Below are 72,089 nucleotides of genomic sequence, written 5' to 3'. Positions count from 1 at the left end.
TTAAACCTGGAACCCAGTTTAGAAGCAGCTCTCAGGACTATTAGGTCAGACACAACCACGATCTGTTCATACTGAAGATCATTGTTTTGAGACTGTACTCAGGCTCAGGGGCACATGAAGGCAGACATTATTAATTAAACACAAACTACAACAAGTGACCACTTACAATGGTGGCAACGATGAAGATGGGAAGACTCCAGATGGAATGGGCATCCGCCACATAGAACATGATCTCTGTCCAACCTTCCAGTGTGAACACCTGGGGACAGAGAGAGAGAGAGAGAAAGAGAGAGAGACAAGAGAGAGAGAGAGAGACGAGAGATATATGAAATGATAGTATATTCAATTTATTATTATTATGATTCATTTTAAGTTTAAGGGAACGTGGGGGGGTAGAGAGTGTGGGAAGACATGCAGGAAATGGTCGTGGCCGGGAGTCGAACCGGCGACCTCTGCGACAAGGACTATGGCCTCTGTATGTGGGTCACTTAGACCGCTCAGCCACCAGCACCCCAAAACTAATTAATTTAATAAAATGACAAAAGCTCTCGGTTCAAATCCTCATCAAATAATCTATGGCTAGTAGAAAGCTTGACACCTATTACTCTCTGATGATATTTCAAACATAGACAGGATGATCACCAGATCACCAGCAACAAAACCTCTCCAGAAACCCACTAAGAACCAGACAGTAGATCTCTGACACATGCATGCTTTTAATGTCATGGCACACACAGTGTCCGGGTAGTTGAGTTCTCAAAACATTGTCATACCATAATAATAATAATAATTAATAAGTGATAGGACTTATATAGTGCTTTTTAAAGATAAATAAAATACAAAAAACAGTCCTAGATGCAAACAATCTCCTGGGACATTTAGCCACATGTTCTGGTCATGCCACACATTGAGCAACTTTTGGACCTCTAGATTTAAAGTATATTGATATATCTTTTGAGAGAACAATATACCCTGAACTTTTTATAGTATTGTTTGGTGTTCCAGCAAACAGGCAGGGTATAACTACAAAAACCTTCTCCTCACCTTTAAAGCTCTCCAAAACCTGGCCCCCACTTACCTCCTCGACCTCCTTCATGAATACACTCCCTCCCTCTGCCTCCGCTCAACCTCTGCTGGACTACTAACCATTCCACCGTCACGCCTCAGTACCATGGGTGCCCGAGCCTTCAGCTGCTCAGCACCCAGACTCTGGAACTCCCTCCCCCCACACGTAAGACAGTCAGACTCCATCACATCATTTAAATCCCAGCTCAAAACTCACCTTTTCAAATGAGCTTATTATCTTATCTAACTGGACTCTCTGCACTTCACTCGTTTTTATTTGATGTTATTATTTAGTCTGTTTGTTTTAATGATGTTTTAATGATGAATGTTTTTTATTTTTATTCCCTGTAAGGTGACCTTGGGTGACTTGAAAGGCGCCTCCAAATAAAATGTATTATTATTATTATTATTATTATTATTATTATTATAACTTCCTACCATTCTAATGTAATTGCTTTTACATCACTGATAGCACAGAGGTTAATCCTTGTTAGATAGAAAGCTTCTGGTCCTTCCTCCTTCATACAGTGGATTAAAGAAGTCATGATGTGCCTTCAAATAGAAAAGTGAAGATTTATGTTCACTTGAAAGATATAACCGGACGTGGATGCCATTTATTGAATGTGTTGAGAAACTGTCATTCCCAGCAACTTAAAGCCACATATGTCTGTGAGGTGGTATTTAGACCTGATCGTGTGGGGAAATGTACAGTTCCCTGTTTCCCAACTGACCTGTGTTTTCTTGATCTCCTTTAAATCTAATGCAAGTCATTTATGTACCCTGTTGTACCTTACAGCTGAAGTGTGTTCGTTTTTTTATTTTTTAGGATTGATTGATTTTTTTTGTTTGTGTATATATATATACTGTATATATATATATATATATATATATATATATACACACAGTAGATATCTGTGCACAATAACTTTATATATCCTATATATTTTAGCTTTTTTTTGTCTTGTGTAATTTGTTTAAAGTCGTGACCACTTGTTTAATGCCAGTTGTTGGCAATACTACTGTTTTTGTTATAAAAAAAAATGTGAAAATGTAAAAATAAAGTCAGCAAAGGCTCTGTCCCCCAAGGTGCGGTGCTCGGTCTTGATGATGGGGGGGTAGGGGATTAGGATCTGAGGATCTGAGGCGGCGAGATGGGGAGTGGCGTTTGAAGAGGTCGTCAGGTATTAAGGGGCTTTGTAAAAGAACTGACTGTGTAAGGACACATCCACTGCAAAAATGGAGCCTCTCCTTCATATTTTTTAGCTCCTTGCCACCCATCTGCCTTCCTCCATGTCCACTTTAATATTTGATAAACATAAAAAGCCATTCTCACCTGGACTGTGGTTATCAAAGCACAGCCAATGTTGTCAAAACAGATGACTCCCTTGCGAGGGTTGTTGCCCTCTGCCCGACAGACATTGTAGTACTGGTTCCAGTTGATACAGCCACTGGAGTCATTTGCAGTGGAAGTGTGGTGGTGACGGGGAGCATCCAATGTGCAGATTTGTCCGTCCACACTGTAAGGTGGGACATGACTGCAGCGCTGCATCCCATCCTCGTTGTCAGGCGAACAGATGAAGGAGTACTTTGACCAACTTGAAATATAGTATGGTCTCAGGGAAACGTTGTACGTTCTATAAAAATGTTAAAAAGTTGAAGGACAGTTTAAGGGATATGCTATAGACATCATGAATTAGCTTTAAGATAACATTACAATGTGAGTATATTCTGTGTTTCTGTTTCTGGAGGCCATTTTTAACTAATTCTGACTCAGGGAGAACTGATAAAATGTAAACCTGATCAAGATTTTTCCTTACGTAGGAATGTCTTCTCCCAGAAAGCAGCGGTTGTGTAGATGACCCGCCCACATCTGTATTCCCACAACGGAGAAGATGAGAATGACCAGGATTTTGATGAGGAGAACATGACCAAGCATAGGCAGGGTGTCTATGAGCACTATTACCAGGACTCGCAGAACTGCAGAAAACAAACAAAAGATGTGATTCAAAATTGATTGGAGAAAAAAAAACATGATTGGGTGTCCAGAATGAAAACCATCAGAGTTCGGAGACCCCCGGGGGTGCTTGTCTTTCAAATAATCAGATATTGACTTACTTTGTATTCTGCCGTACATTCGCATCGGGCGGAAAGCTTGGAAAACTTTCCAGCGGAGGCTGAAGCGTGCCAGGATGAAGTCCAACACTCTGAAGGAAGAGCATGAGGTAAGGGAAAAGATCTTTATTTTCATCATGGACTAAATTAAAAATGTAAAATGTTGTAAGACTAAATACAAAGACATTAGAGACTGATGGTGAAAAAGTCTTACTGTGAAACGCCTTTTTTAAAATATTGTCAAAAAGTCAGACAAAAGTTGTCTTCATGTTTTTTCTTATCAAGTTTAAAACAAAGAGCCCAGCTGTGTTTGTTCTTAAATGACTGGATAAGTTGTTTTTAACTCTGGAGCGTCTGAGAAGCTTAATATGATTTCTATTGCAAATTGTTGTCTCGTCTACCTGCAGATGAAAGACTAAATAGAGCCATCTATAAGAACAAGAGAGAGGCGCTGTGAGATACTCACTCTCCAAAGTTGATGAGGAAATCCAACGTGTTCCAGTGGTTGCCAAAATAGCCAACAACCCCCAGGGCCAGCATCTTGATGACCATTTCCACGAGGAAGAATGCAAAGACAACAGAATCCAAAATCTGAGCGTACATATTAGGGAGAAAGAGTTCAAAGTTTAAAATGCATTAAAAAAAAAAGAAGCTTTTGCAGACATTAGTAATTAATGTACAGTTATTTGGCTTCACTGTAACTTCAGTGACTAACCAACTTTTCCAAATGACTTCCTCAGAAATTGTTCATGTTATTGCTGCATTGCACTGATGACAGGGTAGAGGTAACACTAACCTTCAGGTAGGTGTGTTGCTCTTCATAGGGTTTGTTCATGCACAGAATCACACAGCTCAACAGGACCATCAGTATGGACAGGTACTCCAACCAAGTGGAGGAATATGTTAAGTTCAATTCAGACAGAGACTGAATAAAATCCTTCTTATAACTCTTAGACAACAGAAGATGAAATGTTTAATGCAAGAGGCACCTCATGGGACTTCAAATAGCTGAAGTGCTACATTTTTTCTTTGGGGAAAGTCTACAGGCTTCTTATTTTCCTTAGGACTGTCATATGAACACAGATGAATACACATTGTTTGATATAAAGTGAAGCTTTCAAGCTGCCTATACTGTTGTTGTTCCTCATGCTTGGTGTCACCACGTGTTGGACACAGAAAGACACAGAAAGAACAGAAGGTCTGTTCAAGGCAGCGAAAAACAACAGGAGCCAGGGCTGGGTAGGGCTGCTGCTGCTGCTCATCAGTGGAAGCTTCTTGTTCTGGTATAATGAGGACCACCTCCGGGGGCCTCCCCTCTTTTCCTGCCTCAGATTTCTTCATCCTGAAACTTTAAACACAGAAGCCTTAATTAAAGGAGGAGTTAAGAAAGTTCAGAAGCAGATAAAGAGGGTGTTGACAGGTGCTACAAACACTTGAGCTTGCTATACTTTAATGTTAGTCACTGTTTAACATGAGCTGTGTTCTGGCTGATGTGAAAAAGTAACAGTGAAGAGAAAGAGGTGTGTTAGCTCACGGTTAATGATGACGTTCCAAATGTAAATCATAACTGGACTACACCGCTTTGAATAACATTAGTAAAACATGTTGGATTAATTAGGATTTTCACTGTTCAACTCTTAAACTATTCAGCTCCTTCACATCATTCAGGCTTTGACTTTTCACATCTCTACGCCCTATCATTGCTTTAAATGTTCACTTGTTTGTAAACATAAATAAGACTTTGAACTTTGAAAGATATGTTCACACTATTTCAGCATTTTCAACCACATCTTTTTGAGCTTTTATTTCATTCACAAATCTGCAAATCCACACAAACTCAATTTCAACAGCTTAAAGCTTAAAGCTTCAGCATGCTTTCACTTCTAGACTCCATTCACACTTTAAACTGTTCACTATTTACTAGGGATGACCACAATTCATCGATTATCGATTAATTGATTGTTAAGAAATTACTCGAAACACACATTTTTGTTATCGATTTTCCGTCACGTGGAACAAACATCATGTGGTCTCATATTACACTCATCTATCAGGGAGGTGTTTTAAGTTTAAAGCATGTTTGGATGTGAATCAGCTGTTAAAGGTGTTGCGCACAGCGGAGACGCTCAGCTGGGAGCTGCGGCTGTGCGTCAGGTCTCCACGTGCGCTTTTTTAAAGAGGATCAATACAAAACTGCTGCCAACAACGACACGGACACGAAGTTTGACAACTTTACACAGGACATTTCCCACCTTTGGATACGAAGGCAACAGACTGGGGGGAAATTCAGGTCCGCGATGTTTGCAGAGCAGAAACATCAGAGCCGTCTGGGCTTCTCTCCAGCGGGACTGATTCTGACCCGGTTGCGCTCCCGGCTGACACCTGACCGAATACACATGTTTATTTATCTCAATAAGAACGAGTAGACAGAAAACTGGACACTGTGAGTCTGAAGTACTTTTCTGTTAGTAGTCTCAGCCTTCACTTTATAAGACTATGTCCGCGTAGGATATTTTAATGAGCCTGATCGTTGATATTCTGCGTGTCAAACATGTGCCCGTATTCAATCCCGTCAGTTAGATGGATTTTGTTGCTGTAGAAAATATAATTTAGGGGGGGAAATGTATTTGGCATTGTTTTTGACGTAAGACTAATAATGTTTTTTTAATCAATTAATCGATAATTGATCGTTAACATTTCCAAAAATCGATCATGGAAAATATTTTAAATGTACATCCCTACTATTTACCCATGATTCACTTTTTGTTGCTATCATTCAGTCCTTCACATTTCACAGGTACAAATGTCTGTCTGTTGTTCTATTTCACAGCTTTTTTTTTTTTTGCTCTGATTTTCAGCTTTCCCTTCACATTTCCACATGTTCTGCAGTGTTTCACAGCTCTCAGCCTTCAGCTTCAGCATTTCAACACATTTGCTGCAAGGAAATTCAACATTTCTAGTTTACCAAATTCAAATGTCCTTTATCGAGATGGCTTTTAATAACATTGCTAAGGCATCAAGAATCAATCCAACCCAGAAATGTATGGATTTTTAAAAATGGATTGAATAGGGGGATCATTTCAAACATGTAGTTTGGTATTTTAAAAATAGGTGAACCACTCAAAGACTCAATGTTGAAGAGTTAAACGTTGTCTCCTGTCACTTGTAGAATGAGCTAACCAAACCAGAAACTAACAACTGATATTTCCACTGTTTAACTTGGGCTGCTTTCTTTGGACAATTTGTTAACGTGTTGTCCTCATAAACCATGATGCTCCTCATTGATCTCAATACATTACCACTCCAACAACCTTTGATGATATTTTTAGATTCATTAACGTTTGATAGCTAGCTAACTTCACCCCCAAAATAACAGCAGAATGTCCATGTGGCTAGGCATCCAAAGAGTCACTCGAGTTAGCCAGACAGTCTTTGCTAATAAAAACGACTTTTCAAACATCAAATAAATACGAACCTACACAGTGTTAAACAAGATTCATGAAAAAAGGCATAATAAGCATAATAAGTACTCACCGGTATAAAAACTCAATCCACAGCCTGCTACTTCGTAGTTTGCCGGTAAGCCGCTCTTAATAAAGGGGACGTGTCAGCAGGGGCGGATCCAGATTATTTTAAGGTGGGGGGCACAGGGGGGTACGACAGTTAAATCAGGGGGGCCATCTAAAAACAACAGAAATGAAGGCAGCGCCGACTTCAACATTTTCGACCATTAAGTACTTACACTCAGTTGTCATAGATAGTACAGAAGACAGTGTTTTGATGTCTTCATCTTTCTTTAATTACACAAATGAATGAAGGCTAGACTTTTTCTCTGCTTCATGCACACTGGAAGTAAATCCAGTTTTGCCAAACAGTCATACCACAAGCTTCTCTACCAAACATTAGTGGTCACAAAATAATCAGAACAAATTGCATTCTCACAGAGAGAGCAATAATATGTATTATGACTGCTTAGTAAAAATTTATGAAAAACAACTTACAGCTGTAGTTCCACAACTGGACTGGACTGCTGCTAAGCAACTCAAACATTCCTCTGAACTCTGTTACTCAGAGTAGATATTCTGTGGTGCACAATAGACTCAATCTTATAAATTCATTTGCACGTTTTACTTTTTGCAACCAGTTAAATAAGATTCTGCTGTGTGATCACCTGTTTGACATTTTGTGCAGCAGAAGTTAAAAGTATTGGTTTGTTCATGCTCTTGTATTTTTGTGATGAAGAGGAAGTGAGTGTAATTATAAGGACTTTTTAAAAATAAGATATATCAGACAGAATTATTTTCAAAGCATAAGTATCTTATGTAGATTACAAAGCATTTCTTGAACAGAACTCTAAGTAATGTAAATGATGTAATAACATCCTGAGGTGGCCAAGTCTGATCCTTTATCACAAAAACTGAACTGATATAAAACCAGTGGCGGCTGGTGGAGTTTTCTCCAGAGGGGGCTATAACTCCAAAATAGTACATGTTTGCTTGCTTTTTGGTAAATGACTGAGGTATCACACCAGTGTATTTACATACACGAAAACAGCAAAAGCAACATTGTAATGTCATGTACTGTTCTAACTTTTCCTGTGACATTGTGTTCCTGAGGAAGGTCTTGATTCTCTTCAGTGTTGAGAAGCACCTCTCAGATTCAGCAAGATTCATTTGATTGTCTTGCTGCATCACCTGTAATAGATAAGTGACCATGGTGATGGTGTCTCATGGCTGTAGTATTCAGGCTGCCACTGGTGCAGTAGGCTAAATAGCTACATTAGATCATTGATTAATAAGATTTGTGTTTACCATGTGTATAAGCTGTGTAAGCTAATCATTGTCTCAGTACTTATTGAAAGAGGTGTAGATATTATTCATGTATCACCAATTAATGTGTGTGTAGTAATGATATTACATGCTCGCCAGCAGAGGGCACTGTTACACTGTGTATAATGCTTGTTAACAAATAATCTGTCAAATAATAGCATTACTATTCCTGCCAGTTTAACTTTTCTGAAAAGTGCTTTAAATCAGTAATACCTGTCTTAATCCATGCTGGGTCAGATCCTGATGTTTGGAAAAGGAGGCAGGGAAAGCAGACTAACGCATTAGCATCACTGCATGTAGTTAGCCTTATTGCTAAACCAGGTCCTGGAAAAAGACCGGGTGTGTTGTCTCCCTCTGTCTTTGGACTGATGATTAATGTTGATGTTCGGCTGATCAGGTCCACGCTCTTTCACGTGGAGCTTCTCCTGGTACGTTCTCCTCTCAAAAGGTGATGTTTTGAGTGACTTCACTGAGTTATTTACTTTCTCTCCCTCCATTTTGCGTCTCTGTCCGATCGTCTCCTGCTCCCACGCTCGAGCTGTCAATCAACCGCGCTTTGACAGCTGTGACGTCAGCCCCATGACAGGAGGGTGGTGGTATGTAAATCAAGCTGCATTCAGCTCTGGGCGCAGGGAAGGTGCGCCCCCGACATGGCCCTATCTCTTGTATTGAAGAGGAGCTACTGCGCATGTACAACTTTTAACCAGAGTCTATGGCCAAAGATTTCTGCGCCCCGGAGGAAAACCGGGGAAAACCAGTCTATGGGGAAAACCCATGGGGAACATACGTCACCAATCAGACAACACAGATGAACGAAACAGCTTTGCTAATAATTATTTAACTATACAATATTAATCTTGCTCATTTTAAAATATATATACATACAGTTCAGAATATTATTTTATTATTAAAAAAATGTATTTATTTATTTTTTTAATGTCTTGTGGTGGGTGGTGGGGCGGCGCCCTAGCGCCCCTATTGGCCAGCCGCCACTGTATAAAACTACATTCTATCAGGTGAGAAATACAAAAGGACAAATATCATATTGCTACATGGTGGGTTAATAATCAATAGTCTGCATTTGGGACCTTTAGGTGCAGCACATGGCTAACTGGGTGCTTGTGTTTCTACTGATGCTGTCATCTGAATCTGTATCAGAGTCAGTGGTCTCTTTCCTGGCTGCATCTTTGACACAAAATTAAATTGCATCATCAAAACTTTGTTAACTGTATTTCTAAATTAAACTTCTTTCATACTTTTTTACAGCAAAGCATAAAGAGCAGATGTATAACATTTTCTCCACATCACCTGGAGGTCTGTGTCTGCTGCTCTGCCTGTCAAAATTAAACCAGAAGCTCACTGTTTCTAAAGCAAACTTACAGAAATCAATAATAAAAGTAGTAAGTTAAACGTTGTAGTGAGTGAAACATGCAAAAGTTCTCATGAACCTGTTATGTTTTGTTTAAAACATAAAGACGTGGGCTTTATAAACACAGACTTTTAATGTCACTCGTAGCATAGCTTAACATACAACATCGCAGCATTGCAGGTAACTTCTTCCATCACTCTATCTCAGTGTAACCATAGCAATATGTACTTAACAGGTCATGGTACTTAGCACTGACACCTAGTGGCTAGAAGTAGTAACAACTCCTATCACTACAGAACCCAGGGAATAAAGGTTTATGGATCTAGTGATCTCATCTGGAACAGACTGAACTCCGCGACGGAAGTCCGCGAGTGTGTTGGTGTTATAAAGTTAGCGTTGGTCTCAAGCGGCAACCTCCGGTCTAAAAATATGAGTCAGTGCGGAAGTGTTAAAAGCTGCAGTTCATGGAGGATCCACTTGAGGCTGGCTCCGGAAGTACCGGAAGTCACATACACATGAATGGGGAAAAGACGATCTTTGCAGCATTAATAAACATGTTTACAGCCTGGTACAAAAGATGAGTGTAGTCTGAATAGCTCATGTCTCGATGTCCTCTCACTGTGAGGGGGGTGAATTTTTTTCAAATTCAGCAATTTCGAAGATATTGAGATTACTAGTCTTCCAATGAGAGACACAGCTGCCTGCAGGAACACTGCAGCTGTTGGCTAGGAGGCTCAAAGCCCGCCTCTTTACGTCACACTGGCTTGACAGAAACAATATGGCTGCAGCTGCCGATTGGCTTCAAAACAGCGTTCAGAAACAGATGGGTGACGTCACGGATACTACGTCCATATTTTTTACAGTCTATGGTTGGTCTGCTGCTGCTATTTCCGGTTTGAATTTCAAATTAAGAGCCCCTTAATGGAACGAACATGGTCCAATCAGATATAGGGTTAGGTTTCGTTTTTCAGCTTGATCACAGAACGGCGGGTAGCGACATTGATTAACAGCATGTAGACCCAATGAAATTTGGGGGGGGGGCAATCAGATCGCAGGAGGGGCGGGTGCCCCCCCGTGCCCCCACGGAAGATCCGCCACTGGTGTCAGGTCCTCAAGGACTGGCAAGGCGCAAACTGATGTTTTGTTTTAAACATGAAGTCATTGAGAAATATTACACATACTTGAAAATAAACAGCAGTTACTCCAGACACATGCTGGAACTGACAAACATGTTGAAAACATGTCTGTTTATGTGTGCGCATTTGAAATGCGAGGCCCTGCTCTTTGACATGGATGCGCACACAGCTTCTAGTTGTGCTGCACGCATTATCCCTCTGCATGAGGTTTTTATCAAGTAGAATGATACAGCATTATCATACACATATATATATCAGACAGATATTACTGTTTGATATTTATTTCAAAGGGGAAAACATCAACTGTGCAAAGAGTCAGCTCAGTCACTTTATTTTTGGCATCTTGACATTTTAAACAAGTATAATATACGTTCATCTTCATTACAACTATACACAACTCATTGTTTTCTGCACTGTAACTCTAGTAAATGAGATGGACTCACCATGTGTAAATTGCGCAGACACTGATCATGTTAGAGTCACTTTCCTTGCCTTCTTGGCCGCAAACTCAGCAAGAAGATCTTCATAATCCAATTTGGATACAATGACCTTTTCAATTGATAGCAGGGCAAGCCCACACAGTCTGTCCTGTGACTTGAAGGTGCGCAAATAGTTTTTGATTAGTTCCAACTTTGAAAAGCTTCGCTCGCCCGATGCCACCGTTACTGGAAAAGTCAATGGGATCCTGAGTGTAATCTCACAGTTGGGGAAAGTTCCTTCAATTCCTTTGAGGTATAGTGTTTGAAGTGCTGTAGTTGTTCCCTTTGGGATTATCTCTCCAAGTATCCTCGACTCCTCGAAGGGGTCCGGTGCACTTTGATCCTGAGATTCGGACTTGCTCAGAGCATCACTCAGTCTTGGGCTCTGTCTTTGCAGGTCAGTCTCCTCCATTTCACGCAGTTTGGCAGATCAAAAAGAAATCCAAACATGTTGCCAAACTCCTGCATTTGTTTAAAACAGGTATGGAGAGAGAGAGCAGTGAGGGCCTGGTCCACTATCACATTAAAGGAGTCCGTTATATACGCCTGCACTGGGTCTGGACTACATTCATTTTCTTTTTCATCACGTTTGCTTTTGTTTCAGGCTCAGTGTCCATATCAGAAGCAATCTCTGTTGTAGTAGCTTTTGCAGACACAAATGCAGTGTCTCTGACAGACAGACAAAATCATATATAACTATCAAAACATTTTTGTTAGATAATTAAAATAAATAAATAAATCATCATAATAATAATACAAATAAAAATAAAAGCCAGATTGCAGGTGTAGCAGACTCAAGATAGTTGCTTGTCAGCAGGAAGGAAGTCACTCAGAAGTCTTGATCTTTGCTTTTATTCTCATGACAGGAGCTGTAGAGAGGGGCACAGGGCAAAGTGTCACACACACACACACACACACACACACACACACACACACACACACACACACACACACACACACACACACACACACAGGCAGTGGCACGGTCTCTCTCCTGCAGAGTCACATAATATGCACATTAGGGAAATCTCCAACGTATTTAACACTGATGGTTTAGCTGCTGTCTGTAACGATGCTTAACAGAAGACGCTTTAGCTCATAGCTCATAGCATATCATTGTTAGACCTTATTCGTATGTATATGTTATTATCTATGTCGTAACCTTATCATCACAGTAATATATTCAGAGTATTTCGTTGGTATGATTGTATAGCTACATAGCAGGGCCAAAGTAAATAACTACTAAAGTAAGTTTGAAATAATAATCATTGTTTCTTTGAGAGTATCTTCATACACCTCCTCTGGACAGATCAATTTTTATTATATGCAGATGTTCAATTTTACAGCCATTAGCATTATTTTTTAATAACATTTACTTTCATTTCAAAAACTGAATTAGCTAACATGTATTTGCATTTATTTCACACACCATCTCAAAGCAGGACCTCAGCACTGAAACAGAGGGGACAACACACTCCTCCTCCAGCTGGACTGAACCTGAGCTTTCAGCAGTGGACAGAGGAAGGGGGAGAGCTTCTGCAGCAGGCCTGTGCTGCATGGAACGACAGCTTTGCTGCTGATGAAGACCCGGAGCCAGGCGTGGAACAAAGACAATACAGATAAACAGCATACAGACAGCATGTGTTGTGGCAGCATGGATTTTAGGTGAGGGCAACAGAGTGGGGATCCATAGCAGCACTGTATGGAGAATTAGAGACACATATCCAGACACTCAGGGCCACTGCTCTGGGTTTATACTCTGCAGACTTAAATCAATGTTTAAAAGCAAGAAAGATAAAACAAGCAGTTTGTATCTACTTCTTACACCTCAATAAAACACACTGACTTGCTTCTTTAATACCAAGTACTTTATAGTTATATTGACAATGTAAATTACTTTTCACATATTTAATATTTTACTTTGAGCCAAGTGAATGCAAATAAAGTTTGTTTTCTTTAAACAGTCTTGTGTTTTATTTTCAATATACAATATTTAGAGTTCTTCACATTATTCACATATCTGTTACACGGTGTATGATGATACAACTTTACACTTTTCATACAGGCAGGTTCTGTAAGAGTGAAAGAGAAGATATAGTGATGGTTAGCAGAGGAACAACAGGAAGCTTACAGGGACTACATGTGTAACATTTTACTCTAGAAGTAAAATATTTTATGATCAGCCATGCTGCTTTATCAATATTGAGACTATGCAGCAGATATGAGATATATAATATTTATTCTTGTTTGTCATGTAAGTGATGCAAGAAAAATATGCCTACATGTGTACAAACGTATCTTCGTTGGATGCGTGCTTGTGCTAGTTCTGTTGTAGGTGGTGGAGGAATCCCAGGAAGATGTCCAAGTCTTCTTTTTGATCATCAGGTCTTAGTGTTCTTGTTTTGGGAAGTCTCTTCCCAGATTTCAACCGTCTTCCAAGGATTTCTCTCTGAAAATGAGGGATGTAAAGTTACATGGGAGACTACAGTTGTGCAGTCTTATGGCTTCTTCACAGTAGATGCTCCATGTTTTGGTCGTCTTATTGTAGTAGCTTTTGTTCCCGTCACAATACAGAATTTATAATTCAACGTCAGTGAATGAATTTTTCCTCCCATGTTTTTAAAATTCCACACAGGTAAATACCAAATATTTTAGTAATGTTGTGTGTTTATGAATGTATTTTGTACTGAAGGCAGAGAAATGTCTAATAAGAAACTTTTAGCATTAATGCCATCACTCACATTGTTACCATCAGAGTCAGGGCTGCAGGCCTGTGGGTGTGGTGCCAGAGGAGTGTGCGCCTCATACACTGGTGAGCTGAATGAAAAGCATTTTGCAGCATACAAGAGGATGTGGTTCTGAAAGGATTCCAGGTCAGGTGTTGTACCGTGGTTACAGGTAGAACAAAGGAGGAAATCATCAGCTCAGTATTTGAGACTTCAGTGTACAGATCTAAAACATAATCATACAGTCTGACAACTCACCTCACACCATCCATGCTTTATCTCTGCTGCTCTCATCAAGTGACCCATGATCACAGCTTCCAAAAGAGCAGCTGAGCTGGTCTCTGACATGGAGGAGGACACGATGCCACATTATCTGAGGAGACATCACAGTGAAACACATAATGTATTGTTCAATAAAATCCTGGGAGAATACAGAATACTGAATCATACTTACTGACATCTAAGTGATAATGTTTAGTTAGCCTGTGGTTATGTATAATAGCATTTCAGGGTCTTGTTCACACTGAGGCAGAGTAATGAGTGAAGATAACTAGCAGACAAAAAGCAAGGACACGGACACGGACACGGACACACACACATGCACACACACACACACACGGACACGGACACGGACACACACACACGGACACACACACACGGACACACACAAACATGGACACACACACACATCTCCCGCCTCCATTCTCCCTCACCCAATCACAAGCGAGCTATCCTGGTCAACACATTCACTGACATTACTTAAAACTGAACATTAACTAATTAACTAACTAACATCATAACTAATTAATAACTAACCCTAGCAAACACCAAACAACCAATCCTTTACAATACAGAGGTGAACAGTTCCCAAATGACTTCTCTGTCAGGTGACATACTTTTCTGCAAATTCTGCCAACATACTGTTGACTGGAAACATAAACAACACGTGTGATGACTACTTGTCGTCCAAAAGCCATGTGAAAAACAGTATTGCATCAATAAATTAAAGGATTTTTGCATTTCATTTTGCAACACACATTTTATTCACTAACACAAGAAGCACACACTATATGGTGGTAAAATAAGTGTAAAGGGTGAAAAACAGAATTCAAAAAAATGAATTTGGAAAAAAATGAATTTGGAAAAAAATGAAACTGAATTCATGGGCCCTACATGGGCGGGTCATCTCAGTTAAAGAGGGCGAGGACATTGACATGAACACCAGTGAGGAGGAGACTGGAGACATGTTCTTCTACAGGAACAGAAAAGGACAGCCCATGTGCATCGATGCACATTCAGCTCTTTGTGAGTGCCACCCTGAACGAGAGACTGTTGGAAGGTTCATCAACCATTCCTTTGCAGCAGCCAACCTAAGGCCCAGGTTGTACACTGTGGACACAGACGGGCAGAAGCATCTATTTGGGATGGCAGGATGGATTAAGGACACAGAGATGTGTCAGTTTCTGCATGTATTCGGTGCGTCATGCATAATAGATCAAGTGTTCAGTCTTTAATATAGATAACAAGGTCAGAGGCAGCTATCGTTTTGTTTGAGGACTATAACAAGGAAAGCATCTGAAACAATTCCTCTGCACAGTAAAAACCAACGTGACCGTTCAAATCCACACAGATGGATATTTTACACACAAAGCACAGCTGCGTCAAATCATTCCTTGTTTCAAACTCAGGACACGCGGAAAGTATTGACCCGAAACCAATGATAACTGACATCCAGCACACCATACATGAAGACGGGTAGGCTGTGAATATGAATCTCATATTTACTGCTGGATCACACTTATATCCAGTGCCTCGTGTGTCATAGTTAGTGTTCAGTCATTATTATAGACAACAAGGTATGGTCATGTTATATTCCCACCACTAGAGGGCGCTCTTCACCAGGATAACAGGGCTGAGGGCAATGAGGACTTGAGTTACCCCTGTGTTTAGTGGTACCCCTTATTGTTTATCGCTGCATGTTCTGGTTTCTGTGCTGGTTTTTCTTTAATGGAACCAAACTTTAGAAGTGAATACATCATTTAAACATTTTACATTGAGTTATAAAGAGTGATTAAAGTAAGCTGTATAATAATGAGTATGAATATTTAACTAGAGAAATCTGAGGATGTAAGTCTACTTATCTATTTATGTTATGTAAGTTATGTACACACTTATATTTGTTTTCATTTACAGAACCACAGACTCACAAATACTGTCTAAGCTTGAAGAAAAGGAGCCTTGTGTATTTCTGTGACTTCAGCTGGAGTCAGTAAAGTGCAGTAAATGTTCCCCTGGGTCCTGTCATCTACATTCAGACTGATGTACCACAGTGAATGTCCATCCTAGGAATCAAACATTACAGTCCTACAGACCTAGCTCTCCTTCATATAAATACAAAGGAACAACACACAGGCTCTTGTTTGTCTTATTGTGCTATTTTCTTACCTTATGTCATCCACCCACCTAAATGTGTCAATGAGGGGGCTCATTTGAAAATATTCAGAGTCCAGTATGTGTTAAACTCAGCTCTGTGTGGACTCAAAGTGAAGTATTGGTCATGGTGTGGACTCTTGTTATGGTTTAGTATTCATGATGTGTGTGTTAGTTCAGTGCTGCAGGGTCTGGAGGAGGCGTGGTGTGCAGGTCTCCACTCTGATTAGGTCCAGGTGTCTCTCGTCAGTGGCAATCAGCAGCTGTTCTGAAGCTCCATGACCCCATCTTGAGGGACCCATCACATTCTGGACTCGCCTTGTGGGTTTAAGTTTAGGGTCCAGGGGGCAGCTATCCAGGAGTTCAGTCAACAAGTTTTAATGACGTTTCCACAGAGATGAAGACAAACATGAAAGTCTCTATTTCCATGATAACCATGTGTAAGTGTTTGAAGTGAGGTTTTCTGAAAGAATAAGAACAGAGTATATATTAATTACCAAGAAACAAAACTATATCAGCAGATTTAAGCTGAATTCTAAATCACACAGTATTACAGAACAGTTCTCCATTTCATCCAGCAGAGGTCTCCCTATGTCTATGGAATGCAGCACGTATAGCACATGAGGCTTATTAATGTGGCGTCATAGATCATTGATGAAATAAACTCTCATCAATCTAAACTATAATACAGTGCATCAACTGCAGTAATATATACTTATATTTATACAACTATTACACTTTATGAAGAACTTAGAGAGCACTTCCATGTCTAGGAGTAATTATGAATTATTAGTATTGGTAACATAATTCACATAACGTGTTGAAGAGGCAAAGGATGCAGTATTTATGAAACTGAGAACTTATAGAAGAACTCTATATGAATGGCATGATTCAGTTTCACACACACACACACCTTCTAGGAATGTCCGACGATACGATAGACAACCTCGTTCTTCTCCAATCGGCCAGCCACGGATATCTGTAGAGGACCAACCAGCCGCAGAGGGGCGCCTCCAGGTAGGTTCCAATCCAGCACGGGGTTAACAAAATGTCCTACAATCAACTCAGACTGTGTCACTACATTGTATTCATATGACCTTAAACAGCTACATTTCAACACTTCAGGCCATATGTACCAACTAGTCTGGGGAAATATTAATCTCACAGGATGAAAATGAAGATTAGACATTAATGTTGCTCGTGACTGATCAAATTTGATTTAATTGAATTTAATGATAACATAACGATAAACAATATCTCAGTGCACACCAAAAAGATGACACCCTTAAATAACTAGAACATGACAAATTGACCAAAAACACTGCTACAGTGTCACTTCTTAGAGTCCATGAAGTCTATGAGAATAATAAGCAGATGTTCAATGAATTATTATGTGTAAGTGTAAAGCTAAGAAAATGAATATAAATGATTTAATTTGTATCACCATCACTTACAGTAGTGGGGATCCTGTACCTTAACCAGAGTACTACTGACACACTGTGAAAATACAGTCCTTCAAATAAACCAAGTAAATAAAAGTCCTGAGATCAACCCTGCTTTAAAGGAAATACTGCCAGTACATAAAATGTGGAGTGTTCATAATGCTGTAAAATGGTCCCTTATAGTATTTAACTATTACATCTGATATTATTTAAAAATATTATGGCAGGATTAAAAGAAATGTGTCATTTCACTAGCATATACAGTGGATAGTGAAAGTCTACACCCCCCTGTTAAAATGCCAGTGTTTGTGATGTAAAAAAATGAGACCAAGATAAATCATGTCAGAACTCTTTCCACTTTAATGTGACCTATAACATGAACAATTCAACTGAAAACAAAATAAAATCTTTCAGGGGGAAGGATAAAAACTAAAAATCTAAAATAATGTGGTTGCATAAGTGAACACACCCTCTGATAACTAGTGATGTGGCTGTGTTCAAAATTAACCAATCACATTCAAACTCATGACAAATAGTAGTCAGTATCCACCTGTCATCATTTAAAGTGACTTTGATTAATCCCAATAAAGATCAGCTGTTCTAGGAGGATTTTCATCACATGTCCTCAGTTCATCTTACAGCAAAAGCCATGGTCCACAGAGAGCTTCCACAGCATCAGAAGGATCTCATTGTTGAAATGTATCAGTCAGGAGAAGGGTACAAACATGTTCCAAGGCATTAGATCTACCATGGACCACAGTGAAGACCGTCATCATCAAGTGGAGAAAATATGGAACAACAGTGACATTACCAAGAACTGGACATCCCTCCAAAACTGCACATCACATAAAGAACACCAGACCCACAGAGAAGCATGGTGGGGGCAGCTTCATGCTTTGGGCCTGTTTTTCTTCAGCTGGAACCAGGGCCTTAGTCAAGGTGGAGGGAAGTATGAACAGTTACAAACACCAGTCAGTTTAACACAAAACCTCCAGACCTCCATTAGAAAGATGAAGATGAAGAGGAATTTCACCTTTCAACACGACAACAAACCAAAGCATACATCCAAATCAACAACAGCATGGCTTCACCAGGAGAAGATTAAAGATTAGGAATGGCCCAGCCAGAGTCCAGACCTGAATCCAGTTGAATATAGGAGATGCCCTCACTATCTGATGGATTTGGAGCTTTTTTGTAAAGAAGAATGGGCAAATATCACCACGTCAAGATGTGCCATGCTAATAGAGTCCTACAAAAAGAGACAGAGTTCTGTAATAAAATCAAAAGGTGCTTCAAACAAGTATTAGTTAAAGGGTGTGTTCACTTATGCAACCACATTATTTTAGATTTTTAGTTTTTATTCTTCCCCCTGAAAGATGTTATTTTGTTTTAAGTTGAATTGTTCATGTTATAGGTCACATTAAAGGTGGAAAAAGTTCTGACATGATTTATCTTTGTCTCATTTTTTTACATCACAAAACCTGGCATTTTAACAGGGGGTGTAGACTTTTGATATCCACTGTGTGTGTGTGTGTGTGTGTGTGTGTGTGTGTGTGTGTGTGTGTGTGTGTGTGTGTGTGTGTGTGTGTATATATGTATGTATATATATATTGCTTGTCGGCCCATTTATTGTTTCTTTCCTTTTATACTTTTCATTGTCAAACATGTAAACACTTCCATAAAGCCAAAAATATCATTAATAAAGCCATTTATTACATTTTATTAGGTGTTTTGAAGTTATGTATGTATATATTGTTATATATGAGGCCATTCATGACAGTGTATTAGGTGTTTTGAAGAAATACTTGTGAAATTCAATCCCAGTCTGTTCTCCATTAGTTTCAATGGGCTTCCATCTATTTCCACATGCGCCCACTTTGTATTGGGGGAAATGTGACCACCCTGTGGCTAAAAAGAGCACTCCAAATAAAGCCATTTATTACTGGAGAAATTTCATTTATCATGACTGTAATTTCAAAAGTAACATTTTACACTAACATTGCCTCTTTCTGTTTTTTCAAATAAATTGATTGTATTTTTTTTATCTGTGATATCTACAATGTTTAGTTTACTTCTCCCTGTTGTAAAGGAGAACCCATTTAGGAACACCAATGTCTTGTTCCTCTTGTTTTACATTTTAATCAACATATATTTGTAGTTTCTCATTTTTGCTATGTATTTTGATTTTTGATTTTTGTGTTCATGCTGTTCTGACTATTTAGGACTTCACCTGACCTGATCCCTTTGGTCTAAATATTCTGATTCTCCTGTTCTCCTATATTACAGTATATTACTCTATTCTTGTGATATTATACTTGCCTTCTTACACAACAACACAAATGAGAGGAAAATGCTTCAGACCTCGTTAAGTAGTCTGTAGAAGCTCCGTTCATTTACCATTCACCATTCCCAACCCTTGGAGAACACTAATGTGGAGACAATCACTGCAATAACAGACATGTAACCTAAATTACCAGGACATAAACTCATGTAAAACAATATAGATACAATTCATTCATTCATTCATTAATGTTTTTTAAAAAGTCAAACCTCAGTATTTTCTTGTTAGTTTTTGTTCTTTATCTTTTGCATTTGATTTACTTTCTTCTTTAAATCAAAGCTGAAAATATATTTTTATCAAAAGGCCTTCCTGTCCTATTGTTTTATCCATAATGCTATATTTATTTTTAATTTACTTTTATAAATGTTTTTCTTTTATTCACTGGTTGTTTTGTTTAACTGATTTTAATTGTTTTATTGTTTTAATTTCTTCTAGTAGTTTCTCTATTACTCTTTCATTCAGCTGTTCCTTTAAGCTGTTCCTCTTTAATCGTCTTGCTAGCTCTATATGTCTCCCCCTCATGCTTTGTTTGTTATTGTGGGGTTTTATGACTTTGTAACGTCTGTTTTGATAAGTGCAATATACATTTAAAAAACAGAATTATTACATCCATCCATCCATTATCTTGACCGCTTATTCCATCAGGGGCCACGGGGGGCTGGAGCCTATCCCAGCTGGCTTCGGGCGGAAGGCAGGGTACACCCTGGACAGGTCGCCAATCTATCACAGGGCTAACACAGAGAGACAGACAACCAGACACACCCACACTCACACCTACGGGCAATTTAGAGTGATCAATGAACCTGGTAAGCATGTTTTTGGACTGTGGGAGGAAGCCGGAGGACACAGAGAGAACCCACGCATGCACGGAGAGAACATGCAAACTCCACACAGAAAGGCACCAGCCGGAGATTTAAACCAGGAACCTTCTAGCTGTGAGGCAACAGCGCTACCCACTGCAGTACCATGCAGCCTGAATTATTACATTTGAATGTTTTATTATTAAACTGTCTAACATGGAGTAAAGCATCGTTCATCACACACTGATTGTATAACCTTGAAAATACAGAAAGGTTTACCCCTCCAAGAATCTCTCACAGCTCCATTAGAGCTGTAGACAGGCCTTAAAAGTTAGACCTAACCAAACCCGACCCGAGCCCCACAGCATGAGCATGTATGGCCTCCCTGTCTGAGTGTGACAACATTCTCAGCTGGTTACATTTTGGCCAGAGGAATGATGCGATCTTATAGAGGTCATGTATTATCACTGCACGCGCGAGCCAGTGCTCGTGCTGTTGACACACGACTGCTTGCTGAGGGGAGTCCAGATTCACCTGACCGCTTATTTACCGCGCAAGCCCGAATCCGGACCGTTGGGTTCGGGGTCGGACAAATATCTTCAGCTCTGAGCTCCATTCTCCAAACGGGTGCCAACTATGAAGCTGTCCCAACGGGCCACCGGGTCACCGAGCCACAACGTTGAGCATCACACAGTTTGCATCACATATCAGCTGCACATTCACGGAATGAAAGTTTTTCCGTCTGTACTCAAATGCATCATCAGATGGAGCCTTGATGCGTATGTGTGTACAGTCTATGGCACCGATGACATTTGGCATGTTGGCCAGCGCGCTAAACCCCCCTTTACCTCGATTTGCCGTTGTGCTCCATAGGGGAATTGAATGTTCCCGGCCTTAATTCAATAATGCCGGCAAGTACTGCCGGTAAAATACGGCTCATTGATGATTCCAGATCTATCTGCCATCTCCTGCTGGAAGGTCCCTGTGGCTAAGAATCCCAGCACAGAGAGCACCTGCTAACATGCGGGGATGGCGTGGCTTCTTTTAGTTGGCCTCGTCAGATTAGGCTCCAGTTAGTCTGTGTGGTTTTTAACAAGTAGTTCACAATCCAAATAAACCTAATCTAGATCTCAAAGCTTTAATTGACAACTTATTTGTTGTAAAAATATGTTATATATATATTTTTAATATTGTGTCATGTTTAGATGATGTGTCTCAAAGTCATCTGTGTATTGTGTACATAACAGAGAGCAGTACGTATTCAAATTGTCATTTCCGACAGTGACAAGCAGTATTTCTGTGTATTCCTACATTTCCACAAGCTCTACACACAGTCAGGAGCAGGTGGAGATTTTGTGAGTAGTTACTCACAGATCAGCTCTACTAAAAGATTGATGAATGCAGAAATCCACGTACATTTCTGCTGCACACGATTTACACACAAATTCATGCTGCTCACGTTTCATGAATGAGACCCAGTGTGTGGTACTTCCTCTTTTTTTAGAGTTTTGAAATGAGTGATTTAGAGGTACCACTGTATGCCTGCATGACTAACTGTATTATTTTATTACTTTCTGTAACTGTTTCCCTTTTCTTCAATTATTTTAAGATATACTGTCCTAACTGTAAATATCTAAAAAAAATCAAACTTTTCTAAGTTGTATTTTCCTCTTTGTGTTTGAAAGCTCTGTAACGTGTTTTTCTCAAATATCTTACAGTAAGCAGTGATACCTCTACACATCCAATATTTAAATCTACATACAGCAGTCTGCGTAACACGGACATTTTTATGATATCAATTCTTGCACTAAAGCTCAATAAAGAAGTTGACCAACTACATAAATCCTCTTTGATCTTTTTGTTCACAGCTTCATAGTTGTTCTTATATAAATCCTCAGGACTATGTGTTAACCAAACTCCTAAATATTGTGACCTGGGGGTCGCCCTGGGTGCTCCGGCGGTACCTGCTTGCTTCCGGTCTGGGTCCTTGGCTTGTCCCCTGGCCTGGGTCTCCCGCGGCGGGTTGGGTCCTTCGGTCTGACTGCTCTCGCGGCCCGGATGCCGGGCCGTACCGCTCGGCTGATCTGACCCAAGTGGTTTCATCTGCACCAGTGGTGGTCTTGTTACACAAATAGAACACAGCACGGCGGCAACCCTCTGCGACCCAAGCTTCAGTAATGATTGTGGACACTAAGGGTTGCTTAATCATTAGTATCACCCCATGGATTTTTTTTTTTTTTGGCATCATGGTGAGATGGTCCCTCTCCATCTAAGTGTGTTAGGTCTCTCTCTCCTTCTCTCTCCCTGTCCCTTTGTATATCCTTATGTAATCTTTCTTTCACTGTCTCTTATTTTTTTTATTTTATTTGGTCCACCTAGGTGTTCACGCCCTCTTTTACAGAACATGATATTAGCTGTCAATAAAAGATAGGCCAGAGTTCTAAGAGGGATGGTGATGGTTGCATGCACACAGTCACAAGCACAGAAGAAAAAGGTTTTTCTTTCTTTTCTTTTGCTGCAAGAATAAATTGCATGAATATTTGACAGTTTGTGACAATCATGACACAAACCAGAAATATATATGCAGACAAGAGTAGAGAGAAAAAGAGAAAAAAGAAAAAAATGAAAAAAAAAAAAAAAAAAAAAAGTAGGCTATGACACGGGCCAGGAGGTTTAGAGAATACGGCAGTACAGACACACTGTGGGTTATTATATCACTGGACAAGAAGGAATGGTAGACTCTAAAGGTCATTCATCCTGAAGCAATAAACATTCTCAACCTCACAGACTGACTGATGAGATCTGATCCCTGATGTCATATGAACCAGTGTTTCCCCTGCCATTATACTGGGGGCGCCCCCAGAAACAGCGGCACCCGCCCCCCTTGGAAGTTCAGTAAATTAAATTTTCTATATAGCACCAGATCCCAGCAGAAGTAATTCAGGGTTACCTCTCTTATAGATCAGGTATTAAACTTGTTCTTTTATTAAACAGACTAAATATCCTTCTGTTATTGATCTTATTTACATGATGGGATGTCATTATGCTGATCTGCTCTCTGTATCGCATGGCAGAGTTCCGCCCCGATGCGCACACAGACACACAAACAGGTGCGCTCACACACACACATCACAGCACAATGATACGACAAATGATCATCAACATTTAGTAAGTTTGGATCAACTCATTGGCATGAAAGAGTGTCGTGAGCTGACTGTCTTTCCAGAACGCAGGTGCATTCAGGGACCGTCGTAAAAGTGCAATGCAGACCTGTATTTTGCGTTCATGGCATTTTTATTTGAATCAAGAGAATCAGATAAAGTGGTCACATGAAGAATGTTTTCTTTTGACTTTTTTGCAGGCTAGATTATTTAACCTAAGATAATGATTTGGCCCAAGCTCTTTCACCATCCTCTATTTACAAAGCAAATACTTATTTGTGTGAGAGAGGCAACATCTGCTTCAATGATTTACTTAAACAAATAAAGACAAAGACAGAACACGCATCAGGACTTACTGTGTCTGGACACTTTTTAACTACAGAGCAAAGAGACATTTGTGTTTCCTTTTCTTTGCATTTAATGCCTCTCATACCTCGACATCACAATATCTTCGGGGCAACTTTTTACATCTGGTTACAACTGTTCTTCAAAACACACACTTGTGGCAAGGGGTGGGCCACGGCACACACCCTGACTACCGGTGCCAATCCGACGTGCACTGCATGCCGTGATGGCTGAAAGAAAGAGGAGCATCGTGTGGAGCTATTTTAAAGCTGTCACTGAAAATGTAGTGAACTGCGACGTGTGTAAGAAGGCTGTTCGCTACTGTGGTAACACCACCAATTTGTTAAAACATATGAAAACCCACGACAAAGAGAATTCTGAGTTACAATAGAAAAGAAGGGAGGAGAGGGGAAATGCTTCAGGTAGACCCCCGTCACAGAGACAGAGTTCCCTGGTCGAGTCCTTTCAGAGAGGCAAGGAATATCCAGGTAAATGCAGTAGTGAAATTAATATTTGAATCAAATAATTGGTCATCATTAGCTGTTACTTTAGCAGACTGATATAAATATAGACTATATTCAGACATTCAAATAAAATATTCAGCCCACTGAAACTTGTTATCTAAATTATTTTAATGGAATTGAAAAAAATATACCTATATACCTAAATATGAAAATGTCTGAATATAATAACCTTTTAGTGTAACTGTGAAAGATAGGCTATATGATTCCTGTATTCTACATGTAGTCTATCATAGGCTATAGACCTCATTATTTTGTCATAGGTGATTCCCCAAGAGCTCTGGATATTACAGGAAGCCTTGCAGAAATGATTGTAGAGGACCTTCAACCTCTCTCTGTGGTTGAAGATGAGTGTTTCAGGAATTTTGTTAAGACACTTGATCCACGCTACAAGATTCCAAGTAGGCAAAGTCTAATGGAAGGGAAAGTAGCAGCAATGTATGAAGAATGCTGCTCAAAAGTGAAAAAAATCTCTTGATGGTGCAAACAGTGTTGTGCTGGACATCAAGAGCCACAGAGGCTTATATAACTGTGTCATGTCATGTTACTGATGATAACTGGCAAATGTGAACGTATGAAAGTATTTGTTGTTTGCCTTTAAAAACTGTCCTGTGTTTTAACATGCATGCAATACATCAAAGTGCATAAGCTACTTTTAACACTAGAAAGTATTGGTATCGGCGTTTCTTGCCCTGCATTACTTGGTATCAGATCGAAATCCAAAATTTGCGGTATCGCCCACCCCTTGCCACAAGTGTGTGTTTTGATGAACAGTTGTAACCAGATGTAAAAAGTTGCCCCGAAGATATTGTGATGTCGAGGTATGAGAGGCATTAAATGCAAAGAAAAGGAAACACAAATGTCTCTTTGCTCTGTAGTTAAAAAGTGTCCAGACACAGTAAGTCCTGATGCGTGTTCTGTCTTTGTCTTTATTTGATTAAGTAAATCATTGAAGCAGATGTTGCCTCTCTCACACAAATAAGTATTTGCTTTGTAAATAGAGGATGGTGAAAGAGCTTGGGCCAAATCATAGTATGTTTTCATCTCAACAGAACAACCACTGATCCATTTAAATCAGCTTTAGTGGAATTCAACCACTTTGACATTGATTGGAAAATGAACCACAGAGACCAAACCAGCTCTTTGTTGAGGCATGTTATCATGTAATCTCTGGTGGCATCTTAACACTGCCTCTTTTCACAGTCAGCCTCAAGTGGCTTCTAGAAGAACTGCAGTTTGAGGTAATTCTGGACTGGCTTCATATTTTAGTTATCAAGGGTAATTCGTCTCACCTGATACTCAGTCAAAGCTGATCCCATAATTAAACCAGATGTTGGTGAGTGTCATTGAAGGGTCACAGGGTGAAGTGGAATTCTACAGGAATATTTATGTTGACATTTCTATCATCATTCAGCCCATCTTTTCAAAGCTTTGCAGGTATTAGTATCTACTCATAACAAAAAACATGTGTGACAGAGAGAGAGTCTGTGTTTGGACTATGGACTAAGCTACCACCTCCAGTCTTAAAATATGAAGCCAATGCAGAGGTGTTAAAACAGCAGTTCATTGTGTCTTGAGGCTGGCTGCAGAAGCAATGGAAACCACATACCTACCCTTTAAAATAACCTTTATTGACAGCAAAAAGAAACACATTTACAGCCTGCTTCAAACAACGTATTTGGTCTGAATAGCTCATTTCCCAATCAGCACACACTGTACGAGGAGTTCATATTTGAATACCTTCTTATTTTAGAATCATTTTGAAGAGTTTTTCCTGAATAAGGGGAGGAGGCTAAAGGCCCGTCTCAACTCCTTTACCTCTTGCTGGGTCGACTGAAAGTGAGTCAGCATTCCAAATATAGAGGCCGCTGACTGTAGGCTTTAAAACTCCACCTCAGAGGTGAATGGATGACATATAGTGATCTCATATTTGAGTAGAGACGCCTTAGCTTGCTTCTCTGATTTACTTAAAAGAATAGAGGGAAAGAAAGTTATAACACTAATGGCATATGTGTCAGAACATTTATCTAACTATAGTAGAATGAATCTTTCTCTACTTGTTGTTGCACTTCACCTCAGAGTCAAAGTCTTTTTAGGTTCATGTTTGACTCAGTTACATGTTGGGCTGCTGTATATCCTTTGCATATATGATGATTTATACACTTGGACATCAGGGGATGGCCTTGTAACATCTCTCAATTGTCAGAATTGTCAAACTATATTACACATTTATAATTAATATTCTAATTTCTGGTTCCATTTATTATTTCCTATATTTCAGTTTCAGTAATAAAAAGTAGGTATTTCATAAAGGACTCATCTCTAACCCCAAGTTAAATTGAATTATAGTCACTGTGTGTGTGTGTGTGTGTATGTATGTGTGTGTGTGTGTGTGTGTGTGTGTATGTGTGTGTGTGTGTGTGTGTGTGTGTGTGTATGTATGTGCGTGTGTGTGCGTGTTTGTGTGTGTGTGTGTGTGCACGTGTGTGTGTGTGTGTATGTATGTATGTATGTGTGTGTGTGTGTGTTAGTGAGGTGTACTGTTGCCTCTCATGTTAATGTGGGTGATGTAATTGGTCAGTTTGATGTTGGAGTGGTTGAGAGAGTGAGAGAGTGAGAGAGGGATTGTCAAAGAGAATGTCAGACTCTTTTCATTGGTTATTTAATGAGTGCCCCAGTGAAATGGTACAACCCACATAGACTTTTTTTATTAGGTATTTAACCAGAGATGTTAAACAGAGAACACAGTGTGAGGAGCTTGTTGCTGACCGTCAGAGCAGACATACAGTCAGTTGAAGGCAATCATGTTGAAGAACAGTCTCTCCATCATCATCATTCTCATCTTCATCCTCCCTCTTTTGGTCCAGGCTTTTGAACATCACAGATGGTATGTCCACGTGCCGATTCCAATGACCTTGGATGAGGCCCAAAAATACTGCAGGGCAAACCATACTGACCTTGCCATTTTTGAAAATCTGGGAGAGATTGACGGTCTTTTAAATCCATGTGCGAAAGGATGTTGGATTGGTCTCCACAGAGATGAGGAACATCCTGAAACCTGGAAATGGTCTAATGGTGAAAATGTCCACTTTGAAAGCTGGGACACTGGTGAACCTGATAGCCAAGACGAGAAGTGTGGTATTATATATTACGGACTTTGGTATGGCACATTTTGTGAAACACCATTTGAAAGTGTGTGCTATGAAGACAATCTGATCTTGGTTGAAGAGGAGAAGACATGGGAGGAGGCTCTGGAACACTGCAGGACTCTTCAGACTGACCCCACCTCAAGCAACACGCACTTCAACCATCTCTACAACCTTCCACACATGCACGCTGAAAAAACAACCTGTTCGCCAAAAACTTGATCCAAAAAGCCCGGACCCCGGAGGTGTGGATAGGCCTTCGTTTCCTGGCAGGACAGTGGCTGTGGGTGAACGGCTTCCCTCTGGACGAACAACAGAAAAATCAACTGCCCGTCTGCCCTGCTCCCAAGATGCACTGTGGGACGATGTCAAAGACAGGAGGCAAGTTTTCAGAGAGGGACTGTTCAGAGAGGAGGAACTTCTTTTGCTTATAAGGACTAACTGTATCATGGGTTTAGAGCTATATTTAAGCTTTACTGTATTTGTTTTCTTGTGTCACAGATGACACGTTGGGACATCTGTATTCACAAACATGAGTTATCTTAAAGTTTCAAAATGTTGTTCATACAGTATGTTGCTTTCTTATTCATTTTTGGCTTTTCTAAACAAACAAACAAACAAACAAACAAACAAACAAACAAACAAACAAACAAACAAAAATAACTACTCACTCATCCCCTGCTGTAAGGGGGTTCTCTACAACTGCTGTGTTTTAATTTACAAATATTTACAAGCTAACAAAATATATATCCAGCACAATCCAAACCAAAGCCTGAACACACACTGTGTTGATCAGTTGAAAGTTATACATGCTCTGAAGATTTGAGTGCATTGACTGATGCTGGTCTGATGGGAAAGGTAAGAGAAGGGGAGAGCAGGCTGCAGCAGCTGAGATGTAAATCCAGTGATGTCCATCTTGGTCCAATCTCTTCTCAGCAATTCTGTTTAAATAAACCAATCAGGGGCAGCACCTGCATCAGCAACTAATCCACGGACACACACCCACAAAAACTCTCACAGAAACACCCACACTCTACAGAGATGGACAGTCACTGTTTCCAGATAAGGTAACCTACGGATTTTTGCATTATTATAATCATTGTTTTAACTACATTTATTTATCTTGCTTATGCATTTATGTATCTATTAATTGATTGTGTTGATCAGATCCTTTTAACTTTAACTGATTTTAAATTGTAAAGTTTTTTTAGGATTATATATATATTTTATTATTTTACCATCTCTGTTTTTTTCTGTCTCTCTGTTCTATTGCTAAGCACATCGGCCTGCATGCTTGTATGTATGAAATGGGCTGTATTAATAAAGTTGAATTGATTTAAGTTTGAGTCAACAATCCTCTGACTTTTCTTCCATTGCCCTTCTTACTTCAAAGTTTTGGTTTCTGGAGAAATGTCTCAACAGAAATGGACTCAACTTTTAGGGAACAGTTTCTTTGTCACCTGTCCTGCTTTGTAGCTTCTGAAGTTAAAGAAACACAATTTAAAATTGTATGTGTAATTTACCCTGTAGTATGTTATTTTTTACACAACACATTTACATTTGAATAGGACCTTTGTATTTTTGTTCTTCAGAGGTTGAAACCACTGAACATGTAATCATAGGGGGATCATTTTACATTCATACTTGTAAGTGGAAAAGGGTCAGTGTGTGTTTTGGTCATTGGATTTTACGTTTCGAAAAGAATATTAAAAAACAAAAAATGAGTGGTTATTTGATTTAATTTTAAAATTCAAAAATTTAAATTAAAATTCAAGCTATTTTTTCTTTATCCAAAACAGCAAAACTTTAAAAAACAGTTGATTTTCATTTTCTGTTTCTAAAAACAAAAATAAAATCGTTAGAAGACAGAAACAAAATAACAGTCGTTTTTTTCATATTGTGTGACCGGAAGTTTCCATTTTCAAAGTAAGAGCAGGTATAAGGAGGTTCTGTGTAGGAGAGAGAAAGAGTTCTGGTGCTGCTGTGTAACAGAAGTTGATGGACATGGATCAGTACGTTGTTTTTGGAAACAATTAAAGAGGTAGGTACAGAGCCCCTAAAGTGACATGGGCAGAAACAAAATAAATACATGTTCTCGTGCTCAGGGTTTTTTTTAGCCAACAAAGGATTATTATTTATTTGTTTAAACATTCACACGTATCTATCACCCAAGTAAAGAAAATCAAAAGTCAATGGAATTGACAATCCCAGAATTTGTTTCATAATATTTGAAATATATTTAACCAAAATTGTAATCATTTTGGACAGTTCCAAAAAATATGGTGGTGATCCACTCTTTCATTCTCACAGTTCCTCCAACATGAATGACTTCTAGATGCAGAATATTTTCCCATTTTAGGAGTAATGAAATAACGTACTAGATTCTTCCAACCAAATTCACACCAATACCAACTATGAAGCTGTCATGCGTCCCACCGAGCCACCGAGCCACAACGTTGAGCATCACACAGTTTGCATCACATATCAGCTGCACATTCACAGAATGAAAGTTTTTCCGTCTGTACTCAAATGCATCATCAGATGGAGCCTTGATGCGTATGTGTGTACAGTCTATGGCACCGATGACATTTGGCATGTTGGCCAGCGCGCTAAACCCCCCTTTACCTCAATTTGCCGTTGTGCTCCATAGGGGAATTGAATGTTCCCGGCCTTAATTCAATAATGCCGGCAAGTACTGCCGGTAAAATGCGGCTCATTGATGATTCCAGATCTATCTGCCATCTCCTGCTGGAAGGTCCCTGTGGCTAAGAATCCCAGCACAGAGAGCACCTGCTAACATGCGGGGATGGCGTGGCTTCTTTTAGTTGGCCTCGTCAGATTAGGCTCCAGTTAGTCTGTGTGGTTTTTAACAAGTAGTTCACATTCTAAATAAACCTAATCTAGATCTCAAAGCTTTAATTGACAACTTATTTGTTGTAAAAATATGTTATATATATATTTTTAATATTGCGTCATGTTTAAATGACGTGTCTCAAAGTCATCTGTGTATTGTGTACATAACAGAGAGCAGTACGTATTCAATTTGTCATTTCCGACAGTGACAAGCAGTATTTATGTGTATTCCTACATTTACACAAGCTCTACACACAGTCAGGAGCAGGTGGAGATTTTGTGAGTAGTTACTCACAGATCAGCTCTACTAAAAGATTGATGAATGCAGAAATCCACGTACATTTCTGCTGCACACAATTTACACACAAATTCATGCTGCTCACGTTTCATGAATGAGACCCAGTGTGTGGTACTTCCTCTTTCCTCTCCAGTCCCCTGGTAGAGTTTTGAAATGAGTGATTTAGAGGTACCACTGTATGCCTGCATGACTAACTGTATTATTTTATTACTTTCTGTAACTGTTTCCCTTTTCTTCAATTATTTTAAGATATACTGTCCTAACTGTAAATATCTAAAAAAAATCAAACTTTTCTAAGTTGTATTTTCCTCTTTGTGTTTGAAAGCTCTGTAACGTGTTTTTCTCAAATATCTTACAGTAAGCAGTGATACCTCTACACATCCAATATTTAAATCTAGAATCAATGCACTTTGGTTTAAATTCAGTATCATATGCCACCCATCTCAGCTGTTTTAATTGGGTCCAAAGATTGAATTGCTTCATGACATCAAACCAAATGTGTAATGTAAAGGAGACGAGGGGATTAAGCTGGTCCGTGTGGATCATCATTCATTTGTGATCTCCTATCATTGCTTGGATCGGGGTACCAATCACTTTTCAACTCCTTCCATTTTGCTTCATATCTAGTGTCACACCACATAATAATAGGTCTTAGTTGAGATGCATAATAATAATCCCTCAAATTAGGGAGTGACATGCCTCCTCCCCTCTTATCATGAATGTTTTATACCTTATTCAGGGCTTTCTTCCATTCCAAAGAAACCGTGAGATTTGCTTGTCCCATTGGTTAAATTGACTGCTTTGTACTTTAACAGGTAGTGACATGACAAGATACAGCAGTCTGGGTAACACGGACATTTTTATGATATCAATTCTTGCACTAAAGCTCAATAAAGAAGTTGACCAACTACATAAATCCTCTTTGATCTTTTTGTTCACAGCTTCATAGTTGTTCTTATATAAATCCTCAGGACTATGTGTTAACCAAACTCCTAAATATTGAATTGCTTTCTGAGACCACAGGAAGTCTTCGTTTTAACTCAAGCGATGGATTACAATGAAATGTTAATATTTGTGTTTTTTGTATGTTCAGTTTATAACCTGAATATGTGCCGAATGTGTCTAGGAGATCTAAACGGGCAGGAAGGCAGGTCTCTGGATTATTAATGAATAGCAACACGTCATCAGCATATCATGCTATTTTGTGTTCCTGTTTGCACGGCATAATTCCCTACATATTACTGTCTTCTCTTATTCCATCCATCCATCCATCTTCTTCCGCTTATCCGGGTCCGGGTCGCAGGGGCAGCAGCCTCAGCAGGGAAGCCCAGACACTCCTCTCCCCGGCCACTTCCACCAGCTCTTCTGGGAGGATACCGAGGTGCTCCCAGGCCAGCTGAGAGACATAGTCTCGCCAGCATGTCCTGGGCCTTCCCCGTGGCCTCCTCCCAGACGGACATGCCCGAAACACCTCCCCAGGGAGACGTCCGGGAGGCATCCTGACCAGATGCCCGAACCACCTCATCTGGCTCCTCTCGACCCGGAGGAGCAGCGGCTCTACTTTGACCATTTACCTTAATTCTTGCTGTAGGGGCTGTGTATAGGGTCTTAAAAATGTTAATTGATTTCTCTGAAAAGCCAAACCACTCCAAAACCAAGAACAGGTATTCCCAACTGACACAGTCAAAAGCCTTCTCAGCGTCTAAGCTGGCTATCACTGCCTTTGTTCCTGTTTCTCTAATATGTTGTATTATATGGAGGGAGCGTCTGATATTATCTTGTGTTTGACGACCTTGTACAAACCCAGTTTGGTCAGTGTCAATTAATTCAGAAACAAAGGAATCTAGTCTCTTGGACATAATAGATGAAAAAAGTTTATAATCCTGATTTCAAATTGAAATGGGTCTGTCCGAGCTGCATAACAGTTTGTTCTTACCCTCTTTTGGTATAATGGAGATAACGGCTTCACTCCAGGAAGGTGGAGGTGACAGTTTTTCAATTGTCCAGTTGAAGGAGTTTAAGAGAACTGGAGTTAATTCTTCTTTAAAGGCTTTATACCATTCTGCTGGTAGACCATCACTTCCTGGTGTCTTATTTGATTTGAATCTACTCATTGCAGTGTCTAATTCTTTCATTGTAATCTGTGATGATATGAACTCATTTTGATGTTCTCCAATTGAAGGGAGGTCTAGTGAGTTTAAAATGTTTTAATATTTTCTTTACTTTCTTGTTCTGGTTTTGAGAAGAGGGTTTTGTAATAAGTGTAAAATGCAGAATCAATTTCCTCTAACCCGCTACATAGCTGTCCTGTCCTATAGGGTCTGATGTTTTACACACTGATTGTGATATCTGTTTTTTCTTAGTTTTCCTTGCTAATAATTTTGTGGCTTTGGGGCCTACTTCATAGTATGATTGTTTTAGAAATGTATATGTTTTCTCTTCATCTTCTTTATATATGTCTGAGATGTTATTTCTAGTTTCTTTGATTTCAGACATCAGTTGGGGATTCTGATTTGTGCTGTTGTTTTTCTAATTCCTTCAGATTATTTTCCAGCTGATTACATTTATGTTCTTAAGCTTTTTTTTGAATGCCGTACTGAGGGAAATTAGTTTGTCTGTGATTACTGCCTTCAAGGTGTCCCATAATCTATTTGGGTTCACTTCTCCATTGTCATTAAGCTCAAGAAAGGACCTGATTTCAGATTTGACTTCTTGTAAAACTGTTTTATTATTCAGCAAGCTTGTATTTAGTCTCCAAAGTGTCTTTCTTGGTCTGCTATCCAAATTTAAATGAAGGTAAATTGGTGAGTGGTCTGAAATATCTCTGGTTCCTATTTCACAATTAAGGAGCCTATGTCTATCATTTTGAACCCCAAAAAATAATCTATTCTGGAATATTCCGAATGAGGGGCTGAATAAAAGGTCTAATCTTTCTCAGATGGATTCATCTCTCTCCAGAAATCCAGTAGGTCGGTTTCATCCAGACCCTTTCTCAGTAGTTTAGTCTGGGGAGAGGCTCTCCTTTTGTTATTAGTTGTATCCCATTTACCATTTATTATTGTATTAAAATCTCCAGCACAGATTAATGTGCCCTGTGATTCAGAAGCAAATAAAATTTGTGGGGGTAAATAAACACATATAAGGGTAGTTAGTTTATCTTCTAGTTTGCCCTGCACCAAAATGTATCTGCCTTCACTGTCCCTGATCTCCCTAACCAAGTCAAAGTGTATAGAGTTGTGTATTAATATTGCAACTCCTCTTTTATGACCCGTCTTAAATGTGCTATAAAATGTGTTCTGATATCCAAATCTTTTAAGTTTCTCAGTCTCGCTTTGAGATAGATGGGTTTCCTGTAGAAATATGATTTGGTTATTTTCCTTTCTTATTTCTGTCATCACTCTGCTCCTCTTAACAGGATTATTTAAGCCATTCACATTCCATGAAACTACTCTAAAACTGTTGTACCCCACTAAAAAGGATTAACTGTCTCAATATACTGGCAATATAAACATATTTAATGGAACAAATTACATGAACAAGAACATCTGAAAACAATGTAACAGTGACTCCCAACATCAGGGCTTTAAAGTGCCCTGTCACCTTCATAAACCTGTGCTTATACTGGTGGAGAATTAGTCCTACCACAAGTAGGGGCTCCCTCCTTGCAAGGTGCAAAGTCTCTTCTTTCTTCTGAGCCAGTCTATCAGTCACCTCTCCTCCCGGTCAGTTATATATATAATTCTTTGTAACTTCTGATTGATCTCCGTTTTGAAGTTGTTGAATTCCTGTTTGATATCGTTCTTGAAGTCATTTTTGAAGTCCTGTAATTCCTGTTTGAGCTCTGTTTTTAGCTCCTGTATATTCCTGCCCAGGTTCTGAATGGCCTTGGCGGTGGTCAGTCCACCTCCGTCGCCGCTAGCCTCCATCCTCTCCACACTGGGGTAGTTGTCGTTCGATATTTACTGTCCTTTCCCTTCACCGTGATTTTTAATATCCACCGAAGTTTTCTTGCTTCTCACTCCACGCATTCTAGGTCATAACGATTGCTTTTTAGACTTGAAAACCCTGTTTTATCTGAGTTTTTTTTTAATTAATGACTGGGAGAGTTATTAACCTTTGTCGCCATCTTGGAGCGCTCACCGGAATTCCTTGTTTCTGTCTTCTAACCATTTAATTTTTTGTTTTTAGAAACAGAAAATGAAAATCAACCGGTTTTTAAAGTTTTATTTATCCCTTCTTGACCCCGATAAAGAAAAATAGCTTGAATTTCAATTTTAATTTTTTGAATTTTAAAATGAAAATCAAATAACCACTCTTTTTTTTTGTTTTTTAATATTCTTTTCTGAAAAAAAAAAATCCAATGACACACTGACCCGAAAAGTAACCCCTGTAACCTCTCTTTATCTTATCTCTTTTTCACCAACGACCATCATCTGTTCAAATGTGTAGAATCATTCATCTAAAGGGTGTAAAACTTTAGAACTCTATATCTCAATACTTACTTTTGAAATATCTTTAACCATGATTGTTGTGCCTTATTATCGTTTCAGTTGAATGTCTTCTGTTTGGTTCTCTTTATCAAGTAGTTGTGTCTTACTCTTGTTCCACTCCACCACTGATATCCATATCATTTGAGTCTCTGTAATATTTCCCCTATCTTGCTCTGTAAATATCTGCATGTCAAAACAAACAAATGTTAGAAATAAAAATAGAGTATTTTCCTCTATATTTTGTTGTTATGAGCTAGGATTGAAGGCACGGTGAGTAGTACCTTCTAAACAACAGCATACAACTATGGTTATTGTGCTATAGAACTCCCAGTACCACTCTAGGCTCTAAGTCTTATTTGCAGTAATTTCTTAGACATCAAGAATTGTATATGATATACTATTATATAATGTAGTGGGGAGAATTTTTTAATACCTTCATTTTCTTTTCTTACAACATGTTTATTATTGAATAGAATAGATCTTTATTGTCATTGTTGTGAAACAATGGAAAGCAGTTTATCAACTCTTCACAATAGCAGCAAACAGAAGTGAATATTTAAAATAAGACAATATGACAGTAGAAATAAAAACAAGGCATGATTGAATGATAGAATAAGTTAATCAAATAAAATAATCAGTAACATTCAAGTCAACACAAGTCTTCTTTGTCCACAAAAACCTGTGTTAAGTCTATCCTGACACCTCTCATGTTAATGTGGGTGATGGACTTGGACAGTTTGATGCTGATCCATCATGCCCAGACCCAGGATGTGTGGATAAGCCTTAGTGTCCTGGAAGGAATCATAGGCTTGTGGGTGAGCGGCTTCCCTCTTGAGCATCAACTGGATCAACACCTGTTGGTCTGCCCTGCTCACAGGATGCACTGTGGGACAGTATCAGGGTCAGGAGGCACATTTTCATACAGGGACTGTTTAGAGAGGAGGCATATTTTATTATTAAAGAACACTTCAGCTATAGTTCTAGCTTCAAAATACTGTATTATGCTTGTGTCAAAGATGACTCCTGTTTATATTGATTCGCTCTACTGAGCCCCCATACTGTGGTGAACTAAGTCGTTTTGGCACTTAGGTATTTTACTTTATATTATAATTTTATTCTGTAGCATATCTCTGTTTCTAAGATTGTTCAAAGTTCACATGTTTCAGTGGATCCAAGCTACGGATTTAGCCTACAAACACTGAATTCCAAACTGAATGTTTAAAGGCCAGAGGTTATTATAGGACCTCGCATTATGTTTACCTGGTACATTTTGTTATTACAAGTTGAATTAAGTAAATTACAAAGTCTATTTTAAGCTTATATCCAAAAGAGACCATGTTGGACAATGCTTAGCAGTAGAGGATCCCTTCTTTTTCTCCTCTTTTTTGAAAGACTGATACTCAGTGTTGCTAAGCAGGTTCTTGTTGCTTCGTTTTAATTCCATATTACTGAAATCATTTGGCAAATAAATTTCTGTTAGACTTACGGATCATACAACAAAGGGACACTAAATCTCAAGGGTTATACAGATCTACCTCAAGCTGAGGGTTATTGTGGAGACAGAGATGAACTCAAGAGGATGAAGAAGCTGAAAGGGAAGTACAAGGTTCAAGTTCTAGTAGATAGAACTAGAAATAGAATTGTCTCCCTGAACACTGGGGGCTGAATGCTGCTGTCAAACGGACTAAAGTTATGACACATATTAAGAACCTAAACGCAGACGCCATGTTTCTACAGGAGACACATTTATGTAACTCCGACCATCGGAAAATAAATGGGCCTTGGATTAGACAAATGTACCACTCACAGTTTAATTATAAACTAGAGGAGCGGCCATACTTATCAGGAAAAATGTTCATTTTATCTCTAATAAAACAATAATAGACCCAAGTGGACGCTATGTAATAGTCTCAGGTATACTCCATCAAAAACCAGTCATCTTAGCTTCCATCTACGCCCCTAATTGGGATGACTATAATTTTGTTAAAACATTGCTTGTTACTATTCCAAATCTTGATACACACTTACTGATAATGGGAGGAGACATGAACTGCGTCATAGACCCTGTACAAGATAGATCCAACCCACGCCCAGCCCTCCTTTCTAAAATGGCTCAAACCTTAATTGCCTTTACGGACCGTTTCGGTTCTACAGACCCTTAATAATAATAATAATAATAATACATTTTATTTATAAAAGCGCTTTAAAAGGTTCTCCAAGTGCTTTACATGAAAATACAATTATACAATAGGAAGCAAAAGGAAAACAGTGCAAAAAAGCAAAGAAAAGCAAGGCAGCAAAATAAAACAAAACAAGAAAAAAAATCAATCAATTCTAGTTTAAAAGCCTTTGTAAATAGGTGTGTTTTGAGTCCGGATTTGAATTTGGTGAGTGAGGGAGAGAATCTGAGGTGTTGGGGGAGAGAGTTCCAGAGGGTGGGGGCAGCGACAGAGAAGGCCCTGTCCCCTCAGGTTCGGTGCTTGGGTTTGGTGAGAGGGGTGAGGAGGTTGGCGTTGGTGGAGCGGAGGTTGCGGGAGGGATTATATGGCTGCAGAAGGTCAGTGAGGTAGGAGGGAGCTAGGTTATGGAGGGCTTTATAGGTGATGAGTAGGATCTTGTACTGTATTCTGAAGGGGATGGGAAGCCAATGGAGGTTCTGGAGGACTGGGGTGATGTGGTCTCTGGAGCGGGTATGAGTGAGGAGGCGTGCAGCTGAGTTTTGTATGTATTGTAATTTGTTGAGGAGGGTGTTGGGTGTACCGTAGAGGATGCTATTGCAGTAATCGAGTCTTGAGGTGATGAAGGCGTGGATGAGAGTTTCAGCTGCTGTGAAGGAAAGGGAGGGGCGGAGACGGGCGATGTTTTTGAGGTGGAAGAAAGCAGTTTATGAAATATTGTTAATGTGTTGTTGAAAGTTAAGTGACTGATCAAAAATGATACCAAGGTTACGGATGTGGGTGGATGCTGAAACAGTGGATTTATCAATAGTGAGTGAGAAGTCTGGGCAGGTGGAAGTGAGGGATTTTGGGCCTATGATGAGAATTTCGGATTTGTTACAATTGAGTTTGAGAAAGTTTGTTTGCATCCAGGAGTTTATTTCAGTGAGGCAGTTTGTGAGGGTGGTGTGGGAAGCAGCGGTGATGGATGTGGTTGAAATGTAAAGCTGGATGTCGTCGGCATAACAGTGGAAATGGAGGCCGTTGCGGCGTATGATGTGACCAAGAGGGAGCATGTAGATGATGAAGAGGAGGGGACCAAGCACTGAACCCTGGGGGACACCATGAGAGAGGGGGGCTGTGCGTGACTTGAGGTTGTTGATGCTGATAAACTGATGGCGGTCAGAGAGGTAGGATTTGAACCAGGAGAGGGCGGTGCCAGTGATACCGAGGGAAGATTGAAGGCGGGTGAGGAGGATGGAGTGATTGAGGGTGTCGAAAGCTGCACTAATGTCCAGGAGGAGGAGGATGCTGAGGGAGTTGTTATCGGATGAGAGGAGGAGGTCGTTGGTGATTTTGAGAAGGGCTGTTTCTGTGCTGTGATGAGTTCTGAATCCGGATTGAAATGGTTCGTACAGTTGATTGGAGTGAAGATAGGCTTTGAGCTGGGTGGCGACAGTGCGTTCAAGGATCTTTGACAGGAACGGGAGGTTGGAGATGGGGCGGAAATTGTTGGGGCTGTTCTGGTCGAGTCCTGGTTTTTTGAGGATGGGTGTGACAGAGGCGAGTTTGAGGGCAGGAGGGACAGAACCAGTGGACAGGGAGGAGTTGATTATGGAGAGGATAAGGGGTCGAAGGGCAGGGAGACAAGCTTTGGTCAGTGAGGAGGGGAGGGGGTCCAGGATGCAGGTTGATGTCTTCATGCCGGAGAGTGATTTATTGAGATCCAGGGGGGAGATTTGGCAAAACTGAGAGAGAGACTGGTTTGTTAGGGGGGGGCTGATGGGAGTGTGGCTATGGGTGGGAGGGCAGAAGTAAGCAGTTCGGTGTGGATGTTTTCGGTTTTTTCTTGAAAGAATGACAGGAAAGAGTTGCATTTGTCTGTTGTGAATGAGTAGGAGAGATTGTCCATGGGTTTGAGAAGCTTGTTTATTGTTGAGAACAGGTGCTTTGGGTTGGTAGAGCTGGAGTGGATGAGGTTGGAGTAGTAAGTGGACCGGGCGGTATGGAGGGCGTCATTGTAGTGGTGGAGAAAGTCCTTGTATGCCAGGGTGTGTACGGTGAGGGATGTTCGTCTGGCGAGGCGTTCGAGTTGGCGTTTCTTTGATTTCATCTGACGGAGTTCGGGGGTGTACCAGGGGGCAGAGTGGGTGAAGGAAACAGATCGGGTTTTCAGAGGGGCAAGCTGATCGAGGCAGGAGGAGAGTGTATCATTGTAGAGGTTGACCAGGTCAGAGGGGGAGAGGTTTGAGGGAGGGTGAGTGGATAATTTTATTGTGAGGCAGGCTGACAGGGAAGAAGGACAGATGGACTTGATGTTGCGGTAGGTAATGGTGCGCTTCTGTTTGGGTTGAGCGATGGGGGTGGCTAGGTCTATGAGGATGGCTAGGTGGTCAGAGATGTTGAGGTCGGAGCTGGAGATGTGATTGATGGTGATGCCAGTGGAGCAGACCAGGTCCAAAGTGTGTCCATAGTTATGGGTGGGGAAGCTGACGTGTTGGGTGAAGTTAAAACATTGCAGAATGTCCAGAAATTCTCTTGCGGTTTTGCAGTGGGTGGAGTCAATGTGTAGGTTGAAGTCTCCAAGGAGGAGGATGGAGGGTGAGATGGCGCAGAGTTGGGTGAGGAATTCAGAGATGTCAGAGAGAAAAGATGGGTTATGTTTGGGAGGGCGGTAGATTATTGCAATGATTAGGGGTTTTGGACCAGAGAGTTTGAATGACAGATGTTCAAATGATGGTGGAGAAAGGATAGTGGTGAGGGATGTTTTTGATTGTTGGCGGAGGACAGCAGCTATTCCACCGCCACGGCTGTCAGGGCGTGGCTTGGCGAGATAACAGTATCCAGGGGGGGTGGCTTGGTTCAGGGTGTAGTAGTCCAGTGGTTGTTGCCAGGTTTCAGTGAGACAGAGGATATCCAGTTTATTGTCGGTGATGAATTCGTTGATATTTAATGACCGGGTGTTGAACAGAGCGACTTTCAGATGATGTGAACTGATTTGGTGGGAGGACTTGGAGAGAGCGGAGGTTGGCTGTGTTGACGTGCTTTTTGATGTGGGGATGAGGTGCAGAAATGGGAGTGGAACGGCGTGTTGTCCAAATGGATGGGATAGAGTTAGGGGATGTGAAATTATAAATGATCTGGCACTGTGAGGGGTGACTGGGCTGGATGTAGATGAGGTTTTGCTTGTTTACTGATTTAATACCGGTTTTTGGGCAGGGAAGCCTTTTTGTAGTGATGGTGTGAATAGGATGAACTGTTGTTGTGGATGGGGGTAATGACACAGGGGGCGGGTAGGGGGAGCTCTCGCACAGACAGGTGGTTTGGGGTGGCGGCGGAGAAGAAGAGGGGGGGCGTGTGAGGGGAAGGTAAACAGTCATGCAGCAGGTGTTAGCGATTGAACGGAGTATTGAATATTTGCAGCTAAAATGCGGGTGCCCAGTGAGGAGTGGTGGATGCTGTCGGATGAATAAAAATCATGCCGGTTCCAGAACAGATTAAAATAGTCTATGAAGGATATTTGGAGTGAAGTGCAGGTGGACTGGAGCCAGGTGTGGAGACTGAGGAGACGGCTAAAACGCTGTGAGCCGCGACCGAGTGTGGGAGTTGGACTGCTGATAAAAAAAAAAACACATGAAGACACATGAATCCCTCTTCCAGACAATACTCCTTCTTCTCTCACGCTCATCACTCATTCTCTTGCATCGATTACTTTCTTGTAGATCAAACATTAATCCCATCAATCATTTCTACGCAGTACTTCCCAATAACCATTTCAGATCATGCCACGGTCATCCTAGACCTTCACTTCCACCTGAAACCTAAGAGAACCAAATTCTGGCAGCTCGACTCATTATTACTAGCTGATGGAAACTTCTGTAAAACAGTTTCTGACTCAATACAGTTTTTTTGTGAGACTAATATAAATGAGGAGACCTCCTCAGCTATACTCTGGGAGACTCTTAAAGCATTCATCAGGGGGGAAATAATTTCATATACATCCCTCACAAATAAACAGCGTAAAACTCGTAAGAGAGACCTGGAGGAGTCGATCGCTAGAGTAGACAACCTGCTTTCAACAACACCAACGCCTGAGTTACATAAGGAAAGGATCAAAGTTCAAACAGAGTTGGAACTCCTTCTCACAACCGAGGCTGAACAAATTCTCCTGCAGTCTCGCGGGTCCCTGTACGAGCATGGAGACAAGGCGGGCCGGCTTCTGGCCCATCAGCTAAAAGCCAAAAGGGCATCCAACCAAATTGTTCAAATCAAGGATCAGTTAGGCCAACTAGTATCTGATCCTGACAAAATAAATGACACCTTTAAGGTGTTTTACAGTCAACTGTATATTTTTCATCTGAAATAAAACTTCAAATTGTAACTACAGATGTTCTCACTACTCACTTTTGAATAGAAAATGTACAAGCACATCAGAGCCAAAGGTTCAGCTATTGGCTCAAAACAAATTGTCCTTTAATAAGCAAAAGAAGTTCCTCCTCTCTGAACAGGCCCTTTCTGAAAACGTGCCTCCTGTCTTTGACATCGTCCCACAGTGCATCTGCTTGAGGTGGGGTCAGTCTGAAGAGTCCTGCAGTAATCCAGATCCTCCTCCCATGTCTTCTCCTCTTCAACCAAGATCAGATCGTCTTCATAGCACACATTTTCATATTTGTTACAACAGCCAGAGTGAAACCATTTTTTCTCACTCATAAAAGCACACTCCTCCTCCAGATTATTAGGTTCATCTTCATTCCAACTTCTAAAGTCTTTTTTTTACCATCAGATCAGGTCCAGAAGTCATGGTTTGCAATATTACGGTGGAGACTGTTCCAACATCTTGTCTTCAGACTACATGGATTCTGTAGTGCCTCAAACTCTATCTGATTTTCAAAAACAGTCAGGTTGGTGTGGTTTGCTCTGCAGTACCTTTGGGCTTCATCCCAGGTCATTTCAATCTGCACAGGAACTTACCTTTGTGATGATCAGCTGTTAATGCAGTTGGCCACAAGGTGGCAGTAACAGTTTCTGAGTAGGAGTACATATGCATGTTCAAGTGTTTTAATAAGAACAAGATTCCCGGGCGGCAATGTTCGTGACAGGAGACAAAAGACTGATTTATTCTTTAGTTTCAACAAACAACACAACCTTCTGTGAGGTTCAAAAGCTTGGACCAAAAGAGGGAGGCTGAAGATGAACATGGACATATTTCCTCAACCATGACTTCTATTTACTGTGTCAGCTTTGACTGTCAGTAACAAGATCCCCACACTGTATTCTCTGTTTAACATCTCAGGTTATTTAACTAAAAAAACAAACTATATGTGGGTTGTGCCATTTCACTATTTGCTCACCCCTGATCATCATCATACATATAACCAATGACAGCTCTCTGGTTTACCTTTGGACAGTCCTACCATCTCTCTCCCAGTTCACTATAACATATCCTGACCAATCACATCACCCACATTAACAAGAGAGTTATCAGGGTAGACACAATACACACACACACACACACACACACACACACACACACACACACACACACACACACACACACTCACACACGGACGGACACGCACACACACACACACACACACACACACACACACGGACACACACACATCTCCCGCCTCCATTCTCCCTCACCCAATCACAAGCCTGCTATCCTGGTCAACACATTCACTGACATTACTTAAAACTGAACATTAACTAATTAACTAATTAACATCATAAGTAATTAATAACTAACCCTAGCAAACACCAAACAACCAATCCTTTACAATACAGAGGTGAACAGTTCCCAAATGACTTCTCTGTCAGGTGACATACTTTTCTGCAAATTCTGCCAACATATACTGTTGACTGGAAACATAAAAAAAACACGTGTGTTGGAGCCATGAGGGAATTCAAGTGTTTATATTATGTTATTTTGAGGTTAAGGGTAGGATATTGTTTGTATTTTTTTGTGGTGTTATTATGGTGTTTGTTTACAATATAGTTTATTGTGGGATTAGTTAATTAGGTTATTTACGGGTCATGTGTTAGGGCCGGGGATACTGAGTTAATTAAGGCCACCTGTGTCCCATTGTTTGGCAAGTAGAGAGAGGGGGTGAGCTGGGTCTCCATACTTTTTGTTGACCGCTTGCTTTACGCTTACTTTTCGCTTATGAAAGCTATTTATCACTTATTTTTCCTATTTTCTGTTTGTGCACTTTATCATGAGTTTATCATCCTTTTTTTTGGTAATAAAAGGTTAAACTTACTTTTTGTGCATTAGTGATTTTTGCTTTAGCGTGTCTGGCAATAACTAGGCCCAGCGTCAGCCTCTCAGCGGCTTTTGGCTCTTTGTAGTCGCTACAACGTGTGATGACTACTTGTCGTCCCAAAGCCATGTGAAAAACAGAGTATTGCATCAATAAATTAAAGGATTTTTGCATTTCATTAACACATTTTATTCACTAACACAAGAAGCACACACTATATGGTGGTAAAATAAGTGTAAAGGGTAAAAAACAGAATTCTAAAAAATTTTAACGGAAAAAACAGAATTTGAAAGAAAAAAAAAAAATTAAACTGAATTCATGGGCCCTACATGGGCGGGTCATCTCAGTTAAAGAGGGCGAGGACATTGACATGAACACCAGTGAGGAGGAGACTGGAGACATGTTCTTCTACAGGGACAGAAAAGGACAGCCCATGTGCATCGATGCACATTCAGCTCTTTGTGAGTGCCACCCTGAACGAGAGACTGTTGGAAGGTTCATCAACCATTCCTTTGCAGCAGCCAACCTAAGGCCCAGGTTGTACACTGTGGACACAGACGGGCAGAAGCATCTATTTGGGATGGCAGGATGGATTAAGGACACAGAGATGTGTCAGTTTCTGCATGTATCCGGTGCATCATGCGTAATAGATCAAGTGTTCAGTCTTTAATATAGATAACAAGGTCAGAGGCAGCTATCATTTTGTTTGAGGACTATAACAAGGAAAGCATCTGAAACAATTCCTCTGCACAGTAAAAACCAACGTGACCGTTCAAATCCACACAGATGGATATTTTACACACAAAGCACAGCTGTGTCAAATCATTCCTTATTTCAAACTCAGGACACGCGGAAAGTATTGACCCGAAACCAATGATAACTGACATCCAGCACACCATACATGAAGACGGGTAGGCTGTGAATATGAATCTCATATTTACTGCTGGATCACACTTATATCCAGTGCCTCGTGTGTCATAGTTAGTGTTCAGTCATTATTATAGACAACAAGGTATGGTCATGTTATATTCCCACCACTAGAGGGCGCTCTTCACCAGGATAACAGGGCTGAGGGCAATGAGGACTTGAGTTACCCCTGTGTTTAGTGGTACCCCTTACTGTTTATCGCTGCATGTTCTGGTTTCTGTGCTGGTTTTTCTTTAATGGAACCAAACTTTAGAAGTGAATACATCATTTAAACATTTTACATTGAGTTATAAAGAGTGATTAAAGTAAGCTGTATAATAATGAGTATGAATATTTAACTAGAGAAATCTGAGGATGTAAGTCTACTTATCTATTTATGTTATGTAAGTTATGTACACACTTATATTTGTTTTCATTTACAGAACCACAGACTCACAAATACTGTCTAAGTTTGAAGAAAAGGAGCCTTGTGTATTTCTGTGACTTCAGCTGGAGTCAGTAAAGTGCAGTAAATGTTCCCCTGGGTCCTGTCATCTACATTCAGACTGATGTACCACAGTGAATGTCCATCCTAGGAATCAAGCATTACAGTCCTACAGACCTAGCTCTCCTTCATATGAATACAAAGGAACAACACAGGCTCTTGTTTGTCTTATTGTGCTATTTTCTTACCTTATGTCATCCACCCACCTAAATGTGTCAATGAGGGGGCTCATTTGAAAATATTCAGAGTCCAGTATGTGTTAAACTCAGCTCTGTGTGGACTCAAAGTGAAGTATTGGTCATGGTGTGGACTCTTGTTATGGTTTAGTATTCATGATGTGTGTGTTAGTTCAGTGCTGCAGGGTCTGGAGGAGGCGTGGTGTGCAGGTCTCCACTCTGATTAGGTCCAGGTGTCTCTCGTCAGTGGCAATCAGCAGCTGCTCTGTATGAGGCGCCGTTTGTAAAGTTGTGCACACTGAAAATAACAGCTCCAATTCTCCACATTGAGCTCCAAATATCATACAGAGTGCATTTTTAAAAGTCACTTTTTTTATCACATTTAAATGAATATTTGTCATCCTCTTCACATTTAATTTCTTTGTGAAAATTATATTGAGTTAAAATCACTTAAATCTAAATGCTAAATATAAATCTAATTGTTAAATATAAATATAATGTTAAATATAAATATAAATGTTAAATATAAATTTAAATGTTAAATATATAAAATTTTAGGATTTCAGGAGGACACGACAAGAACATAAGATGACAGAACATGTCGTATGTGTTGCTCTCTAGAGAATGTATTTTTTTACCCTCTGTGGACCTTCAGAACAAACTTCAAAACAAATGTCCCTATGGCCACATTAAAGTACATCTTATCTTATAAAAAAAGCCTTGTCTATTCTAAAACTTATAATGTAATAAGTCACCTGTTGAATGCCACCATTCGGTCTCAGCTGAGGGTCTGTCTCAGGTGAAATCTTGTGGGGAAAAAATGAAAAACTTAAATCACTGAACATTATTAAGCACACCAAGGAAGTACATGCTGATGTTTTAAGCTTGTAACACAACTATGTATTTAGAGAATGGCAGATAACACAGGTGATACTGTGAGTTATCAACTAAAGAATGTGAGGATTTACTAGCATACAGACCAATAAAATACAAACACACAGTCCTCAGTGTGTGTAACCTCGCAGGTTTACGAGGACCGTACATGAATACTTATAAACACAAACAGTGGTCCTAATTTCCTGCCAAGTCCGTTTTACACAGCTGGTTTTAAACACAGATAATAAAACTGATGGGTCTGTAGGTATTTATCACAGATTAAATCTACTCAATAAATACATTTTAATTCTATTTTGCCAAATACTAAAGTTATTTCCACAGGTCAGAGGCACACCTCAATGACATTTACCTTCCCCATTGCATCCTCTGCCGTAGAGCTGGCCTGGCCTTGGCCTTCCTTGTCTGGAGTCCCCTGTGAAATATGAAGCAACATTTAGTATGCAATAATTCAACGCAAATTAAGTGTTTAACTTAGGCAGCATTTCATTATATTCATAAATTGGAAAAAATGTAACATTTGTTAACCAAGCCTTGCAGGGGTTCTTCTGTAACCAAGTGAAAAAATGTGAGCAAAGTTCAAAAAAATGTTTCTTAACTCGAGTATGCATCCATCCTAAAAGATTGAACTCAAAATCATCAGACGCTGACACGACAAGAACATAAGATCACAGAACATGTCGTATGTGTTGCTCTCTAGAGAATGTATTTTTTTACCCTCTGTGGACCTTCAGAACAAACTTCAAAACAAATGTCCCTATGGCCACATTAAAGTACATCTTATCTTAGAAAAAAAGCCTTGTCTATTCTAAAACTTATAATGTAATAAGTCACCTGTTGAATGCCACCATTCGGTCTCAGCTGAGGGTCTGTCTCAGGTGAAATCTTGTGGGGGAAAAAATGAAAAACTTAAATCACTGAACATTATTAAGCACACCAAGGAAGTACATGCTGATGTTTTAAGCTTGTAACACAACTATGTATTTAGAGAATGGTAGATAACACAGGTGATACTGTGAGTTATCAACTAAAGAATGTGAGGATTTACTAGCATACAGACCAATAAAATACAAACACACAGTCCTCAGTGTGTGTAACCTCGCAGGTTTACGAGGACCGTACATCTATACTTCTAAATACAAACAGTGGCCCTAATTTCCTGCCAAGTCCGTTTTACACAGCTGGTTTTGCAGCCGAAATGCAGATACAAAAAAATTGAATAAAAATCTCTTGTATCCTCCAAACTGTATGACTGTTGTTCCTTGACTGGTGTCCTCTGTGTAAACAGTGCAACAGGGGACTCAATACGAAGTGTTAACCCCTTAACATCTCCACATGATGGCAATTTGTTAAATCAGTATACTATTGAGGTAAAATATTCCCTGAACAACTCAGCCACAGATCATCTCTGTAAAAACAGAGACTAGTCATTTAAAATAGCATGAAAAGCTCATAGTAGGTGGAAAAAAAATTGGCAATGATATAAAAAGTTTGAGTATAATTATAAATTTGTTCAAAATCAATGTCCAAAGTGAAACTTTACTGTAAGAATGGCATCTAAAGATTGTCAGAATAAAATTGTGACAGTAAAGTTTAATCTGTAAATACCTTGCTTCTCCATGGCCAGTCAGAGTCTCCGTAGTTGTAAGTGATTTCTTCCCCAGGACTGATGTCTTTTAGAGCAAATAAGCACAGATGAGGCTTTCCATCCACTCTGATTGTTTCCATTGTGCTGTTAGGGTTCACATGGTCATCACTGACAAGTCTCCCGAGAGATCCGTCCTCTCTGGCAGCATCAATGCTGAATGGACAAACACACAATGCTAATTACAATGTGTAACAACATAGACTGAATTCAAGTTACATGGAACACTTAAAGAATCATGTTTCTGGATGGGTTACTCATCTGTTTAACACTACTGCTACCTTTGCTAGCATGGAGTAAGAAAAAGCAGAGTTTGTATCCTATTGTAAAATAAGTACAGGAATATACATACCATGACTGTTTTCCATTGAAACGAAATTCAAACATAAAAACTTGAAGCGCATCATGGTACACTCTGTGCCTCCTTTCATATTCTTGTTGAGTTATGACTTCTCCTCTGTATTCAACAAGGAAATCTCCCTTTTGAAAATGGCGGGAGCTGAACACTCCTCGACCTGAAGAATCAACAGATCATTATTGAGGGGAAGTGACAGAGATAAAACAATACATAAACATAGCCCTGTGTTACTCACCTTTAAATGAATCTATGTACTTTATATCAAAGCCATCCTTGTCTTTACACTGGGATGAAAAATAAGCAGCCTCATCTTTGGGTTTTACCTTGGCCCTCTGGGACCTTGATGTTGCCATCTTCTGCAAGGCCTGAAGATAAAGCATCCAATCACTTTACAACTTGTATTGGTTATATATCATGACCAACTTAAAATGGTTCATTGTCACTGATCTTAAGAATACTCACTGACCAAATCAACTCAGAGTTTACACTTTTATTTGTGATTAGTTAAGAATAACATCAGTAAAAATTCTGTACTATTTAATTGTACAAGTAAGCCTTACCAGTCAGCATTTGAACACACTGACTAAGTTAGATCAGTGTATTCAGCATTTTAAACAAACTATTGTAAGTATTAGGTTTTCACTTGCTGCTTTTCCTATAGGCTTAACCACACTGTGACTGTCACTCATTCTAACATCATGTAGAGGCTGTATGTTTGCATAAATTACATTCTGCACAGACATGAGCGGCAACATAACTGAAAGCACCCTAAATCAGATTAAGAAATAAGGACAACATTGATAAGTCACACAATACGCCACATGAACTTCCTTTATAATGCTCAAAGCAACGTTAAGCAGTTAGCACGCCAAACGACCGGATGTTTTGATCAGCGATATGCACACGAGGCTGAAGCTAGCTAGCTAGCGCTAACTGGTAATGCCACTTTGATTTGTTAAGTATTTAAGAATTTTGTCGAGTTTTAACCAACAACCTGTATACAAAATAAACTGGCTAAGCCAATATTTAGTCTTAAAGTTTAGCGGTGATATGTGTGATTCAGCCTTCGTCACCTGTCTTACCTGCAGCAGATGCGGTGCGGTGCGTCTCCTCCTTGGACGTATACGGTCTCCTCTACTCGGAGATATCTTTTCCAGAAACAGACGAGCCAATCACAGAAGAGAGTCGCCGTTCTAGACACGTTTCTCTGCTCTGATTGGTTGTAGGTGCTGTCAGTCTGCAGTTGTGTCCAGCGCAACACATCGAGCTCACGAAACTCAGATCAAACTGTAAAACTAGGCAGTGCTGATCATATATGAATCAAGATTCCGTTACTGCATTGCCTATTTCTCGCCTCAAATGTTTTCAGAATCACATTTTAGTGTACTGTTTAGCTGTAATTTGAGATCGTTTCCAGGCAGCCATGTTTCTCACCGCCACGCTCAGTGACAGCTCCTTGAGTGACAGGTCACGTTTCTTTGCTCTGATTGGTTGTAAGCATTTTGGTCTGTGCCTGTTGATAACGCCCCCTTGAAATAGACATTGCACTGTTTCCACACTGATATGTATTTGCAATCTCTCTGGCCATGCCAGGCTAGACGTAGGCAGCAGGAAGAGGAAAGAGTCAGGTGGATCCAAAATGTTTGGGCGGTGGGGGGTCTTTATTTATTTATTTATTTATTTACTCTTTTCAATGATATATTTTATTTCAAAAGTTCCTTGCATAGAATAGTACAAAAATGTGTCTTTAAATTACTGTTGTCAGGAGATTAATAGAATAAAATGCAATAGAACAGGTTGCTCCAAGTTACAAAATAACTCAAATATAAGTTTAATATACAATATAGAGTGTATAGAAGTTAACCTCTTAGCACTCCGGGCGTTTTTAATGGTAATATAGGGTGTAAGACGGGTAATTTCAGTGATAGATAACAGGTCAACAGTATATGTCACATAGAAGTGGTTTACATCATTTGGAGATTTTGCAAGAATTGCATTTTTCGATGATTGGCTGGTGAGCACCTCTGTTCTTGAGGTCGTGAGAAAGCCCCTTATTGTCAACATACCTAGGAAAGCCATACATCCTCTGAGAGCCCTGGGTCTCTAGTTTATGTGTGTAAAGTTTCATGAGGCTGTGATTATCCTAGAGGTCACAAGAGGTCATTTTATACAGTGATCTCGATGTTTCAAAAACTGGTCTCAGTAAGAGAAAAGGCTACTGTGGGCTCTAATATCATCACACATGAATACAATAGGGATTGAATCCACAAGAGTCTCAGCTTTCCAGTGATATCACATGTATGCAAATCAAACACTGTTTAGGGACCCCAGTATGCAGAAACACCATTTTAGACTAGGCGAAAAAAACACATTTGTACTGCATGCAGAAACCTGCTTTGTTTTTGCCTCAAACTGAATGGGAATAGCATAAAGTGGGTATGTATGTAAAGAGGAGACTTGTGGGAACCCACTGAAGCATTTTCATTCAGATATCTTGAGGTCAGAGGTCAGGGGACCACTTTGAAAAGTTTTTTGATAGCCAAAATTTAGCCTAACTTTGGAGCGTTAGTTAACCCACTTCCCTTCCTATCATGGCATGGTTGGTATTAATTGATTCATTAATTGATTCCTTATGTCTTCTAGTTTCATATGATATCAGTATCTTCGCTGTATCTTTAAAACTCAGCCCACAGCAGCCTCTGAAAGAAAAAAGTCGGCAGGGCCCGCCAGTGGGCCGTCGGAGTGATGCAAAAAGACAGTGTCTAATATAATAACAATAGTACAATAAGATATTTACAAAATAAAGCTTAGTAAAAAGTAATAGTGGCAGTTACATTGACAGTTGTATTTACAGTAAAAAATAATAAATTAATATGACAAATTACAGGCTTTGTAATTAATTAATTGCAAAAAATGTCATAAGATTTTTGTTACTCAGTCTGGATTACCCTGTTCCTATATGGTTTTATCTTACTTCTACACTTTGATATATTATATTGGTTTATTTTAAAAGGAAAAGTCTGCTGCTTTATCAATCTCTAGCAGTCAAGAGTCTGTGATGAAATTCGGTTAATACACAGTATTGACAAAACCCAACATTATGGGGACTTCCGGCCGTCAGCCAATCAGAAGCCGCGAATCATACACATGTGTGAATATTCATGAGCGGGTGCAGTACCAAAATCCAGCAGTGGCGGCGCAGTCTCAATACACAGATTATACACAGAATCAGTGTTTTGTGTACTAAAAGGACTTTTGGAGAAAATTTGAATTAGAGCTCCCCCTACCTATAGAAACACTTCTACATTGTCCGAATTATGAGGACTCTGGACATGTCCTCATAATACAAAATGTCTGTGTAGTGTGGTGTGTATTCCGATGAAATGTCTGCCTAATACACAAATACCAACACACACACACACACACACACACACACACACACACACACAGAGAGAGACACATATACACACACACATACACACACACAAACTCACACAGACACACATACACAGATACACAAATACAGACACAAACGCACACACACAGTCACACAGACACACACACACATACAGACACACAAATACAGACACACACGCACACACACACAGAGACACACACACATACACAAACACACACACAGACACATACACACACACATTCAGACAAACACATACACACAGACCCACACAGAAACACGTATACACACACGCACCCACACTCACACAGAGACACACATACACACACATACAGACACACACACCTACAGAGACACACATACAGACACAGACAGACACACACACCTACAGACACACGCACACACACATGCTCATAAAGACACACGCACACACACAGAGACACACACATACAGACACACGCACACACACACAGACACAGACAGACACACACCTACAGTCACACATACAGTTTGACCATCAGTTAGATGGTCAAACTGTTGGAGAATTTCTCCCACTGTGGTCCATTGTCTCAAACTATCACAAACAGACACAGAGACTGTGTGAGGGATGTTCCAGCCTTTCTTTCAGTTGAAACAGAACTTTCACTAAACATTACATTTATACTTTTGGTTAAGCTTTTTGCAGTATGTAGGCAGTGTAATAATTATATTAAGGCAATAGATTTTACAAATTGGTTTTCATGAACATGTATTGATTGTCACCAGTGAAGCAGAAACAGAAGGAGAAAAGCCTTTGTCAAACCCACAGTAAAACATTACAACAAAAGGTCTTTCAGAGCCTAGGCAATGGCATTCCAGAAAATATCATTGCCCTTTGAACTTAAATGTACATTGTCCCACAAATAGGTAAGACATTGCATATTTACTGCCAGGAGAGAAAGGGTCAACACATTTTGAGCATTTGAATAATTGTAAATTACCAACACCCAGAACAACCTGTAATATTTTACAGCTATTCAAATAACTAAAAGAAATTCAATCTACTCTTGTTTACAGGACTGATTACAAATCGCCCTTTCATCAAAGGGGAGATCGTCTGTGATTACCATGGCAACATCATCGGAGCAGCAGAGGGGAGATCCATGCTTGAGGCTCAAGAAGGTGTCATGTGCTACCTGTTCTTTTTCAAAGATGGACAGAGGGATCTGTGTGTGGATGCACAAACTCATCCCTGCGCATGCCATGCAGACCGGGACACTGTTGGACGAAGAATAAATCACTCCGCCAAGAAGCCCAACTTGAAGCCGGTGCATGTGAGGCTTGATCACGATGGAGAACAACTGGACGTTATCCTATTCAACACTGTTAAAGAAAAACTAACTGGAAAAAACGGTAAATGACTGGCAGCTACAGCTGCTAAACAAAAACTGTAAAATTAAAGTAAAATATCTTAATTCAAATGAAGTGCAAATACTTTTTTACAGAAATTTTCATTTGGAGTTCTGCAGAAAAATACCATTATTTTAAAGATTTTCCATAAATTGTTTTGATCAAACACCTTCAATAAAGTGACAATGCAAAGAGTTTTGCAGAAAAATAACATTTTACAGATTTAACTGAATTATTACGATCAAACACCTTCAATAAACTTTAAATACCACTGTTACATGTCTGCAAGCCGCAAGACATGAAGGTTAGAGGTCATGGACAGGGACACTAACAAAAAGAAACTTCAAACAGATGTAAGGCCTTTGGGGTCTAAAAGGTGGAGTGGAGGTGTAAAGCTCCACAGCCACCCACTAATACTATAAAGAGTAGACAAACTAAGGAACAGGCCTAAACCAACTGTAATCTGAAAAAAACTCTCCTGAGAGATCAATCCTCTTTTGAATGATCCTTTAGTCACCCTCCTTCCCTCCACAATACATCCACAAACATACACACTCTCTCTCTCAACACACTCTTCAAAACAAACCCAGAGAAAACAACTGAAGGTGTTGTCTTCTCTGTTGCACACACCTAACTGAGGGAAAGGAGCTCCTTTTATTGAGCAGCCAGGCTGATGAGCTCAAGCTGGGTACAATGAGGGCAGGTGCTCTCAATGATGGGCTCTTCAGGAGCCCTGGAGGTCACAGACTACCTCCATCTGTAACAACCACCTTTAAAAAACAGTCAAATGACTGGCAGCGATGGCTGCCAAACAAAAACTGTGATATTAAAGTAAAATATCCTAAATTAAACTGAAAACATACACAAGAAATTCAGAATAGATACATCTCAATATTTTCACTGTTTCAATTAAACTGGGGTGGGAAACTTAATTAAAAATAAAGTGAACACTACTATTAATTCTAAAAATCTTATTTAATGTATTCAGGTGTAAATTTAAAATATCAAATATTTCTTCAAAAACAGTTCTTCAGGGGTCCCAGGTTTCAATCTTGTCTGTTAGCGTTACTATCACGATGAGGTCATAATTGAACCTTTGAAACAGATGGAGAGCTGTTTAGCTGAGAGGGTTGTGGTCTGCTGTTTTTATCTTGTATTTTCCAATTCAGTTTTATATTGTCTTTCACAATATTGTCCTGACACCTGGGAGCTCTGTAAACTTTAGTTCTGGTAATATTTGTGGACAAGCAATACTCTTTTAATTTAGTAACTATACAATGTATTATTAACTGTATTGTAATCAAAACATACCACAAAGGGTCAATGAAGACAGGAGTGACAATACAACATAGCAGACAAAGAAGAATCCTCCTTTGAATTACCAATAATCAGCTGGATCTTTTTGTTCCTGGAGGGAACATGAAAAAAACGGCAGAATAAGATTCACTGAACAGTCCTTATCTTACTCTAGGATTTCATTTTTTTAAACAACCTTAAAGGAATGTGTCACTTTAAATGAAAATCCACTGTACTAGTAATGACAAATGCAGATTCAGGCAGTTTGCATAAAATCAAACTGGTTTAAACTTGTACACAAGACCACATTGCCAAAACCGGAAACCAACCCGACCCCAGTGTCATTCAAGGGAAAATAAAAAAAATTAAAAAATCTAAGTAAAGTTTTTTTTACCCCGAAAATGTTATGGGAATGACCAGCAAATTAATATTACTGTGTATATACCTTGTATTAAAAATACTGGAGGCCAGTATGATGAAAAAGTCATAGAAGGAATTCATGAGTTACTGTGTATTTTTTGTATTTGAAAGGAGATGTTTAACACTTGTCTTGATTTGGCACCACTGGACTCATTGTGCAGCTGTGGCAGGATGAGTGGCCTTAAAGGGATAGTTCCATTTGTTGTGTCATCAGTGTCCTCAGTGAAGTCAGTGTAGTCAGTGTCATCAGTGTAGTCAGTATAGTCAGTGTCATCAGTGTCATCAGTGTAGTCAGTGTCTAAAGTGAAGTCAGTGTCATCAGTGTGATCAGTCTAGTCAATGTAGTCAGTGTGGTCAGTGTAGTGAGTGTCATCAGTGTCATCAATGAAGTCAGTGTCATCAACAAAGTCAGTGTTGTCAGTGTAGTCATTGTCATCAGTGTCGTCAGTGTCATCAACGAAGTCAGTGTTGTCAGTGTAGTCAGTGTCATCAGTGTAGTCGGTGTCATCAACGAAGTCAGTGTAGTCAGTGTAGTCAGTGTCATCAGTGTCATCAACGAAGTCAGTATAGTCAGTGTCATCAGTTTCATCAGTGTAGTCAGTGTCATCACTGTAGTCAGTGTCATCAGTGAATTGTGAGTGAAAGTGAGATACAGGGCTGAGCTTGTAGAATGTTCATCATGACCATAGGTACAATGCGTGTCGTGATTTTCAGACAGGTGATACCTTCCCAAGTGTCAAAGCTCACTCAAAAGATTGTTACAGGACACGTTTTTCAGACCTTTCAAAGGAAATTTCAGAAACACTTTGAGCTAGGAGGCTGAACTGGGAGTATGTTCATCGTGACCCCATGTACAAGGTGTGTGGTGATTTTGGGGTCACTGGTGACAACGGGGGCCTCGTGGCGTCTGAAAAGATGTTTTCCACACTTGGCTAAAAAAGGCGAGGAGGCCTGATGTCCTCTTTTCTTGAATAAATCATACATGCTTTGAGACAGAGGGCTGAGCTTGTCGAATGTTCATCACGACCATAGGTACAATGCGTGTTATGATTTTCAGACAGGTGCTAACTTCCCAAGTGTCAAAGGTCACTCAAAAGGTGGTTAGAAGTTGCGTTTTTCAGACCTTTCAAAGGAAATTTTCAGAAACGCTTTCAGTAATAAGGCTTAACTGGGAGTATGTTCATCTTGACTTCGTGTACAAGGTGTGTGGTGGTTTTGGGGTCACTCGTGACAACGGGGGCCTTGTGGCGTCCGAAAAGATGTCATTTCCAAACTTGGCTAAAAAAAGGCGAGGCGGCCTGAAGTCCCCTTTTCTTGAATAAATCATACATGCTTTGAGACAGAGGGCTGAGCTTGTAGAATGTTCATCACGACCAAAGGTACAATGCGTGTTATGATTTTCAGACAGGTGCTACCTTCCCAAGTGTCAAAGGTCACTCAAAAGGTGGTTAGAAGTTGCGTTTTTCAGACCTTTCAAAGGAAATTTTCAGAAACGCTTTCAGTAATAAGGCTTAACTGGGAGTATGTTCATCTTGACTTCGTGTACAAGGTGTGTGGTGGTTTTGGGGTCACTCGTGACAACGGGGGCCTTGTGGCGTCCGAAAAGATGTCATTTCCAAACTTGGCTAAAAAAAGGCGAGGCGGCCTGAAGTCCCCTTTTCTTGAATAAATCATACATGCTTTGAGATACAGGGCTGAGCTTGTAGAATGTTCATCATGACCATAGGTACAATGTGTGTCGTGATTTTCAGACAGGTGCTACCTTCCCAAGTGTCAAAGGTCACTCAAAAGATTGTTACAGGACGCGTTTTTCAGACCTTTTAGAGGAAATTTTCAGAAACGCTTTCAGTTATAAGGCTTAACTGGGAGTATGTTCATCGTGACCTTGTGTACAAGGTGTGTGTGGTGGTTTCGGGGTCACTCGTGACAACGGGGGCCTTGTGGCGTCCGAAAAGATGTCATTTCCAAACTTGGCTAAAAAAAGGCGAGGAGACCTGAAGTCCCCTTTTCTTGAATAAATCCTACTTGCTTTGAGACACAGGGCTGAGCTTGTAGAATGTTCATCATGACCATAGGTACAATGTGTGTCGTGATTTTCAGACAGGTGCTACCTTCCCAAGTGTCAAAGGTCACTCAAAAGGTGGTTAGAAGTCGCGTTTTTCAGACCTTTTAAAGGAAATTTCAGAAAAGCTTTGAGCTAGGAGGCTCAACTAGGAGTATGTTCATTGTGACCGTATATACAAGATGTGTGGTGGTTTTGGGGTCACTCGTGACAACGGGGGCCTCGTGGCGTCCGAAAAGATGTGTTTACCACACTTGACTGAAAAAGGCGAGGAGGCCTGATGTCCTCTTTTCTTGAATAAATCATACATGCTTTGAGATACAGGGATGAGCTTGTAGAATGTTCATCACGACCATAGGTACAATGCGTGTTATGATTTTCAGACAGGTGCTAACTTCCCAAGTGTCAAAGGTCACTCAAAAGGTGGTTAGTAGTTGCGTTTTTCAGACCTTTCAAAGGAAATTTTCAGAAACGCTTTCAGTTATAAGGCTTAACTGGGAGTATGTTCATCGTGACCTTGTGTACAAGGTGTGTGTGGTGGTTTTGGGGTCACTCGTGACAACGGGGGCCTTGTGGCGTCCGAAAAGATGTCATTTCCAAACTTGGCTAAAAAAAGGCGAGGAGACCTGAAGTCCCCTTTTCTTGAATAAATCATACATGCTTTGAGATACAGGGCTGAGCTTGTAGAATGTTCATCATGACCATAGGTACAATGCGTGTCATGATTTTTAGACAGGTGCTACCTTCCCAAGTGTCAAAGGTCACTCAAAAGATTGTTACAGGACGCGTTTTTCAGACCTTTTAGAGGAAATTTCAGAAACGCTTTAAACTATAAGGCTGAACTAGGAGTATGTTCATCGTGACCCCATGTACAAGGTGTGTGGTGATTTTGGGGTCACTGGTGACAACGGGGGCCTCGTGGCGTCCGAAAAGATGTGTTTTCCACACTTGACTGAAAAAGGCGAGGAGGCCTGATGTCCTCTTTTCTTGAATAAATCATACATGCTTTGAGATACAGGGCTGAGCTTGTCGAATGTTCATCACGACCATAGGTACAATGCGTGTTATGATTTTCAGACAGGTGCTACCTTCCCAAGTGTCAAAGGTCACTCAAAAGGTGGTTAGAAGTTGCGTTTTTCAGACCTTTCAAAGGAAATTTTCAGAAACGCTTTCAGTAATAAGGCTTAACTGGGAGTATGTTCATCTTGACTTCGTGTACAAGGTGTGTGGTGGTTTTGGGGTCACTCGTGACAACGGGGGCCTTGTGGCGTCCGAAAAGATGTCATTTCCAAACTTGGCTAAAAAAAGGCGAGGCGGCCTGAAGTCCCCTTTTCTTGAATAAATCATACATGCTTTGAGATACAGGGCTGAGCTTGTAGAATGTTCATCATGACCATAGGTACAATGTGTGTCGTGATTTTCAGACAGGTGCTACCTTCCCAAGTGTCAAAGGTCACTCAAAAGGTGGTTACAGGACACCTTTTTCAGACCTTTCAAAGGAAATTTCAGAAACACTTTGAGCTAGGAGGCTGAACTGGGAGTATGTTCATCGTGACCTCATGTACAAGGTGTGTGGTGGTTTCGGGGTCACTCGTGACAACGGGGGCCTTGTGGCGTCCTAAAAGATGTCATTTCCAAACTTGGCTAAAAAAAGGCGAGGAGACCTGAAGTCCCCTTTTCTTGAATAAATCATACATGCTTTGAGATACAGGGCTGAGCTTGTAGAATGTTCATCATGACCATAGGTACAATGTGTGTCATGATTTTCAGACAGGTGCTAACTTCCCAAGTGTCAAAGGTCACTCAAAAGATTGTTACAGGACGCGTTTTTCAGACCTTTTAGAGGAAATTTCAGAAACGCTTTAAACTATAAGGCTGAACTAGGAGTATGTTCATTGTGACCGCATGTACAAGGTGTGTGGTGGTTTTGGGGTCACTCGTGACAACGGGGGTCTCTTGGCGTCCGAAAAGATGTGTTTACCAAACTTGGCTAAAAAAGGTGAGGAGGCCTGAAGTCCCCTTTTCTTGAATAAATCCTACTTGCCTTGAGACACAGGGCTGAGCTTGTAGAATGTCCATCATGACCATAGGTACAATGTGTGTCGTGATTTTCAGACAGGTGCTACCTTCCCAAGTGTCAAAGGTCACTAAAAAGGTGGTTAGAAGTCGCGTTTTTCAGACCTTTTAAAGGAAATTTCAGAAAAGCTTTGAGCTAGGAGGCTCAACTAGGAGTATGTTCATTGTGACCGTATATACAAGGTGTGTGGTGGTTTTGGGGTCACTCGTGACAATGGGGGCCTCGTGGCGTCCGAAAAGATGTGTTTTCCACACTTGACTGAAAAAGGCGAGGAGGCCTGATGTCCTCTTTTCTTGAATAAATCATACATGCTTTGAGATACAGGGCTGAGCTTGTAGAATGTTCATCATGACCATAGGTACAATGCGTGTTATGATTTTCAGACAGGTGCTAACTTCCCAAGTGTCAAAGGTCACTCAAAAGGTGGTTAGAAGTTGCGTTTTTCAGACCTTTCAAAGGAAATTTTCAGAAACGCTTTCAGTTATAAGGCTTAACTGGGAGTATGTTCATCGTGACCTCGTGTTCAAGGTGTGTGTGGTGGTTTTGGGGTCACTCGTGACAACGGGGGCCTTGTGGCGTCCGAAAAGATGTCATTTCCAAACTTGGCTAAAAAAAAGGCGAGGAGACCTGAAGTCCCCTTTTCTTGAATAAATCATACATGCTTTGAGATACAGGGCTGAGCTTGTAGAATGTTCATCATGACCATAGGTACAATGCGTGTCATGATTTTTAGACAGGTGCTACCTTCCCAAGTGTCAAAGGTCACTCAAAAGATTGTTACAGGACGCGTTTTTCAGACCTTTTAAAGGAAATTTCAGAAACGCTTTGAGCTATAAGGCTGAACTGGGAGTATGTTCATTGTGACCACATGTACAAGGTGTGTGGTGGTTTTGGGGTCACTCGTGACAACGGGGGCCTCGTGGCGTCCGAAAAGATGTGTTTACCAAACTTGGCTAAAAAAGGTGAGGAGGCCTGAAGTCCCCTTTTCTTGAATAAATCCTACATGCTTTGAGATACAGGGCTGGGCTTGTAGAATGTTCATCATGACCATAGGTACAATGCCTGTCGTGATTTTCAGACAGGTGCTACCTTCTCAAGTGTCAAAGCAGACTCAAAAGGTGGTTAGAAGTCGCGTTTTTCAGACCTTTCAAATGAAATTTCTGAAACGCTTTGAGCTAGGAGGCTGAACTGGGAGTATGTTCATTGTGACCGCAACTACAAGATGTGTGGTGGTTTTGGGCTCACTCGTGACAACGGGGGCCTCGTGGCATCCGAAAAGATGTGTTTTCCACACTTGAGCGAAAAAAGCTTGTCAGCTTGTCTTTCAGTTGAAACAGAACTTTCACAAGACATTACATCTATACTTTTGGTTAAGCTTTTTGCAGTATGTAGGCAGTGTAATAATTATATTAAGGCAATAGATTTTACAAATTGGTTTTCATTAACATTTATTGATTGTCATCAGTGAAGCAGAAACAGAAGGAGGAAAGCCTTTGTCAAACCCACAGTAAAACATTACAACAAAAGGTCTTTCAGAGCCTGGGCAATGGCATTCCAGAAAATATCACTGCCCTTTGAACTTAAATGTACATTGTCCAGCAAATATAGCTCAGGCTTGTTGTACACAATGTGTGGGTGACTTATGGTCCTGACATAAGATGCCATTGCCCTGTTCACAAACCTCCGCACTTTTTCAATTTTCACTGCGGATGAATGTCTCCAGTGGAGCCTCTGGTTGATTGAAGACAGCATAATGTTCATTTGGGGAAACTGACGGTGGAGTTCGTCCAGGTCCCTCTTCATTGCTTTGAGAAGCAGCACGCTTTTCACACATCCAAGGTCATTGCCCCCACAGTGAATCACAAGCACATCTGGAGCCTCTCTTCCTCTGAGGAACTGACGGAAGATGGGAAGCATGCCATCCCAACACATGCCTCCCCTGCCAATCCACTGGATGCGGGCAGACAATCCGAGGTTGGTCCCCAATGTCTCCCTGGCATGCTTGAAACCTCGCTGGACATAGCTGTCACCAACAATCCAGACGGTGCATGCTGCTGACAGAAAAAACATCAACATTAGATTCATTGGAAAGGAATCAAGGATACATTTCTGCTTTAGTCTGAAATAAACTTAACGTCAACTTAATAATGCAATATAATACTAATACTAATACTTTAAAACTAAATGAACAAGCTACTTGTAATCCCTTATGGGAGGATGTATCAAAAATATATCCAAAAACATTTTGTGACAACTTACCTTTCTGTTGCAGTGGCATTGTCCTGATAGATCTTTCTTCTTGTTGTGTTGAATGAACATGAATAACTGACTTGACCTTTCTGAAAATAGAAAGTGAGAGCAGTGAGTAAGATGAAAGGAACCAAGGGAACATGGTAGACCTAGCAGCACTTGTGAAATACCTGGTGACTGGAAATATTATGATATGTACGGGTACCGTTACATTAACACACTATGAAGTCAATATATATATTTTAAATCAAATTGTATGTATTCTAATTCATGCCAAAATATATTTCCCATCTAGAGGCATTAAATGAGTGTAACTTACCGCATCTTGTAGAAATATGATCTGCTGCCGGCTTACAAAACTCCTCATGTGAAGATTCTGTGACAAACCCAGATTATAAATACAATCCTGACCAACTCTTAGGCCAGTGATTGGTCCTTTTGAATGAGGCCTCAATGGTTAACTCCTCCTGGGACAGTCATGCAAATGTTTGGAGCTTCAACACTGGGGGAAAAGGGGAGGGTGTTATGCTGGATAACACTGGTGAGGGCCTGAGTAACATTACACATGTTACTAAGTTAACTTATCATTATGTAATTACAGCAGCATGGGGATGTGTTTCAAATGTCTGCACATATATATATATATATATATATACAGTTGTAACCTAAAACTACAGTCACACTCTATGTCCCTATCTAGGGATTGGAGACATCATCAATTAGACAGTTCAAACTGTGATAGTTGGAGAATTTCACCCACTGTGGTGCAATGTCTCCAACTATCACTAAAAGAGACTGTGTGAGAGATTATTTATGAAAGAGCTATTTACAAACACAACATCAATTCAAGCTGTGAAGGTTTATGAAATAACTATTTACAAAAACAACATCAATTCCTAGATGGAGACATTGCACCACAGTGTGGGAAATTCTCAAACTTTCACCTCACAGTTTTTATTAGCATGACTGTTAATGGGCTCATCATGTAAATACAGTTATGGGGGGGATAGCTGTATTTACATGATGATGATGATGATGATACATGATGGCCCATTAACAGTCCGGCCCACCTGGCCTTGTTTTCAAAACCCTGCATGAGACCAAACCTGTTTGCTTTCAGTCTTATTTTCTAAGTTTCAACCTGAAATGTTTCAAATGGAATCAAAATTGACTTCAAACATGTGGCTTGTAGAAGTGGTGCATGTCTATGGGTGCATCTCAAAGCTCTAAACGTCCATCCTCGCGTCTCTTCCTCGCGTCTCTTCCTCGCGTCTCTTCCTCGCGTCTTAGTCCCGCCCACCAGAGATGCGAGGAAATGAAACCAGAGGAGAGAGGAGATTTGTATTTAGAGAAATGAGACGTCCTCTCCTCCAGAGCGTCACGTGAAGCGACGTCGGTTTGTGATGACGGCTTTAACAGCTGTTTGTGTCTGCACACATGTTCACTGTAATAACTCTGATAAATATAAACAGTAACAGAGCTCTGTCTCTGTGTTTACATGTTTAACACACACCTGTTTAACACACACCTGTTTAACACACATGTTCACTGTAATAACTCTGATCAATATAAACAGTAACAGATCTCTGTCTTTGTGTTTACATGTTTAACACACACTTGCACATGAAGAGAATCAGCTCTCTGTTTATTCTGTCCTAAAGCATCGCGGATCGATTCACCGGTAAAATGCCTCATTATTAAATTATTTATTACTTCAAGGGAAAATAGAAACCATGCAACTCTTTTCAAACCCGTGCTCATTAATGATCAGCCTCGTATGAAACTTTATTAACCTGACAGGAAATATAACAAGTGTTTTTACTAACAGACAAACTTTACTGTCAGACTTCCCTTCATGAAGAAAATGAGAACAAATGGGGAAACTAACAGGAGGAAGAACTGATCATTGATATATATTCTATCAATGATGTTAGACTCTATTACTCTATTTCATTAGACAGTGAATCTGACAAAAACAATCAGATATAACATCCATCCTCTGTTATATTGAATTTATGATTTTGCGATCAGTATATTGTTTCTAAAACTCACATCAAACACTTTTTAATCTCAGCTCATCACACACAGACTGTTTAGAAACCGACGGATGTTTATGATCTGTTTCAGGGCACCCTTAATGACTGTTTTAAGGTCCGTCTTTTCTCTGTTATTAAACTCAGCTGATGTTAAGTTTCGGTTAAGTCCGAGCCGCTGCAGCGTCCAATCGGTGAGTGATATCCGATAAGGGGGCGTGTCTGCCAGAGAAAAGACTTCCGCAAAGTCTGCTCTCGTGTTTCCTCGATTATCCCTCCTCGGATCAGTCTCCTCGCTCCTCGCTCCTCTCTCTTCCAGCAGCGTTTAGAGCTTTGGGACGCAAGTAAAAAAGGCGCGTCGGTAAGTACTTCCGGTCCGGCCGAGGAGCGAGGAGACTGCAGTTTAGAGCTTTGAGATGCACCCAGTGTCCCTGTCTAGGGATTTGAGACAGAATCAGTTAGACAGGTCAAACTGTGATAGTTGGAGAATTTCCCCCACTGTGGTGCAAGCTCATGTGCTCAAAGAGCCATCTCAGGCTAATCACCTGTTGAAATCAGCCCCTCTCAGTGTCTGAATGTCTCATCAGCATGCTGGACATGTCTTTTGTTTGACTCAATAGCAGCCATCTGACATCCCCCCATAACTGTATTTACACAATGATGGGCCCATTAACAGTCCAGCACACCTGGCCTTGTTTTCAAAACCCTGCATGAGACCAAACCTGTTTGCTTTTAGTCTCATTTTCAAAGTTTCAACCTGAAATGTTTCAAATGGAATCAAAATTGACTTCAAACATGTGGCTTGTAGAAGTTGTGCATATCTATGTCCCTGTCTAGGGATTGGAGACAGAATCAGTTAGACAGGTCAAACTGTGATAGTTGGAGAATTTCCTATCACAAAAAGAGACTGACACTGTGTGAGGGATGTTCCTCAGTGTCTTCCAGTCAAAGTCTGATTTCTTTCAGATTTTCTCTGTATAGATGAGGTTCAGTTTTTGTGCCTGTGGTCTCTTTTCAAACAGAAGTGGAGTCAGACTTCAGTTTTCACTGTTGTCTTTCCAAACAGTTAGAAGTGGAGTCAGACTTCAGTTTTCACTGTTGTCTTTTCCAGTAAGTGATGGTCTTAGTCTTTCTAAACAGAGCTAGGGTCCACCCTGCATGGGTTCGTGTCTGATAAATGCACTTACTCTCACACGCTCTCTCTCTCTCTCTCTCTCCCTCTCTGTCCCTCTCTTGTCAGAGCTGTGTGTGTGTGTGTGTGTGTGTGTGTGTGTGTGTGTGTGTGTGTGTGTGTGTGTGTGTGTGTGTGTGTGTGTGTGTGTGTGTGTGTGTGTGTGTGTGTGTATCTCTCTATCTCTCTTATACAGATGCAAATGTTCCACCATCCTCCCAAAGGCTGCTGCAGGAGCACTGAAGGCACATACCTGGAGAAAGACCTCAGCCAGGACAACTTTCATCAGGAGGTGAGGACTACCAAGAGACATTCTGTCTTCATGAAACACTTGATATCACAGTGAAAAAACCATAGAATAAAATCCTGGTGATCAGAAGGTACTTTCACATGCTTTCTTTTCCTTTTCAGGTTTCTGCTGGACCACGCTGTCAACACCAAGCTGAGGCAGGAGGAGGAGCATGGAGACATGCTGCTTATGAGTGAGCAGTCTCTGAGGGAGGGATCTGATGAGACACTTTTTAATCTGCCAGAGTCCTGGGAGGGATGTACAATACGTCCTGCCTCTGCAGCCCCAGCCACAGTGGACTATCCCGGGGACTACCAGTTCCAGCTCCAACTTCAGAAGTCTGGCACAGCAAAGTCCGTCACAGCCCCTTATAGAGCTTCTCAACAAGCTGTACTGCTAGCTGGATAAAAGTAACCCCATTGAAGAGCCGGTGAGCAGGGAGCCTCCTGCGGACGAGGTCCTCAGGGCTGCTGCAGTGAACAAGAAGTGTATCCACTCACACCCCATACTGTACGGTGGCTGTAACAATGAACAATGATCAATCTCTGCAGCAAATAATAAAGTTGGTGACTTTTCAATGTAACTGTCTCTGTGTGTTTGGACTTCGACTTAGACTTAGACTTAGACTTAGAACTTTTATTTGTCCACAATGTGGAAAATTGTACGGTGGCCCTGAAGGCCAATTGTAATTAACATTTCAAAAACGCAAAATTAATTTCACTTAGCAAAATACATTTCACAGAATTGCAAAATACATTTCACAGAATTGCAAAATACATTTCAGAATCACAAAATAAATTTCAGAATCACAAAATAAATTTCAGAATCACAAAATACATTTCAGAGTCATGAAATACAATTCAGAATCATAAGCCACAAAATACATTTCAGAATCTCAAAATACATTTCAGAGTCACAAAATACAATTCAGAGTCATGAAATACATTTCAAGAAACCGGAAAGGGTAGGACCATGGTACTTGTCTCTGATTGGACAAACTTGCGCCATTCTCGGACGTAACTTCCGGAGTATGTGTTTGCAGCGCGAACACAGCGGTCAATAAACTTTCATCATGTTGTGACAGGGCCACATAGCAAGAAGTGTTAAACCGACCACAAAAAATATGGCAGATATGTCAGACACAATATAAATTGGAAAATATGTGAATGATGTGTATGATATGTTGTATTTCCACTGTAAAGAAGAGGTATGAGCTGAGGAGGCATCTAAGGCATTATTGTCATCACCTGTATCAATCTAGTATACCGTGAGAATTAGACGAGGTTATTTGAGGAGGATGTGAGGTCCAGGAAGGGGAGGAAACGAGGGAGAGCCGCGAAAAAATGAGAAAAAGTTTGTAGCGCCAGAGCTGTCTGCAGCTACTGCTGTTTTACGTTGAGTTGTAAGGTGAAAACTGTGGTTAAAGTTTGTTCCCAGGAAATCCCTTAACGCGACTGTTGTGGATTATGCGGATTTTTTCCCCTCGTTTCCCGCACGGAGACATCAGACTCCCAGGCTCGTCTCTGGATATTGGAAGGAAATATTGCGCCGGCTGCGGGTGAGATCGGACTGTTTTTCTTTTGTACTGGTATACCAGGGGGGGGATCGATCGTTTTTCTTTTGGATGGCTTCTTATTTATTTTTATCGGATTAACTTCTCGGTGACGGAGGACGGACGCATCGGCGGACCGGAGCGCCCGAACGAACTTAAAAAGACTGAAAAAGACACAAAAGAGTGCAGTATTGTTTTGTTGAATGTGGATTTCGTTTTGGAATAATTTTACGTTGATTTAGGGTCCATAAACGGTCCAGTTTAAAACTTGATACGGTTACAAGTGCTTTATTTCTTTTCTGTACCGACCAGGTTTACCGGTTTCCTCATGAATCCCCTTAGTGTGTAACCACGACGAGAACAAGAGTCGAGTCGATTGTTACAATGTTCTGTCCCTATTGTGGAAAACAATTTTCATCATTACCGAATTTTTGTAATGCGTGTGGGAAGGCATTGGCCATTTTTAAAGAGCAGGGCTTCAAGGATGACGCCAGTGGCCCCATTTCAGGTAAAAGTTTGGTCATTTAACTTTCTTCTCCAACTGCTAGCTACAGCTACTCAATTACTTTTGTGTATATACCTGCAGCAGCAGCAGCAGCAGCAGCAGCGAACATGCCAACCCTGAAAACCTTCTTAGACTATCGGAAGAAAAAGTCAGAGGAAAGGCAGAACTTCAGCTTACAGAAGAAAGGCATGAAGAAAAAAGAACCGAGGAAAGTGAACGTAAGATCTATTGTGTTTTCTATGCGTGTATACGTATTGTAACGTCCGTCCGGACACTCGAGCCGATTTGTGAACACAAGAGCTTTATTAACCGGTCACTGTCGGCCGTGACCACGGCAACAAACAAAGCAAAACATGAATCCTTGAATGAATGAATAACTTCTCCTGCGCTGTATCTCCTTTCTCCCGCTCCCACACTCACTCTTTCACACGTCCGCCCCTCCCTCCTGCTGCAATCCGTGCTGCTCACAGCCTTTCCGATGCCTTCACTGACTGTCAACACTGTAGGAATTATGAACATCTGCACTGAACACATTTAACAAGCAGTAGAGCTGTTACACTATATGTTTGTGTGCCTGTGTCGAACAACTGATGGATAAGCTTACGTTGTCCAAATCAAATTGTCAATATCAAAATTATGTGATGAAGTTAGTGATTTATTATAATTTTTAACTTAATTCCTCCACTATAAGTATAAAAGTCATACCTCAACATTATTATGGTTTGGATTTATCAACTCATTAATCCTTGTTTAAACACTGACTCGGGTATTTGAGATCGCTGAGTCATAATCAGAACCTTATCAAGCCCTTGAACCTGTGTCTGTGGTTTAAATGATGACATTCACATTCTCCAAAAGAACTTTAAGTATTTTTTTCTTGCCAAATGGAAAACAGTTTAATGAAACTCATCAAGTCTTCTGAAAGTAAATGCTTATTTTACATAGGTATTAATTTTTTTTTATTTTCATTACACCCACTTTTTCAGTGAATAGTTGTAAATTAAATTTTTAGCAGTGTTTTTTGTGTGTGCAATTTTGTGGCAGTTGTCTGTTCTTCATTAAGTAGAAAATGATGAATAATGACTTGCATAATAAATGTATCTATGCATTTATACAATGTAGACATGTTGCTAGTGCTACCCACATCTTTTCCAATTTTTTGTCTCCATTTTTCTCCCTACAGATTAATATTGGAATCATGTGCTCTCAGAATGACTCCCTGAAAGTGGTCAGAGGTAGAACACTTCCACTCATTGTTGAGCCAGACATAGATGCTTTGGGGCTGCGTCTACTGGCAGTCAAGATGACGGACTTTAACAACGACTTCCAAGAGGGTCCTTATGTATTGATGTACCCAGACAAAACGGAAGTTGTCACCATTCCTGGGACTTCTAGGCCATTCATCCTCAGAGACTATAAATCCGAAATAGGAAAACCATACAGCCGGATCACATTGTTCATCTGTCTGCGAGCAGAGTATGAACAATGTAAGAATCTGTCTTGTTCTGGAAAGGTCATGTTTATAAATATCTTACGATCATGTAACTAATAGACTGTTTTCTCATAGATCAACATGAAACATCAGACACAGAGGATGAAATCTGCGTGCGGAGTAGAAGTGCAGCAGAATTTGATATTGCTGACACACTAGTAAGTGTGTTGTGTATTTTGTTAGGTTTTTTTGTAAGGCTTAACTGTGGAAAGCCTTTTTTCACAGCTTGATTAAAATAGTAACATAATTTTTAAGGTGTTACACATAAAATGAAAATGGTTTAATTTTTAGATTTTTCTATCTACATCAGTCCATCTGTCTATCAATTCATTCTTCCAAGGTCCCTTATTTATTGGACATTTTTTTACATTTAACTGTATAACTATGTCAAATGTATTTTTCTTTCAGCCCTGGGAACCAGATATGAGAAGTACACCAAAAAACACTGCAGAGAAGAAAAGGTATTTGAGTCATCTTCTTTTGTAAAACTAACTTTTGAGTTGCAGTTGAAACTGCTTTAGTTAAGGTATTCTCATTTGTAGTGTTTGATGCAAACAATCTTTTTAAAAGTACAAAACAAACTTATCACTTAATTCATTTCATTGGTAATTTATTCCTAGTATATTTTGCAACCACAATACATGCTAAATAAAGGCAGTGAGATACATGTCATGGAAATTAGATTAATTGAGATGGAAGTGAAAATGTAGTTTAAAGTGCATGTCATCAAAGATGTAAATCAGTTTATTTTTGTTTCACAGCATTTCTTCTGGAGCATCAAAGCAGAGTGTAATGGAAGAGGTTGGTAGTATTGGTTATCTTTTATTTTTATTTTCTTTAAATCTAGTTTAAAATTAGAAAATGATTTGTCATCAAAAATATGTTGTCAAAAAAAAAATCCAAATGAAATATTCATTGTGGAGTAAGGAGACTGATTGATTCACTGGCTAAATAAAGGTGCTGCTTCAAAGTCTTAAAGTATTGGCTATGAAAATGTTGTGTTGCTTGCTAGACAAAAATAGGGTGAACATACAATAGCAGGACTAATGAGTGACCTGCATATGAACGAAACTATTTTATGTAATTTTGTGATTCTCATTTTTGTTTTTTAATTAGTTATGTATATCAGATACTGATGACCCTTTGGAAGGTACTTCTGGAAACACTTGCTCACTTGCGCTGATTTCCTCCCGCATCCTCTCCCGGATTCTGCCCACTAATCCACTCTTTTGCCCGCACTTTGCGGGCGCTCAATCCGTCGTCAATCCCACACGTTTATCCAAAGGCAGCCTCATTTCATTTACACATCTGGATACCTCTTCAAAGAGATCTTTCCCTGTAGTTGTGCCATGCATTGTTTGATCTTAATCCTAAAAGTTCCTCTGTTACGCACATGCATACTCTGCCTCCAACCTGTCTTGAACCCCCCTGTTATCAAAGTCCACCTTTCGTTTAGCCATTTTTGGGGGAGAGGGATAGCTGAAAGTTGACTGCAGGTGATTAGCAGTAGCTTCATAAGGCTGATGATGAGCGGAGTCGGGTAACGGCTCTCGGGTGCGGCCCTCGATTGACATGCAATGCATTGTGGGACTTGTAGTTTTAGTGGTGCATGCAAAGTACCATCGGGCCAGCTCTATAAATAATTTGATATTATCTCGCCGGCCAAAGATAATGCCACCACGGGCCGGATTTGGCCCGCGGGCCTTGAGTTTGACACATATGGAGTAAGATGTTTACAAGGTCATTTTTAATCTTTTAGAGGATTTAATTTTAATTCTGAATTAAAGAGGAATTAAAAGTCTCATGGAAACGTAGCCATTGTCATCAGTGTAGTCAGTGTCATCAGTGTAGTCAGTGTCATCAGTGCAGTCAGTGTTATCCGTGTAGTCAGTGTCATCAGTGCAGTCAGTGTTATCAGTGTAGTCAGTGTCATAACTGTAGTCAGTTTCATCAGTGCAGTCAGTGTAACCAGTGTTATCAGTGTAGTCAGTGTCATAACTGTAGTCAGTGTCATCAGTGTAGCCAGTGTTATCAGTGTAGTCAGTGTCATCAGTGTAGTTAGTGTCATCAGTGTAGTCAGTGTCATCAGTGTAGTCAGTGTCATCAGTGTAGTTAGTGTCATCAGTGTAGTCAGTGTCATCAGTGCAGTCAGTGTCATCAGTGCAGTCAGTGTCATCAGTGCTGTCAGTGTAGTCAGTGTCATCAGTGCAGTCAGTGTTATCAGTGTAGTCAGTGTCATAACTGTCAGTTTCATCAGTGCAGTCAGTGTAACCAGTGTTATCAGTGTAGTCAGGATGGATGGATGGTTGGATGGATGGATTCCAACCAACCAACCAACCAACCAACCAACCAATCAATCAATCTGAGACTGGATCTTATCCTGTCCTCAGACTCATTCCAAACAGAGCAGGTCTAGACTGTACTCTATGTTCTATTATTAACAAAGAACCAACATTGAGACAGGATAATATCTAGTCCCAGTTTGATGCATGGATGGATGGATGGATGGATGGATGGATGGATGGATGGATGGATGGATGGATGTGTAACCGGCTGATTAGCGCTCATGCCCCACAGCTGGGTGGGAACCAATCACCTGCGGTTACCTGGTTGTTTGCGGGGATAAAATTGAGTGACGGAGCTCCCTTCAGTCTCTGCAGAGCTCCGGGTTGAGAGCAGGTACGAGTCGCGTGTGTTAAGTGTTTTCAACTTCCGTAATGTGCCGTGTGTTGTTGTTGTTGTATGTAAGTGGTTAACGTTCATGTATTTTGTTGCAGATTGCCACTTTTGCCTTGTCTTTTTGTCTCTTTTTGCTTGTCTTTTTGTCTTGATTTAAAGACTCTACTCAGTAACAGTGTGATTTAAAGACTCTACTCAGTAACAGTGTGATTTAAAGACTCTACTCAGTAACAGTGTGATTTAAAGACTCTACTCAGTAACCGTGTGATTTAAAGACTCTACTCAGTAACAGTGTGATTTAAAGACTCTACTCAGTAACAGTGTGATTTAAAGACTCTGCTCAGTAACAGTGTGATTTAAAGACTCTACTCAGTAACAGTGTGATTTAAAGACTCTACTCAGTAACAGTGTGATTTAAAGACTCTACTCAGTAACAGTGTGATTTAAAGACTCTGCTCAGTAACAGTGTGATTTAAAGACTCTGCTCAGTAACAGTGTGATTTAAAGACTCTACTCAGTAACAGTGTGATTTAAAGACTCTGCTCAGTAACAGTGTGATTTAAAGACTCTGCTCAGTAACAGTGTGATTTAAAGACTCTACTCAGTAACAGTGTGATTTAAAGATTCTGCTCAGTAACAGTGTGATTTAAAGATTCTGCTCAGTAACAGTGTGATTTAAAGACTCTACTCAGTAACAGTGTGATTTAAAGACTCTACTCAGTAACAGTGTGATTTAAAGACTCTACTCAGTAACAGTGTGATTTAAAGATTCTGCTCAGTAACAGTGTGATTTAAAGACTCTGCTCAGTAACAGTGTGATTTAAAGACTCTACTCAGTAACAGTGTGATTTAAAGACTCTACTCAGTAACAGTGTGATTTAAAGATTCTGCTCAGTAACAGTGTGATTTAAAGACTCTACTCAGTAACAGTGTGATTTAAAGTATCCCCGTCCAGGCTGTGTAAGCAGCCGTGGCTGTAGCTACAGTTTATTGTGTCAGGCTTTTTTTCATGT

General features: G+C 40.2%; 3 protein-coding genes and 2 long non-coding RNA genes across 7 annotated transcripts in view; 1 reads left to right on the top strand and 4 right to left on the bottom strand.

Annotated features, from left to right (window-relative positions):
* Nucleotides 1–4,164, bottom strand: part of LOC117821485 (voltage-dependent T-type calcium channel subunit alpha-1H-like) — an 11,175-nt gene extending 7,011 nt beyond the window's left edge. The window contains exons 1-6 of one of the 2 annotated variants that reach the window (XM_034695800.1): nucleotides 3,974–4,164; nucleotides 3,644–3,768; nucleotides 3,181–3,269; nucleotides 2,883–3,042; nucleotides 2,399–2,699; nucleotides 167–259 (exon numbers count right to left, since the gene is read on the bottom strand). In XM_034695800.1, the coding sequence (XP_034551691.1) occupies nucleotides 167–259; nucleotides 2,399–2,699; nucleotides 2,883–3,042; nucleotides 3,181–3,269; nucleotides 3,644–3,768; nucleotides 3,974–4,042 (837 nt within the window). In that variant the 5' untranslated portion in view covers nucleotides 4,043–4,164. The remainder of the gene's footprint in view (nucleotides 1–166; nucleotides 260–2,398; nucleotides 2,700–2,882; nucleotides 3,043–3,180; nucleotides 3,270–3,643; nucleotides 3,769–3,973) is intronic. The other variant, XM_034695809.1, reaches the window with a different exon arrangement.
* A 10,722-nt stretch (nucleotides 4,165–14,886) lies between these two features.
* On the bottom strand, nucleotides 14,887–17,266 carry LOC117822538. Its single transcript, XR_004633205.1, has 3 exons — nucleotides 17,060–17,266; nucleotides 16,162–16,609; nucleotides 14,887–15,105 (listed from the first exon to the last, which is right to left on the bottom strand). It is a non-coding gene; the product is annotated as an uncharacterized LOC117822538 (long non-coding RNA).
* Nucleotides 17,267–36,306: 19,040 nt separating this feature from the next.
* On the bottom strand, nucleotides 36,307–48,799 carry LOC117820177 (N-lysine methyltransferase KMT5A-A-like). Its single transcript, XM_034693868.1, has 7 exons — nucleotides 48,682–48,799; nucleotides 48,441–48,603; nucleotides 48,052–48,244; nucleotides 47,278–47,328; nucleotides 46,796–46,858; nucleotides 46,305–46,355; nucleotides 36,307–36,426 (listed from the first exon to the last, which is right to left on the bottom strand). Exons 1-7 carry the CDS (start codon nucleotides 48,797–48,799, stop codon nucleotides 36,415–36,417), a joined length of 651 nt encoding a protein of 216 aa, XP_034549759.1. The 3' UTR covers nucleotides 36,307–36,414.
* An 11,737-nt stretch (nucleotides 48,800–60,536) lies between these two features.
* On the bottom strand, nucleotides 60,537–61,821 carry LOC117822051. 2 transcript variants are annotated; one of them, XM_034696665.1, is made up of 3 exons: nucleotides 61,675–61,821; nucleotides 61,365–61,444; nucleotides 60,537–61,159 (listed from the first exon to the last, which is right to left on the bottom strand). In XM_034696665.1, the coding sequence occupies exons 1-3, from the start codon at nucleotides 61,677–61,679 to the stop codon at nucleotides 60,621–60,623; spliced, it is 624 nt and encodes a 207-aa protein (XP_034552556.1). In that variant the 5' UTR covers nucleotides 61,680–61,821; the 3' UTR covers nucleotides 60,537–60,620. The 2 variants fall into 2 exon arrangements, with proteins under 2 accessions (XP_034552556.1, XP_034552564.1); XM_034696673.1 differs by having other exon boundaries at nucleotides 60,537–61,156.
* Nucleotides 61,822–64,704: 2,883 nt separating this feature from the next.
* LOC117822466 lies at nucleotides 64,705–65,431 on the top strand. The gene is made up of 2 exons (XR_004633182.1): nucleotides 64,705–64,851; nucleotides 64,971–65,431. It is a non-coding gene; the product is annotated as an uncharacterized LOC117822466 (long non-coding RNA).
* Nucleotides 65,432–72,089: the final 6,658 nt, after the last annotated feature.

The sequence above is a fragment of the Notolabrus celidotus genome, chromosome 1 (genome assembly GCF_009762535.1).
Source record: "Notolabrus celidotus isolate fNotCel1 chromosome 1, fNotCel1.pri, whole genome shotgun sequence".
In the NCBI taxonomy this organism is placed as follows: domain Eukaryota; kingdom Metazoa; phylum Chordata; class Actinopteri; order Labriformes; family Labridae; genus Notolabrus; species Notolabrus celidotus.
Note: the sequence above shows the minus strand (reverse complement) of the source record. Positions and strands in the feature narration are given on the sequence as shown.

Excerpts from the sequence above, each read along its gene's own strand:
- LOC117820177 (XM_034693868.1), bottom strand. The coding sequence starts at position 48,799 with ATGGCAACATCAAGGTCCCAGAGGGCCAAGGTAAAACCCAAAGATGAG. Across the intron at positions 48,604-48,681 it reads GTACATAGATTCATTTAAAG|GTCGAGGAGTGTTCAGCTCC; the intron begins GTGAGTAACACA and ends TTGATTCTTCAG. Across the intron at positions 46,356-46,795 it reads CAGAGGATGCAATGGGGAAG|ATTTCACCTGAGACAGACCC; the intron begins GTAAATGTCATT and ends TTTCCCCACAAG.
- LOC117822051 (XM_034696665.1), bottom strand. Across the intron at positions 61,160-61,364 it reads AATGCCACTGCAACAGAAAG|CAGCATGCACCGTCTGGATT; the intron begins GTAAGTTGTCAC and ends TTTTTCTGTCAG.